At 40.8% G+C, this 72,089-nt stretch overlaps 1 protein-coding gene and 1 pseudogene across 3 annotated transcripts; both read right to left on the reverse strand.

Moving 5' to 3' along the window:
• Positions 1–4,892: 4,892 nt before the first annotated feature.
• Positions 4,893–7,040, reverse strand: LOC126959366 (spermatogenesis-associated protein 8-like). Of its 3 annotated transcripts, none has more exons than XM_050798300.1 (4): positions 6,695–7,040; positions 6,206–6,312; positions 5,735–5,845; positions 4,893–5,500 (listed from the first exon to the last, which is right to left on the reverse strand). In XM_050798300.1, exons 2-4 carry the CDS (start codon positions 6,282–6,284, stop codon positions 5,379–5,381), a joined length of 312 nt encoding a protein of 103 aa, XP_050654257.1. In that variant the 5' UTR covers positions 6,285–6,312; positions 6,695–7,040; the 3' UTR covers positions 4,893–5,378. The 3 variants fall into 3 exon arrangements, with proteins under 3 accessions (XP_050654257.1, XP_050654258.1, XP_050654259.1); XM_050798301.1 differs by having other exon boundaries at positions 6,691–7,040; XM_050798302.1 differs by lacking the exon at positions 6,695–7,040 and adding an exon at positions 6,559–6,684.
• Positions 7,041–38,660: 31,620 nt separating this feature from the next.
• LOC126959225 (primary cilium assembly protein FAM149B1-like) lies at positions 38,661–40,720 on the reverse strand (annotated as a pseudogene).
• Positions 40,721–72,089: the final 31,369 nt, after the last annotated feature.

Here is a 72,089-nt window from a genome sequence, read left to right on the forward strand (position 1 = left end):
TTGGCAGGCTTTTAGGTGGCCTTCTCAAGAATCCCTACTTCTTAGTGTTCATGCCTTTATGCAATCCCATCCCCTTGAGTGGTTCTGTGATTTGTTTCTAAGCATTAGAATATGGCACAGGTGATGAGATATTAATTCTGGGATAATGTTACATGAGGCTGTAACTTTCCTCTTGCTCATTTTGCTTGCAGAGTCTATTGACTCTCCCTGGTAGCAGGCTCTGAGGAAGTAAGCCTCCTTATAAAGAAGCCCATATAACAAGGAACTGAAGGTGGCCAACAGCCCTCAGTGAGGAAGTGAATCCTGCCCATGACACATGAGCCTGAAGGTGGATTCTTTCACAGTTGAGTCTCAGAAGGTACCCCAGCCCTTCCAACACCTTCACTGTGGCACCAGAGACCCTTAGCCAAAGGACCCAGATAAGTCATGCCCAGATTCCTGCTCCACAGTAATGGTAAGATATTAAATATCTGTCTTCTTAAGCTGTTAAATTTGTACTAATTTCTTATGCAGCAATAGGTAAATAATACACATTTTCAAAAAATTTAGAGAAGAGTATATGCTTTTAATAGGCTGAATGGACCATCCAGGTGGGGCTTGGGAACACCAGGTGGTGGTGTGTTTTAGGTTTTGGTCACTTTTCAATCTTTTGATTATGATCTCTCATTCCCTCGCCAGTACTGATGTCAAATCTCAAGCAGAAAAGCCACGGTTAATATATGAGTAACCTTGCCATGGAGTCAGAGTTATAAACAGAGATATGATATATGTGCAGAGATAATTAGGAAATTATAAAAACTTAAGGGCAAAGTGGAACATGTGTATGATTGATGATATGATTTGGTTTTGTGTCCCCACCCATATCTCATCTTGAATTGTAATCCCACTATCCCCATGTGTCCTGGGAGGAACTTGGTAATTGAATCATAAGTGAGTTTCCTTGATGCTGTTCTTGTGATAGTGAGTTTTCTTGAGATCTGATGGTTTTATGAGGGTCTTCTCACTTCCATCGGCACTCATTCTCTCATTTATTTTCTCTCCTGACGCAATATGAAGAAGGACATGTTTGTTTCCCCTTCCACCATGATTTTAAGTTTCCTGAGGCCTCCTCAGCCATGCTGAACTGTGAGTCAACTAAAACTCTTTTCCTTACAAATTATCCAGTCTTGGGGATGTCTCATTAGCAGTGTGAGAATGGACTAATACATTTGGACTTATGGCAGGTGGCATGAAACATCTTCTGTGGGTCAAAGTCTCTCCAGGAATTTTGTCACACACACAAAAAAGCCAGTCTGTTTAAAAAACATGTACACATGCAGACCCCAAAGGGACTTTAGGTTAATATATTCAGTACAGAGAAATAATCTAACTTTTGGAATGACAGATCTAGGATTAAATAAATTCTTCATTCGTTCATTCTTATAACGAATAACTTTTGACTATCTTCCATGATGAAGATAGAGGAGAAAAGAGACCCAGTCCCGCCCTCAAACTCACAGTCCAGCAGGGGTAAGAGCTGTGACTATGTACTAAAGATATACTAGGTACTGGGATACACCAAGAATTTGATACACATTGGCTGATTTGATTCAATAAACAAAAGTTTGGTATTATCTCACTTTAACAGTTCAGCAAACTGAGATTTAAAAGTCATCAAGCAAGTAAGTAGCAAAGCTGGAATTTGGTCCTGAGTCTTTGGACTCTACCACTTTCTTTTGACCTCTGACTGCATTTTTCTTTTGACCTCTGACTGTATTCTTCTTTTGATAGTTTCTTACATTACCAAAACAATATGTTTGTTATAAAATATGTATAAAATATGGGCAAATACGTGGAGAGAAAAGTTCACTTGATATCACTACCATCTTTATAGCTATTATTCTAAAATGTCTTATGGATGTTTTAGTGGGAAGATGGATGAATAATCATGTATATCGCCACAGTTTATTAAGCAATCTGTGTTTGATCTTTCAGGTTCTTTGGGGTTTCTTGCTGCAGGGATTGTTGCAGCGACCTACTTAAAATCAGTAGCTCTTTTGACTTTTGTAAAAGCTTAAGCTTAAATTTCTAAAAGAGATGATACTTCCTTGTTCCAGAAAAGGAAAGAGAAGGATTATCTTAACTGGTTTAAAGGAGAAAGAAACTCCATCTAGACAATTAAGCAGAAAATGTCAGTGGACCCTGCATGCAAGGTGGAGCCAGTTTGGTGTTGGTAGAGGTGAGGAGCCCACAGAGAGGGCAAGTTGTGTGGTTCACCAGTGAGTCTGGACCCCAGGGCACAGGGACAGCCCCAGACATGACACAAAGTCAGCAGCACTTCTGCATCCAAGGCCACTGACCATGGAGTCATGTGTGTTGGAATATAAGCATTGGAGAAACTATGCCAATCTCCTGAGACAAATGGCCGGAGGGGTCTTTTCAATACTTTAGGGCTCCTTGAGATCCAGAAGTCCTTGCAAACCTTTGAGAAGGGGACGACTCCTGTTGTGACTGAGACAAAATGTCCTGCCTTTCTAGTGCAGAGATGCGCAGAGGGAAGTGGAAAGAAAATAATGTGATACTTCCGATACCCCTGACTTTGTAGACTAAGACCCACAAAATCCATGCTTGCTCTGCCATCATTGCAAATATTAATTTAGAGCGTATGATGTAGAGAGTGTGATATTGCATTGAGAGTCCAAGAACCCCTGATTAGGAACACATTCAGCTGAATGGCCTTAAGAGCAAAAATGAGATTTTTGGGAAGAAAGAGAAATTCTACCCCAATTCTTCAACATCGGCTCCTGCCTGGAGATTTTAGCCTGTTGGCCTGTCCCACAATTTTAAGATTTACCCAGCCAAACCCCACAACTGTGTAAGCCAATTCTTCGAAATAAAACCCCATCTATCATCTGTCTATTATCTATCTATCTATCTATCTATCTATCTATCTATCTATCTATCTATCTATCTGTCTGTCTGTCTATCTATCTATCTATCCAATCTATCCATCATCCTATCTATCATTTATCTACCTTACTGGTTCTGTATTTTCTGGAAAACCTAATTGATATACTGTCATTTGCAAAACTGGAAAAAGCATCATCTGGATTCATCAACACTTGGTATATATAACTACTAAATGACTTATTTTTTTGACATTATTAGAGCTGATGCCCGGACATAAGGAGGGCAGCAAAGAGAGACAGAGGGAGAATTCCCTCAACTCTCTGAAAAGTGCCAGTTGAACTTTCCTATTAAGCAAGCATGGGAACTGACATCAGGGGTGGGGTGTGTAGGCTGGACTGGGCAACGTCAGTGGGGGGTGGGGGGTACAGTATGCAAGTTGGCATTATCTGGTAATTATGGCTAACTTAAATATTGGGCAACTTGGTGGTCTGACCAGCAACAACAAGGCTGTCAATCAATTGTTCAGCATTCTTTCCAAAGGTGGGACACGCCACAACCTTGGTTATCTCCTAAGGCCAGTTCCTGAAATTCTTAGCAGTGAGGTAGTCATGTGGGTTTTGTGATCAGTGGGAATACATAGAAGAATGCTCTAGTGGTGATGAGCTGAAGCAAGCCCCATCTCTACTCTGTCTCAATTGGATGAAGTCCTCCCAGATTATCCAAGATCATCTTTATGAAAGTTCAACTTATTGTAAGCATTAAACACATCTGCAAAATACCCTCTTGGCAACATGTAGATCCACGTTCAATTGAATAAGTAGGTAATACAGTCTAGCCCAATTGATACATAAAACTAATCATTCCTACAAGAAAGGGAAGACTTCAGCTGGACCTGAAGGATAATTAGGAGACAAAATAAGGACTGGCATGGCAGTGAGCAGGAGCAGTGTAGAGTCCCAGGTGGCTTGCAGCTTGTAAGGCATTTGGTCATATGCAAGTTCTAGAAAGGCCAATCTGGGGAAAGTGTGGAGAGTGATGGGGGAGTAGGTTTAGAAGGCTCCAGGAGGGCCGATAGTCCCAGTCCAAACACTGGCAGTGAGAATAGGGAAGAGGGATACAACAGGGAAGATACGGAGATATGGAAGACACTGACTCCACAGCCCTCAGTGGCCCTCCATGTCAGTCACTGCTCATCGCTCTCTATGTTCTTTTTGTCTTTCCATGGTCTTGATGTTCACAGCTTTTTCAACATCGTACTCTGTTTAGCCATCACCATTGTGAAGAATCTCTAGTAGGAGAGGCAACAGAGGTAGCAACATTGTGGCCACAGTTGTGTAGAGTGCATTGAATCCAGCATACTGGCACATACAAGCTTAAATCCCACACTCGTGTGCATGTCCCTGCACCAGCACACAGACACACAGAATTTTTGACTGCAAAAGTTAATTCACTCATTTTTAATCTTACCTGGAAACTTGTGCAGTTGGAGATTCAGAAATAGCTTTGAAGATATTTGCTTTTGAATCTGTAACTAGAAACCTAGCCCATATATCTCTCTGAGCAAAATGGAAATGGAATAGTATAGCATAAAGGTGCATAGAGACAGTAGGTTGATAAATATTTCAAATCTCAGTTCTATTCGCACAACAATTCCTAGAGTCTTACCTAGGCAGAGAAATTCCTTTTTGTTCACAGTCTGATGAAATTTGTCTTTTTCCAGTGTTTTTGCAACAACTACCACCCATGATAGGTTGCTTCAAGATCTATAACAGTCGTGAATCTGAAATTGATGAAGTGCCCTCGAGGTCAGCATTGTGTGTGCTGATTCTTAACTCTGCCTCAGTAGGCACACTGGTCCTTAAATCCCCTTCTGAACACATGCATGCCTGTCTCACGGCCCTCATCTCCCTCACTTTTCTCCCTGAGCACACCAGGATGGCCCCCAAGCTTACTTTCAGCTGCTTTTAGCTCTATATATTTCAGAAAAAAAAAGTTATCTTGTATACAGCATTTGAAATTATTTTATTCAGAAAAGTTCACACTGGGCATGTATGCCAAGCTCTGAGCTAAGCTCCAAGGATCCAGAAATATATGAGAAACAGTGTCTGGCCCTCTAGGAGCTCTAGAGAAAGAGAAATGGAGACAATGAAGAGAGCCTAGCCTTGGCCTTGAATAGGGGAAAAAAGGCAATATTGGGGTTTGGCCTTGAGTAGACATCCAGAATACAGCATTCCAGGATGAGCATAACTAGGCTGCTGAGGATGGCCTTTTTTGGAGGTAGCTCAGAAGTGGAAGAGGGAGCTGTGGCACTGGTAGGACAGAAACTTCAAAGACCAGGTGGTGGGGCCTGATATAGAGTCATCTGATTGCCCTTTCCAGTTGAGTTCCAGGTGGTAAGGGGAAAGGAAAAGAGACCAGTTTCCTGGGCTGTTAGCTAACCCCATGATGGCCAATGGAAGAGCTTCAGGGTAAGGGACACTATTGAAAAATCAGGACCAGCAATATGGATGAAACAGGACACTTCTCCTCTTTATCTTCTGAATCAGCGGAGAAGCAGATGGCACCCTTCGCCTTTGAGCCCTTTGGATCCTTCCGTGAGAACAGCTCTTCTCTGTAAACAAAGAAAAAGGGGATAATTAGAGGCAGAATGGCACATAGAGAAAGACATCTCAGATGACGGAGAGGAAAACAGAGAGAATGGGTGAGGAGAACAGTGCTCCCTAAACGCTCTCTCTTTGTATACACAGAGGAAAGATTATCTGGAGAACACATTTGGGTACATGAGTGATTGTCCAAGGCCCATAGAGCCACTATGGGGACAGCATGCATCATTGTTGTCACAAACCTGTAACCCATGCTGACCGAGAAGCTGCAGAATGATGCTGCCATTCCAAAGGGACAACAGGAGAGAAGTTGTGATCAAAGGCAAAAATAGAGACAAAGGACAGGAGGCTACCTAGGATAAGAAAGGCCAGAGTGAGCTTGGAGAGGGCAGAGGCTGCAGGAAGGGAGGAGGCTCAGTAGTGGGCAGCTATCACCAAAGAGGCTCCTCCGGTTTATACTTCTTAAAGGAGAATAGGCACTGTCTCAGGGAAAGGGAGCAATGAGTAAGTATGCACGAGCAGCACCTGGGAGTGAAGAAGGGGGCAGCCAAGGCACTGGAGAGGCTGAACTCTGGATCTCCTAACAAATGAATGGGGTCCTCCGTCTCATCCCTGGCAGCACCCATCCAGGTTCAGGAAATGGAGAAGGGAGGAAGTCAAGTAACTGGAGTGTTGGCTTTTGAGGCACAGATTCAGCCCTGCCACCTACTTACCTTCCTTTGCAGGCTGCATCAGGCCTTTGAGGCCTCCTGGGCCACGCTTGAAAGGCCTCCAGCTGCAGGGACATGTCATGGCTTCTGGGAAATGTCACGACGAGGTTCTGCAGGAGAGAACACAGGGATGTCAGGGCGCCCCGTCAGCATCAGGAGCCCACATTGCGCGAGAGGCTTGTGACCCAGCCTCACAGACTTGGATTTTGGGAAAAATTCATCTCTGACTTGAGTGGGAGGCACCTCAGGGCTGGGATCTCTTCGAGCCCATTTGGGAAATCTGGGGTGTTTTCAGCTCCTCTCTCCAACCCTTCCAGCCTGCCCAAGTGCACAGGGGCTGCTCCTCTTGCCCTTACCACCTGCCTCTCATGCCCGGCCCCAGTCACTGGTCTGAAGGGGCTCTGACAATTCACATTAAGAGACTTAGGAATGCCGCAATTTCATAACTGTCTTCCCACAAAGAAATTGTAGCTTAATAGGAGCCAGACCTACATCTGGAGTTGGAAACTGCAAGGGCGGGACATCAGATATCTAGGACAAGGCAGCCTCTGAAAAGAGGGGGCAATTTCTTGGTAGAGGCAGGAATTTTCCTAGGCCCCTGACATCCCAGCCAGGGCTGCTCCTCGTGCCCTTCCTTCCCTGAGGCCCAGGCTGCCACGAAAGGCAATGATCCCAGAAAGACACACAAGTGGATCCCTGGGCTTAGCAGGGATGGAGCAGCCTGGTCTGAACAAGATGCATGGGCTGGCCATTTAGAAGCCCCTTCTTCAGGAGAGTCCTGCACTCAGGTACTACATGGGAGAAGTGAAGTGGGTGCTCTAAAAAGCAACTGCTAGCACATGCTTGGAACCCTGTGGGCTGCCCCGGAAGCCCCAACGGACGCAACTGCCACTGGGCGGGTGGGGGAGGGGAGGCAGCTTGGGCAGCCAAGGGTCCCAGTCTCCTACAAACTTCCTGCACACCTGGGGAAGGCAGCAGCTCTGGGGTCTGCAGGGGGGGCACCTCATGGTTCCTAACTGTCCTAGAAATGAAAAGGGATTCAAAGAGACCCACTTGATAACCTGTCAGGCTGCATAGCAGTGAGGCTTCCTCCTTTAGTAGGTTCTTGAAATTGTATATCTATATACAGATAGATAAATATACATATACAATATACAGAGTGGCTGCAGGTTTGCTACAGCAAGTCAGTGGGTGAAGGTGATGGGTGTGCAGTGGTGGACTCTGGAACCCTCCAAGGGGCTCCCCTGCTGGACGCAGAACTGGAGCCTTTGAGCGGCTGACCAAGACAAAAAGGAAGAGGGACGAGACAGAAGGCAGGGCCGCAAGGATGCAAGGCCTTGTCTACTAAGTCCTACTCTCTCATGTAGGCCATCACCCCCGACCTATCTGAGCTTCAGTTTCTCTGAAAGGAAAATGGGTCATCAAGAGACAAATACACAGGAGGAAAGGAAAAATCACGAGGGCAAAAGGTCCAGGGTGAATGGGGGAAGGAAAAAATTGCAGAGATCAAGTAGAACCACAGACAGGAGAGAGCCTTTGGCAAGATCGCGGCAGGGAGGTAAAAGAGAGGGGAAGTGACGGGAAGCCAAGAAGAATTGGGTGGCAAGGAGAAGGAAGCTAAGGGTGGAACGGTGGAGACCTGGGGAAGGTAGAATCAGGAACCAGGGCCAAAGTGCAGAAGAAACAGCCTACTGGACCAGCCAGTGTTGGAGGGTGGACCTGGGACGTGCAAGACATTTTCTTCTCATTCCAGTCAGAGGCAGGAGACAGGAACTGAAGGGGGCCAGCTAAGGCAGGACAGGAGGAGGGCAGAAAGCTCAAAGTGTCCTTCTCCTGTCCCCTCATCCCCTCTCCCTCCAACCCTTCCAAAAGCCTTGCCCCAGAAACAAGGGAATAGAACCCAGGAAGCTTGAGTAGAGGGATGGGGTTTGGGCATCCTTTCCAGAGAGAAATGATAGCTTAACAGTGATCAGCTGAATGGCCGGGAAACACCCTCATAATGGTGGAGGGCTGAGCATCTAGTACCTTAGCCTAGGGGAAAGGGACAGGCTTGAGGTCTTCCCGGACTCCTCTAGCCAAGGTCTCCTGTCCAGGGAAGCTCAGGTGTGAGGGAGACTCAGAAACGGCTCCCAGGTGGAAATTGGGCTGCCTCCTCTGGGGAGGCTGCTTGAAGCCTAGTGGATACAGCACAGAATAGCCAGGAGAGGGGGGTACCAAGGCATGCCCTCCTCACAAAAGCCCCCATGAGGCTGCTCTCAAAACCCTAGCAGGAGCACCTCTACTTTTCCTTCCTCCAATCCCAGGGGGTGGGGGAACTCACTTTGGACCCAGAGAAGCCCTCACATAGTCCTCCTGCTGGCCAATTCTGCTATCTCAGGTCCCAGTGCCCTGGGAGATGAAGGCCATTGCTGCAGATGAAAACCAGAATCAGACATCTGGGGAAGAAGTGTGATCCCAAGGAAGGAAATAAATGGCTCCCAAAATTGCTCAGTGCTCCCCTACTAAGCAGGAAGAGATGGATGTAGGATTTCTCTTCAGGCAGGGCTCTGGAGCATCTAACTGTGGTGTTGCTGTTGGATCATGCTCACACATGTAGAGAGCCAGCAGAAAAGGATTTTGTGGGGAAGGTCCATTAAATCCTTTCTAGGTAAATCAAAGTTCAATAGACCCAACTGCCAGGCATCCTGGCAGGGGTGGTGTCCTGGACAGGACACCACACCACTCACTTCCCTTTGCATTTCCCTATTGCCACTCTCCTTTGATATTTGTTCAGGAATTCACCCATCTGTAAGCTCATTGCTTTATCAAATATTTGTTGAGCTTTGCTGGGCAGAGGGGATATAAAAATGAATGAGACAAAGTTCCTGCATTCAAGTACCTTCCTGGGTAGTGAGAAAGGGCAGACTGACATGCTGAGAATGAAGAGAGAAATATAGGATGCAGGCGGATGGCTTAGGTAGACACATCCCTTAGTCCCTGCTCTCATGGGTAAATACAGCTACTGGGAGGAAGTTAACATCAAAAATTCCTCCAGGGGAGTCAATATTTGTTGCTTCTCACCAGGCAGATAGGAAGTTGGAAACCAGAAAGTTCTTTGCCCATTCAGGAATTTAGAGTCTAAAATCAAAACATACTCACACGTATTAATCGGGGTCCATCCCTTGAGCAGCACCGATATCAGGGAAAAGAAAACTACTTGGTGAGTTAGGATACAGCAGGAGGGGTCTCAAAGACAGCCATTGAAAATGCCCCCAAATGCTGGAGACCTCAGGTTTGAAGGGGTTCTGATGGCCTTATGGACTTATAAGGGACATGGTTCAGAGGTTTCCTCAGACCAGCACAGGACTCGGGGAGGGGGAGCAGGGAAGCCCCCAAGATCTAGATTTTGGGGATGTCAGTGCTACAGGGACTGGGCTTGTGACTGGAAGCTGCCTCTTTGGTGTCCCCAGTTGAAGAGCAGAGGTCCAGGATGGGTCCCAAGAAGATGGGGACAGCCCAGATGATGGTCAATGCAGTCTTGGCTGGCGGGGGAAGGGGGTTCCTGGAAGGGGCCACGAAGAGGTGGAGTGACACTGGAGTATCACCAAGGTGGTGCTTCCTTGCCACCAGAAAGCCTGGCCTGAGGAGGAGAAAGGAGGAAGATGACTCAGCTGGAGTGACAGCCTGCCTACTCCCTGCTGCCCCTGTATTGGGCTATCACTGCTGGGGAGTGCATCCAAACAGAGGGCTATTTGATAAGTCTGAAATATCCACAGGACTCCCAACTCAGGAGAGACAAATGGGCAGAAACAGAAAAGTAAATGCTGAGATTATATCTGAAGAAAGAGAAAGAGCACAGCAAGAGCAGAGCAAAGAGTTAGGATGAAAAACCTCACGGTGTCAAAAAAGAAGGAAGGAGAGGAGAGGAAGAAGAGAGTGTCCCATAGGAAACCAGAGTCAGAATGAGGTCAGGACAAGGCTAACAGCACAGGAAGAGGTGACTGGCTGGACCTCGCCCAAAGAGAATTGAGCCTAAGGCTTCAGGGATATGGTCTGTGCTTCGTCCCTCTGCCCCTAACTCTGGGGACATGCCTCTCTTGGGGACAGAATGCAGATGAAGAGAAACAGAAGTGGCCAAGTCAAGAAGCCACGGGCTGAGGGTGCCCCAGCTGCCCACCTCCCTTGGGGCAAAGCTCATCCCTAGTTTACAAGGAGTGCATGACAACTGGCCCTTGTCCTGGGCCAGTCCCAAGCCCATACGGGCAACAGGGCATGTGATTTTGAGCCTCTCTCCCACCTCCCAGCCCTATCCAGGTGTCTCTGGGAAGGGTTCTTGGAGCTTCCCCCTACCGTTAAAGGAATCCCTCCAGCAGCTGCCCTGCCTGACCAGGCACAGCTGACTCTGAGGAGAAGATGCTCGCAGCCCCATACCTTTTTTTTTTTTCTTTCAGAAAGATCTGCATCTTAACTACAGTCTGTTTCCCACTGAGAGGAAGCCAGTTTCCCAAGCAGCCCTGGGAAGCTCAGTTTTGTGGAGGATACAAGGGACCCTAGCTCAGCCCTAGGCAGGCAGGCTGGGAAAGGAGTGGCCCTTTGTCTGGGGAGGGACTGGGCTGCTCTGTGCCCAGAAGCTACATGGATAAGCAGTTGCATGATATGCACCCGAAGCCAGTCCCCGGGAAGCCCTGCCATTGAGAGTCAGTGCCACCACACGGCCCTCTCTGAACCCCTAGACCCCACGGATAGGGAGAAGGGTTGGTCCTGGACCCAGAGGACCCCTCAAGTGGAGTGAGGCTTCCCAACTGCTCTTGCCCAGAGAGCTCTGCCTATGAAGGGGCCCACCAAAGAGACCAGAGCTGAGAGATGGTACAAGCTCCCCTGCGGCAGTTGTGGTTGTAAAAAGGGGGGTCTCAGGATGAGATCTGGGTGCCTGAAAAATGGTCAAATCACAGTTCAGTTCAAGAAGCAAGCAGCAGTAGTCTGCTCCACGAGGTTAGGCTGAGGGCTGCTCTTCAGCTTGGCTCCCAAGGTGGTTTGCTCTGGATCAGCTGCTTTGAGTATTTGACCCGTGAGTGACCTGCCACTTTCAGGTCGTCTTGGACCGCAAGCCAAAGTCTCACAGAAGTTGCCACTCATGACTTGCCTGAGTACCTGGCACCAAAACAAACAAAGCCGGCCTGCTTTCTTTTCCTTTCTCATTCCACCACTCTCCACAGTCATGTCTCCATTCACTGATGTATTGTCCACTGAAGAGCTATTATCTTGGCCTTGATATGAGACATAAAATACGAACAGCTATTAACTTGGCCTTGATACGAGAGAGTGGCACATAGTCCCTAACTTTAAGTAGCTCACTGCATCCTGAGGAAAGATATGGTCCTCATGGGGAGGGGGTATTGGTGATGCTCGCTGGGGCCTTCCTTAGACTTCAGATATCAAGCCCTCATAGCCTATCTCTTCTATTGTACCTCACAGGGAACTAAAATAACTTTAGATTGTAAAGGTAGCTAAAATGTTACTAGAAAACATCTTCAATTAGAAAATATTTTAGGGGTGGCAAGGAGTGAGCAGGCCTCTGCCCATCAAGGTCTCATGGTCTTACAGGAGACACTACTTTGGGTGGACATGGTTCAGAGGTTTCCTCAGACGAGCACAGGACTAGGGGAGAAGGAGCAGGGAAGCCCCCATGATCCAGATTTTGGGGATGTCAAATCCCATTGTCTGCCTTTATTCCATACTGGCATTTTAAGGACCAGGAGAAATCTTTAGGGCTACATGTCCAATGTGGAGAGTGCCCTGAAATTCTGGAAACTCCATCTCTTAAGGGTTCTGATGGTGTCTTATGGGCTTATCAGGAACAAGCATCAGATGCTTCCTGCGACCAGCACAGGACTAGGGGAGGCGGAGCAGGGAAGGCCCCAGGATCCAGGTTTTGGGGAGGTCAGTGCTGTAGGGGCTGGGCTTGTGTCTGGAAGCTGCCTCCTTTTGTGTTCCCAGTTGAAGGGCAGAGGGTGGTGGGCTGCTCTTAAGAAGATGGGACAGCCCAGATGATGGCCAATGGGAGTCTCGGGGGATCCTGAAGGGGGCCAAGAGGAGCGGGGGTGAGGCTACGGTATCATTCAAGGGTATCATTCACATGTTGCTTCCTTGTGATTAGAAAGCCAGGTTTGGGGAATGATTAAATGGTAAATTCTGTAATGCGTGTGTTTCATTGCAATTTTCTAGATACAGCATGGGGAGGAGAGAAGGTGTCCTCCCTTCAGCTTTGAGGATGGATAGGAGTGACGTGGGGTCAGAACCCCTCTCTGCTGTCACTCTTTGTGGAGCCCCAACACATTCTTTACAAAGAAGGAATGCCAAAGGAGGGCATTTTCATCTAACTCAAACGCCTAGAGACCTCGGGACCTTGGAGAGACAGAGACAGAGGTTCTGGGGTTATATTTGTGGACTGAGACAGGGGGAGATAAAGCCCCCTGAGAGAGAACAAAAACAGTAGTGGGGAAGATATGATCAGAGACAAAATTAGAGACAGTAAAAGTGGAAACAAGGCATCCAGAGGGGCAGAGAGCCATAGCTATAGGGGAAGAAGAGAGAAGTACAGAGACCAAAATATGAAATTGTTGGGCATAGTGAGCCTTTGGTTGGCTGTCTTCCAGGGGAAGAGTCAGATTCCTCTAAATTTCATGGTTTAAAAAGACAGAAATTGAGTCATTAGAGATTTTCAGTGGAGGAAGGACAAGGGATAGACAGGTCTCTCCTGAGACAGAACCACCAGTATTCTCTGTGATTCAGAGATACAGGTTACTTGCCTTATCTAGAGTGGCTCATCTCCGTGGCTACCAATTATCTTGCTACCTTCTGGCCAGGTGTAGGGCCCAAATTAACTAAGAAGACTGAAGAGAAGAGAGAAAGAAGCGAGAGAGCAGAGACCTGGCTGGGCATGACACTGCTACTATCCTCTGAGTCAAGCAATTCCCAAAGTCGCCAGGTTAGCTGATCCTTGGCCCCATCTGTAGGGATTCTTTTTGGAGGAAATAGGCAGATGGAGGGTGATGGCGGCACACAGGGTACCTGAGACAAGTGCTCAGCCTTTAGAGACCCAATTCCTGCTGCTGCCCTCATTAGCTACCCCTCAGCAGCCAGGGACCCACAGCCCTGCCCTGCAGGCTCTGGACAGCTTTGGTCATAGCTCACTTCCAGCCTGGATGGGCCTGGTGGACAGTTCTGTGCTTGTTTGGGAAGTCCCCCCGCTTCTGCCCTTTAGTCCTTCCTCCTCCTATCTGGTCTCTCCTTTCCAAAGAGCTTTAAACTTTCTCAAAAGCAGAAAGGCGAAGACATGTGGATGAGTTTCTTCCCCAAAGAAAGTTTAAGCTTAGTAGTGGACATTTCTTAACAAAATGAAAAAGAACCAGGGTCAGGGGCTGACTACTTTTCAGACAGTGGGTGGTTATTCATGGTCAGGTGATTTCCTGACTTCTGCGAAAGCCCAGCCCAGAATGTTTATCACTTTATTCCCTTCCAAAGCCCAGGCAGCCTCAAGAAACCTTCTAAGCGGGTCCCAGGCAGAACTCTCTTAGAAGGAGAACAAACTAAGCCTGCAAATGGGAATTCAGAGAAGCAGAAGACTTATCAAGAATGTCCAAATCACAATAATTAAATAACCAAGATACCCTAACCTATAGTCTAGGGCCCGGGACTAGTCTGGTTCTGATAGGCTTTTCCTTCATCAGTGCCCTTTGACTCCAGCTAACTTCAAGAGACTTACTCCTCTAGGATAGCCCACACATCCCATTGATGAATTTGCTAAGTTAGAGAAGGATCTGCATCCTTGCCCTGTGAGAACCTTCTGCCTTCAGTAAGCTCCCAGTGTGAAGGGGGCATACAGACAATCAAGTGTGCAATCTTGTGGCCCCATGTTAAATGCAATATAATGTCCCCATGCCCTGATGCCTAGGAGAGAACCCTAGAGTCATCAAGGCAGCCATAGTAAAAGACTGCAAGGCCTGGCAATCTCTTTAATGGAAATGCATTTGGAGATATTTGGCCTGTCCTCAGAGTAGCACATGACAATGAAACAGGCTCTCACTCCCCAGGGGGGCAGAGGTTTCCAAGATTGTGGTCTTGGGTGACTGAAATACAGTGCTTGGATCAGGAACTCTTTGCTATTTCCAGGTGGAGACTAGAAAACCAAGAGAAGGGAAATGATGGGTCAGGAATTTGTGCCTTGTGGACCATCCCTTTTCTGTCTGTGGAGCCTTCCAAGAAAGAAGGAAGGCAGCAATGAGAACAATCTGTCTAATGAGGTTGAACTCAAGCAATAGATCAGGTGAAAGAGGCTGCTTTTGCTTTGCTCTCCCTGGAATGTCCATAGGCCTTTCTTTCTTCATGGTACCTATTTTGTCATGCTGTAGACAATTAAAATTTTTAACATAGACCAACACAGACGAATTCTGCTTCCTGCTCTTGCAGGATATCCGGGATGTCCTGCAGCAAGGCAAAGTAAGCAAGAGCAGAGAGCAGCAGAGTCCTGAAGAAAACAGACATGGAGTGCAGGGGAGGCGAGGGAAAGGGAAAGGACAGGAGGGGAAGGGAGGGGAGAGTAGGGAAGAGAAGGGGGATGTGGGGTCTGGGGCATCAGAGCTGGGTCAAGCACATGGGGATCCAGGAACCTTTGTCCAGGAATGCATACCTTGGTCCAGTCTTGCTCTGGAAAGAGAACTGTGATGGAAATGAAAGACCACGATGGTCAGAGGCACTTCAAAACAAATCACTGTCTGACTTGCCTGTTCCCCCTTCTGATCCTCAGCATAAGTTTCTGAGGGAGAGGAACTCCACGTAGAATGAGCCTCGATAAGGCTGCCTAAGAGGAGAGGAAAGGAAAAGAGGGCATTTTGCCAAAGGGAGGGGCTAGGGCTTGCTCCCGGTTAGCCCTCTGACAGCTCGCACTTTGGAATGTGTGTGTAGGTTGGAGGCAAGGGCGTGGGGCAGATAAAGAGGGCTATAGTTAGGGGAGTGGCTAGTGGTTAAAGGAATTCAAGTCCTTGTGAGGCCAGCTACTAGGCTTCCATCCTCTGGGCTGTTCCCTTGAGGTCTTCATCCTTACCTGGTTCTAAGCCAGGCCATATCCCAGATTCAGCATTGAAGAGAAAATTATTACATTGACCCAAGCCCACAAACTCTCCCTTCAAAATAGGCACTCCCAAAACTAAAGAGGCCCTACTGTCCCCAGGAAGAGCAATAACAATTAGGGCCAAACTTTGAGTTTTTTTTCACTCCTGGAAGGGATGTATATCCATATAGGAAGTAGGGTGAGCTGCATGCCCCAAGGTAGGAGGAAGAATGACTTTCCAACAAAAGCTTGAGCATAACCTCATTTTTACGCTATAGGAAATTATCAAACGACCTATTAGTAGAGCTTCTTTTAGAAAGACAAGGCAAAATTAGGCTGTTAAGAATGCTTTGCCTAGCATTTGGGAGGCCAAGGTGGGCTGATTGCTTGAGCTCAGGAGTTCAATGCCAGACTGGGCAGCATGGTGAAACCCTGTCTCTATTAAATTATGAAAAATAAAATAGATGATAGGTAGGTAGATAGATAGATAGATAGATAGATAGAGGCATGGCAGTGTGTGCCTATAGTCCCAGCTACTCAGGAGGCTGAGGCAGGAGAATTGCCTGAACCTGGGAGGTGGAGGTTGCAGTGAGCTGAGATTGCACCACTGCACTCCAAACTGGGTGACAGAGCGAGACTCCGTCTCTGAAAACAATAAGAGTGCCTTGCTCTGGTGGTCTGAACCAGTCATCACCCTTTTATTTCATTATTCACTTTACTTGGGATTACTCCCCATCTTCCTGGTTCTTGGCTTTGATCACTCCCAATTCATTCCCAGTCAACTTCTTTGGACTGATTCTTGTGTCAGGAGACTTTACTCATACTGAGCCCTGAGTTTCCTGGGAAACCCACATCTCTTTACTAATGGGACTTTGTGTTGCAAATGAGAATGCCTATTTTGAAGCGAGCGTTTGTGGACTCTATTCTTTTTCACAAGAATTTTTTTAATCCATAAATTTAATATGTACCTTTTATTTTTTTCATTAAGGGCTCATGGGACTTGTCCTGATCTGTAGTTTTGGCTACACCTGCTTGGGAAAGCCTGGTCTGGGAATTCCTGCCACCACTAACTCACTGACTTCCACTTGCCTGGGATCTATTAGAATTCTTCCATTGCAGATGTTCTGACACACTGAAGCTATGCCTTACCTGACAAGCTAATATGCAATTCCTTCTAGAACTCATGGATTTATATACCTCTTCTCTCCCCACTCTTGTCCAGACCTTTACATCCTGGATTCTTTACCATTTCTGCCCCTGGGACTCTTGGATATCATTGTCACTCATACCCATAAAGCACCTTAGGAACTGGACATTACTATTTTAATGTTATTCAAAACACACCCATGGAAGCTCAGGTGCCAGGCACATACTCTAATAAGTCTTGGGTATTCAAAAATGAATGAGAAACCGTGTTTTTTCCTCTAAAAACAATCTTGTAAAATCGCGTCCAGTAGCTTCCAAGACATTAGAGGTGAAGTTGAGTTTGTAAGCTAACATAGGGAGTCAATTTCTTAGATGGCAAATGGAAAAAATCCTTGAAGCCTCTAGTCTGTGAGTGGCTGGGGTTGGGCTTGAGAAGTTCTTGGGAAGGAACTTTCTGACAGAGTAGATAGATACTCCCTGACTGAGTCAGCCTTTCCGGATGTGTTTCTAATAATGGGGTCCACAGTTGGAGAGGGAAACCTCATTATCAGAGTTCCCAGCTAGAAGCAGACAGACAGCCCGTGGGGTGAGTGTCGGAAGGTTTGGTTTCATGTCTCCAAACCAAATGGTGGCTACTGGAAAAGTGAAAAAAGAGTGATCAAGGAAAAGGCAAGACCAGAAGGGACCCAAGGAGTGAAACACCACCTCCAGGGCACAAGGTCCCCCAGCCCGGAAGCTGCTCACTGATGTCCAACTCCACCCCAGCTTTCTAACCCCGCCATAGCCATCCCAGGGTCCTGTTCTTCCTATGAAAGAAAAAGTCAAATGGATGAGCCACAATGGCCCCACTAGGGAAAGAGAATCTGCTAGGTAGGGAGAGAGATAGCTATATAGAAAGATACAAAGAGATACATACAAAGAACAAGACATAGAAATAAAATAACAAAGAGTGACAGCAGCAGAAAAATAACAAAAGAACTGGTTGCTTCCCCTAGGAGAAAATCCAGAGTGTAGAGCAGTGATAAGGAGACTGGGGGCAAGCAACAGATAGAGAATGCCAGCAGAAGGCAGGAACAGAGGTGTCCATGTGACAGACCTGGAGGGATTCAGAGAGGGCAAAGGACAGAAGCGGGACTCTAGCTATAATATTCTGTCCCGGTGAGCCCACCATCTGTCCCTAGCATGCTCATGCTTCTCCCCACACATTCACAGCTCCTGCAGAAAGACAAAACCATAGAGGAAAGCACTCAGAAAGGAGCCGGATGAGGGAATGCAAAGAAAAGGTAAATGAGGGAAGCGTTGAAAGATACAGGGAAGAGAGAAGGGGTTCTGGCCTTTGGTGTGGAGGCCAGAAAGATACGCAAAAGGCTGGAAATGTGCCCCACAGTCATCACAAACCCCACTCCCAGGCAGGTTCCTGGTACACATGGAAGCAAAGGAGTAAAAAATGTGGTCGGATGAAATTAGATTGCTTGGGGCCACTGAAATATCCCCAGAAAATTTCTCTCTTCAGCTTTTGAAATAAGTTATTCTAACTCAGAGCTGATGCTTCTGCAGATGGGTTTGGATGCTACCCAAGGTCTAGGTCCCCATCATTGCCCCTTGCCCTACTTAGGGCAGGAGGAGGTGTCTAGTATCCACTAGACACCATCCAGTGAAGTGCTCTTGAACTCAGGAACTTGTCTCACCTTAGTACAGTGAGGGAATGAGGTGCTTGCTTCATTTGCAATCACTGGCCTTTGGCTTGGTGTGAGGTCCTAATCCTGTGCTCTGGAGTGGAGAGCCAAGCCTCTGTGCTCATCCCAACAGAACCTCTTCCAGTGGCAGCAGGAGGGACGGGAGACAGGTGAAGTTAGAAGATGCTTTGCTATATTCACCAAGTCTTCAAAACAAGAGCACTGAAGTGCTGGGGACTGTTTCTCCTTGACTTTTTAGCCTTGATACAATGGCCACAAAGAAGAGCTCTTCACAGTAGAAGCTTGTTATGTTTGCTTTCCCGTCATCCACCATAAGGCCTAGAATACAACCTTCTTCCCATTTCAGTAAACATCTACTGAGTAAATCACACGAGGATATCTGCTTTCTCAGGAATTTTACTAAACTACTGTTTGATGGCAAACTCAACTTCAGAGGACTTCAACTGTAGCCTGAACCAGGTTTCTTCATGACAAGATATGGGTGAGAGAGAGGGGAACCACAAAACAATCTGCACTGCTTGAAAAATGGTCTCATCATAATTCAGGTCAAAGCTCTTGAACCAAGTGTAAAAGCTAGGCCCAGATTTTCCTTCAGCTGGGACCTGGAATTGGTCTTGATGAGTTTATTGCAGGAGACATGTTCCTTTGTAGGGCCCAGAGCAGTGCAGGCACAGAGTTGTAGAAAACCCACAGCAGTCTCAGACTTTTCAGAGAAACTGCTCCAGCTTTAGGGTTCATGTCCTAAAAAAACCCACCGGTCCCAGTGCTCATCTACTTGTCTCTCTCCTTTGTCTTCAGGTTTTCTTATCCTTCCTTCATGCTTTACTTGACTCTCCACTGACTTACTTAATAGATACATGAAAACACTTGAGAACTCTTTATCTAAACTCATTGATGAAAATCACTTTACTTGGCAAATATTTATTGAGCTTTATCTTATATTGAACTCCTGGTAGTGTTGAGAACTCAAATTCAATTGAGAATTTGTTTTCCCCCACTGAGAATGTCACTTTTGAGTAGGGAGGAGTGGATTGCGGGAAAGGAGGCTGGAGTCAGTCAGGGAGCAGAGTGTTCCTTAAGGAGTCATCCTACGGGAATTGCAAATCACAGTGGAGTTCAAGAAGGTGACAGTGGATAACTTCTTTCTATTCCCAGGTGGAGAAGAAAGAGCCAGATGGTCAGGATGATGAACAGGGAACTCCCCTTTAGATGTCATTCTTCTCATGGCAAGTGATGGCAGTGGGAGAAGCAGAGGCTGGGGCATCTGAGAAAGTGGGAAAATGAGATTTCCACATGTTTTTCAAAGGCAGGGTGATCCTGGTTGAACCAGTTGCCTCTAGGGTGGCAAAATGGTGCCCTGTCCCTTTCCTTCTATTCTCACATTGCCCTGTTGACAAAAATGGCCAAACTCCATAAAATAGTTGAAGAGATTTATTCTGAGCCAAATAGGAGTGACCATGGCCCATGACACAGCCCTCAGGAGATCCTAAGAACATGTGTCCAAGGTGGTCGGGGTACAGCTGGGTTTTATATATTTTTAGGGAGGCATGACACATCAATCAAATACATTTAAGAAATACATTGGTTTGGTTCAGAAAGTTGGGACAACTCAAAGCAGGGGCTTCTACGCTGTAAGTAAATTTAAATATTTTCTGGTTGACAATTGGTTGAGTTTATCTGAAGACCTGGGATCAATGGAAAGGAATGTTCAGGTTAAGGTAAAGGATTGTGCAGACCAAGTTTTATTGTGCAGAGGAATCGTGCAGATAGCAGACTTCAGAGACAGAGAGCAGATTGTAAAATGCTTTTTAATCAGACCTAAAAGGGTGCCTGGCTCTTAGTTGATTATCTCCTGGATCTAGAAAGAAAGGAAGGAAAACAAAGGGGAAAGGGGATTCTCTATAGAATGTGGATTTTTTTCCCACAAGAGACTTTGCAGGACAATTTCAAGGTATAGCAAGAAAATATATTTTGGGGTAAAATACTTTGATTTTCTTCCTTGTTATGCCAGAGTCAAACTGGAAAGTAAGTCACGATACACAGGGTCAAATAAAACCCATCTGATGAGATTTATGGCTTATAGGGCATGACTCCCCAGACCCCTTAGGATAGGAATTTGGGCAAGATAAAAAATCAGAGCTTTGTCCTCAGTCCCTTTGGCCATTCAGGTTCCAATCATCCCTTTCTGTCTAAAAATGATATTAAATGAACAAACTAAGAGGCAAACAGACAAACTAGGAAGAAGGAAACAGGAAGACAGAGAAGTCAATTTTTTTCAGATGTCTAGAAAGACAATGTAAAGATATGATGGCCAAAAAAAGATAGCAACATAGAAGAAGAAAACTAAAGATGGAGCAGGAAAAAAAGTAATGCAGGGAAATGTAATTTGATGGCAGAGGCCCAAAAAGGGAGGCTCCTGGACAGATGGAGGAAGAAGCACAGACGCAAAGGTGGTGGTGCTGTCAGCCATGCCAGGCCATTGTCTCTCTTCCCCAAAGGGCAGTGCCTGGGGCAGCATTCTTTATTCCTTGGTTCCTAGAAAGGGACATGAAATGTGATTTGACAGAGAAGGTACATCCAGAGAACATATAGGGGCCAGATGAGGTAGCTGTGACAAGAGCATGAAGGATCTGAAGGTCCAAAGTATGCCCACCACTTCCTCACTTCACCTAAACCCCAACCTATTTCTGTACCTTCACCCCAGCTGTAGATGAATCATGGGCCTGACCCAACTGAGCTGAAGGTAATAAAGAGAAGAAAGGAAGGTGATATGCTGGAGGCTCAGACTGTGGCATGCTGTGTCCGAGTCTCCACTTCTCTTCCTTATCCCAGTCTAATTTGATTTCATTAACACTGTCCCTTATTTGGGGGCAGCATTCGGGGAGCTGACAACCAGAAACTCATCCTTTCCTCTTAGGGGTGGTTGCTGGGAGGGATCGTGGTGGGGGAAGTAACAGAGAGCATCAAGAATATGCCTGTTGGATCAGGGTTCATGCCCTTATTAACACACTCAAGACTATTACATTTAGCAGTCCCTCCCTTACCAAGATAAAGCTGAAGCTTCTTATATACATGTCATGCATAACAAGATATTTAAAAAGGTTTCTTGTTTTGTTTTCTTTGTGATTTAACAAGCCAAGAAAGAAAAATAGATGGGAAATTTCTCCTATCTTTTAAAGTAAGGAACTTGACTTACAAAGAAGGCAGGCATTAATACCAATTTTGTGAACCTTAGTTCAGCACTGGTATGAACGGACTAAAAATGTTGGAATTCTGGAAAAGAAAAAAGACTTTTCTGAAGAAATGTCTTGAAGTGGCGAGGTAATTTTGGTATTCCTTGCTGAGAAAGAGGAGTGTGTCCCCCATAAACTCATATTGAAGAATGGCCACAAAGAATGCTGATGGATCTGTCCCTTGAATTTTTCCAGGCACAGTGTCTTGATATCTGACCCCAGGGGAAGAAGTGGAGACTCAGGCTGAGGCTGTCAGGCAGAGAAAGATTTGGTTTCCATGGGGGCTGGCTGTGCCGCTATGGAAAGGGAGTCCAGCCAGTATGTTTGCTGTGTGGCGCTGACCAGACCTGCCACTCAAGGGGAAGCCCTGACCAGGAGCCGTTTTTAAATCCCATCCAGGAGAGTTTCTAGGAAGGAAGTGGTGGGGGTAAGGAGGAGTGTTCGACTGAAAAAGAAGAGGCAATTGCCGACCTTGGGACAGATTTGCCCACGGCTGGGAGGGTGCAATTAGATGTGCTCAGGGCGCCAACCTGAGGTATACTTAACAGCGCCCTGGTAAGGGTCAGCCCTGAGCATGTACCACGGCCAGATCAGGGCAAACTAATCCACTTCTCCATTCTTCAATGCTGGGGTCCACAGTAAGGCCAGCAGGGATGAGGAGAAAGAAACAAATCTCAAAACTGCAAACCACACCCTCATCTCCCGCTGTGAGTACCCACCATAGCCACTACTGAAGAGAGGGAAAACGCGCTAAATGAAGTTCACAGTGTTGACTCTTGGACAGGACTTGGTATCTCAGTTACTGAAATGGATCTCTCTTATGACTAAAACTGACTCGAGGACTTGTTATTACATGAAAGTTTCCGGAAAAAGTCTGGAACTGGTCCAAGATTTCACCCAAAGGAGGGAAGGCAAGAAATTGCATCACAGGGAAGATTTTACATCCTCAGTTCTTCTTGGAGGTGGGGCGGGGGGGCATTTGGGTCTTGTAAGTGGTTAGTGGAAATTTCCTTTATCACTTGCCCTGCCCTTTAGTCTCACAGCAGCATGTGTTAAGGAAACACTTGGAGTTTTCTGAAAGGCTACTTTTCTCTCTGTGTTGACCTAGCCACATATTTATGGCTCTGCTAAAATAGACATCTCGCCACCATTCTTCTCACTCCTTTGGAACGAGATCCTCTGGAATGTACCCTAGTCTTGACTTTCTTCTGAAAGTCTTCTGGAATTTCCCCTGGGCTGGGAGAGGCTCACTCCAAAGACTCCCCTGGCACCCCTGATTATCTCTGTGGCTGGGAATTCATCATTTCTTTGTCTTTGATTTCTCCCAAAACACTGTAAATTCCTTGAGAGCAAGGACTCTACCTATTCACTCATCTATTCCCACTGGTTAGAAAACTTGGCACATTGTAGATGCTCAGTTAATGTTTGTTGAATCAATGCATGAACACACATATACAACGCATACACATGCACACACATACTTTCCTATGACATGCTGAATATATGCATAACTACTTCTGTTTACTTTCTGGGCAATGGCAAGGATTTCAATATATGAGACTTGAAAGACACTCATTTCGAGGGATAGCTAAAAGAAGAAAGAACAAGACGTAGACCAATGAAACTGGGGAAAAGACGTGCAGAGAAGAAAGGTTTTTTTTTCCTGAAGCCTTAGTAAAGGTAAAGCAGAAGGGAACTAGAAATCATGAACTTAGGCACAGGAGTTTGAGGGGAGATTGCTGAGTCTTAGGTCTGAGGACAGCTGGCACGCTCTGCGTGAAGTTGTTTTGAACAACGCTGTTTACCAAGGTGTAAATAAGACAAAACAAAGAAACTGGTTTAACATATTTTCCTAATTCAACTCCAGAATGCAAATAAAGACTGTATATTGAAGGGTACACTGAGGGGAGATAAAGTGAATTATCTGCAAAAAAAGAGGGGGGGCGTGAAAGAAAGAGACAACAGCAGAAGAAAGCTGGGGTGGTAGTCCATAAACTTGGGGAGAATTAATACAGGGCCTCAGGGTCATGGCCCATCACTCTAATGGTGCCGCAGGAGAGTGGTCGGGCCTCAGGGGGAGATAGCTTCAGGGTGGCTGGACGCCAAGAGATGGCTTTAGGGAAGCTACACCCTGGGGGTCTAGGAAATTGACTTCCAGTGCCCATCACCAGTGAACTGTGCCTGTTACAAACATTAGAACAGCAGTGTTCACTGTGATCAGAGACCAGAGTTTGTATAGTCTCTGAGACATTTGCGCAACGGGAACAGAAAAAAGAGGGCACCCCCAAAATAAGTGATGATAAATTTTGCTTATGCTAAAAGGGATAGGAACTCCGAGGCAGATTTTATTTTTTAAAAAAGGAAAGAAAAAAGAAGTAAATAATGTTGCATCACTTGAATCTGTATATTTTTGGGGAGTAAGAATTTTAACTGCTAAACCTGCCATACTTGCAATGTCTTTGGTGAGTAGTTGTGCTCAGGGTTTTTCTAAAAAGCCTTTTCAGCTCTGCTGAAGAGATTAAATACAAATTAAAGTTCTGTTGGACTCAGGGATCTCAGAAATCCTCTATGACTATTTACTGAGTCAGGACTGGGGAGGAGGATCCAGTAAGCAGGAAATCACATCAGAGATAAGCTATGAAAATTTGGGCGAGGAACTGACATAGAATTAAAAAATGTCTTTCGTAGGTACGTTAAAATAAATTAACTCCATTGTAAACCTTTCATTGAAGCAATAACATAGTAAGTTCAAGAAAAGTTTCTAGTAAGCAAAACATGGCTTATGGGCAACATTTGGAGGAAACAATGATGATTATGGTCATTAGTAAACATCCAAACAGCAAGACAATGGCTAAACGGCATAAATCAAAGTCCCCAAGGGCAGTAGTAACAAGAAAATGCCTCCAATGAGTGTTTCAATAGGCTTTGCAAAATACTGAGTGTCATCGCATATGTGTGAGGCCCTTAATAAATATCCTTTAGTGGTAGGGGAAATGGGCCAGAGATGTTCTGCAGCATTAAGAGGAGTATTAGTCCATTTTGAGATGACTTCTCAAAGCTGCAAACTAGCCAGTTGTGAGCTTGCATTTGAGTGCATGTAATCATACTCTTTCGGTGAAAAATTGTAGCCCTGTTTTGTTTAATTGCAGTCTCCAGAGTTTCGGTTCCTACTATGAACCCAGAGAAGAGGCCAGAAGCATGTTGCACAAGGCTTCCATTTTCACTCTCCAGTGACCGGTATCCAAATTCCCAGATTTTCACAGTAAACTTCACTCAGTCCTGTTCTAATTGTTATCTGTAAACACTTTTATTCAGAATGTTCTTAAATGAACTCAGGGAAAGCTGTGCATTAAATAGACACTTAACAGATGGTCAAGAGAGTAGTATACTGAAATTTGGTAAAACTGCACTAATGATATTTATATACTACACTGGCGAAAACAAAACAAAACCAAATTAAAATCCAATATTTGTATATTTCAAATTATCATTACTGTCCATAAAACTATTTGAAATAATAATTTCTTTTTAGTTTTAAGAATGAAAAAATATTACTTTATATAAAACCTCCAAATCCCAACTCTTCAAAATCCAACAGGATATATATTGAAAAGAGTTATAGTTTCTTTAAATTATTAAGAAATTGAGATATCTCATGCATAATATAATTTAAAAATCTATTGGCTAGTAAGTACTGGCAAAGTGAATATTTAATCAATCTTCTGAAAAAAAAAATAATACCAGCACTTAAGAGTCTAAGATTCTAAGACAATGCATCATTTTGAATTGGCCAAATGCATCATAATTTTTCTAGAAGCTTGTTCAAATTTTATTTTCCATTCTCTCAGAAAAATACAGAAAATAAAGCTGGGTATGGTGGCACACACTTGAAGTCCCAGCTCCTTGGGAGGCTGAGGCAGGAGGATCGCTTGAGTGTGTGAGTTCAAGCCTGCAGTGAGGTGTGATGGTGCTACTACTGTACTCCAGCCTGAGCATCAGAGCAAGACAGGAATCTCAAAAAAAAAAAAAAAAAAAAAAAAAAAAAAGTAGACTTTATGGGATGGCACAAAGAAAATCATCATCCCATCTTCAATTAATGTTGAACACTGTCTTAAACAGTGCAGGATGAATGAATTTTATGGGAATGAGTGTTTCCTAGTTTGAAATAGTCTACTGATTATTTTCTGTCCTAAATGAACATGTTAGAGGGGGCCTCCAGAGTTGCTCAAACCCTTGCTCCATATATTGCAAGAGAACTCCTCGAGTGTAGATTCCGTGTCTGATGAGTATCTCTCTCCAGCACACAGCCAAGGGCCTGGGCCATAGGAAATATCCAGAACTGAGGACTTCTCCTGCCAAGCCGAGGGAATCTGAATGTGAGCCCAAGGCTGGCAGCTTTGCATGACTTCAACCATCGCACATATATTGTGAGAGAGAAAATGAGGCTTTGTGTCTCTTATGCCTCTGATTTTTAGAAACAGGTCTGGGCAGTGTCAAATAGTAAAACAGCCTTTGCTCATCTTAACCACAGATGTTTGCCTTGGCCTCAATTAACACTACACTGAATCACGCAACTGAGAGTTTGCAGTCACTGGGCTAGATCGCCAGAGACGGCACTCAGGCTGTCCTCAGGCAGTTTGAAAGCCTGGAGATACCCTGATCAACAGCTTTGCTGGGACTCCAAATTTGAGAAGGGGAATCATGCATTTTGGCATCACCAGTGTGAAGAATCTCTAGTAGGGGAGGCAACAGAGCTAGCAACATTGTGGCCACGGTTGTGTAGAGTGCATTGAATTCAGCACACTGGCACTTACATGCTTAAACCACACACTTGTGTGCGTGTCCCTGCACCAGGGGCAAAACTCATCCCTAGTTTGAGTAGTGCCTGACAACTGACCCCTGTCCTGGGCCACTCCCAAGCCGACACAGGCAACAGGGTATGTGTTTTTGAGCCTCTCTCCCACCTTTCAGCCGTATCCAGCTGTCTTTGGGAAGAGTCCTTGGAGCTTGCCCCTGTGGAACTCATTTAGGATCTCCATGGGCGAGCGCGGCTGGCGAGCCCAGGTGGGCTGGGAACGCAGCAGGCGTCTGGGCGGGGCTCCCGAGGGTCTTGGTGCGCTAACCGCTGCCCACCCCAAGGCCGGAGCCGGGGGTCACCAAAGGCAAAGGTGGCGGGGTCCGTCATGTGGGGCTTGTCGTGCGGGGCTGCAGGGATGCACCCTCTGTCCCCCCCTTTTTTTTTATTGGCTAGTTATTTGCATATTCAATAATCTTTGCAGGCATTCCCATCGACAGCAGTATGTCAATCGTACAGGTACATCAATTAGGACCTAGGTCAACAATAGATGTCTGTATAAATGTCTGAAATAGCAAAAGTTGCTGCTTATGTTTGCGTTCATGTTGTGGTAGAAAGTCCATTGGCCAGAATTTTTTTTTTCAGAAAATTTCCATATATTAAATTGGATGGATTATTTAAGGAGTGCTAAACGTTTCTTAAAATAATAGAATACAATAATATGTATCTGACTATATAACCATAGCTTGGGGGAGTCTTTTCCACGCATGATGCGACTGAAGAAATCCTAAAGAAAAATCTTGGTTAATTTTATCCCACAAAACTGCTAAAAGTTATAAAAGCTTAATTTATGGTGAGAAAAATAGCAAAAATATTAAATTTATATTTTCTGTTCTATTGAAGTAATTAGAACAAGTGCAATTTTAAAATATTTTAACCAATTTATGAGTATAAACTCTTGAATTAAGAATGGATCGTAAAATAAATTTACATTCATGATACAGTTTTAGAGTGAGAACGTAAAATGAGATATTGAAGGCATGTTTTCTAATAATGAACCTCAATGAGGCTTAAGAGAGTGAAATAATATCCTTTGGATTAATGTTTAATCGAAACTAACATTTACTGCTCTAGTGCATTCAAGAGAGCCTGTTACTAGGTTTTTGAATGTATGATTGTGTTTCAGAACCAATTTAAAATAACTAGATGAGTGACTTTAGAGAGAATGACAATAACGTCTTATAGAAATAGATATTTCTTTTGAGATTTTACTTTAGAAAATTTGAAAAAGTAATTTCTATTCTGCCACAGTTGTGTGATCCTCTTTGCATATAAGATGGTATTTCCTCACTTATAAACCCCAGACTCTTACACAGTGAAGGTAATACACGTTTAGAATGAACACTGGATGTGCTTAAAATACTCCCTCCAGATGCTGGTTGCTTTCCAGAGGTCAGTTCTCTGGTTTCACTGGTTGGAGTGTGTGCTTTCTTTTTTGATAGACAAAAAACCCACATACTTTGAAAATCATCTGTGTTAAATGTTCTGTTCAAATAAGAGACTTATCCCAGAAACAAGAGGGTCCTGGCCACAGCCATTCATTACATAAAAAGGAAAAGAAAGTAGACATTTTAGGTACCTTTATCCTTGCTTCCTAATTGGCTGCCTAGGCTTGCCAGGTACAGCAGAAAGATAATCAGACTTTCTTTTTACAGGATATTAAAGATGAGAAAGGTATTGGAGATGATCAAATCCAATCCCTTTATTATCTAAAGAAACTAAGGCTCAGAGTAATTGAACTGACAGAAACTGAAGGAAAGTTTTAGTTCTGTTGCTTACTTGCTGTGAGGCCATTTTGAAAATAGACATCATATCCTATTTTAATTACCCTAGACTTCAGAAATAACCATTCCAAGATAAACCTATCTGTATCTGGGGGAATTAAAAATCCCATTCAAAATAATGCAATGCTGGCATTAAGCTAGTCAAAGATAAAGACTGTTATTACTAACAAATATTTATTGCATGCCTTCTGTCTGCTGCTGAATTAGGCAGCATGGGCTAGAAAAATATTTTGAAGCCAGACAGATGGTTATTTCTGTAACCTGCTAGCTCTAAAATGTAAGTGTTACTTAACCTCTCTGGACCTCCGTTTCCTCATCTGTAAAATATGAATGGAGAATACTTTATAGAATTATTGTAAGGATAGAAAGAGACAATATATGGAAAACAACCTACCATGAAGGACACTCAGTGGATGCTAGTTCTCTTCTGTGGCTAAGGGTTAACAAACAAAAATGTGCCTCTTCCTCTACAGGCACATTTGGCACTGTCTTTGGGTTAACTTTCTCTGTTCTGCCGGGATATCTGATAGAGTTGGGATGTCAGCTGTTAGTAGGTAACATTGTTTACGGTGAAAGTGACCCCTAACTGGGGAATTGTATCCAACTAAAAGGAGGTACAAAGGAACGAGGTGTATGCCATACTGATGACTCTTATAATGGGAGATACATGACCTTTTCAGGGACCCTGGAGGCTAAACTAGGAACTGTTCCAGAAAATATTGGTTCCTAGTTGGAATATGGAGCTCCTGTACTCGTCTGGGCTAGTTTCCTTTCCTCACACCTAAGGAGAGCTCCAAAAGCATAGCCCTTAACCAGAGATTTGACTTCCGTAAGGATCCTTCTTACTAAAAAGAAAAGGCTGATGCTGCTCTGTTGGCGTGCTGCGTGTTTCGTGGCTTGTATCCTTTCAAGAGCCATGCCTAGCCCATAGCAGTCATGTAAGTCTGTTTTCTAGAGCCTCAAAAGACCCCAGATTGGGCATTGCATTTTCCTAAAATCACTAAAGGGGATGCAAAGAGGAATAAGACTTGGAATGTAGCTAATGGTTTATAATCTAGTGGTGAAGTGGTGGCGTGCACATGATTTAGCTGTGTGACAAACCAGAGAGTGGTATCTGAGAAATAAAACAAACCAAAAGAGATCACAGGAAAAGGAAAGAAATGGCTTTTGGCTTAAGGAAATAGATAATTTGTCTTTCAAGGATAGCATTCAACACAGGTCGGAATGGCACAGTTACAAGGCAGAGCGTTTCAAGTAGAGGTTGCACTGGGCAGAGTCAAGGCCAATGGACGGAAACTGAGGGAGATTGAGTTTGGGGAGGAGGCATGATAGATGGGTGGCAGAGCGTGGAGGACCAAGGTCACCATTTTATTATGTAAATAATAAACCGTTAGTCTCTGAACTGTGGCATACAATTACCCAGGGAGAAACAAGATACCAATAAATCATGAAAGGAGAAAAGTAGTGGAAATTTCCTTTTTTTCCCCCCCCTGATAATGGAGTTTTGTTCTTATGCCCAGGCTGGAGTGAAGTGGTGCAATCTGGTCTCACTGCAACCTCCGCCTCCTGGGTTCAAGCAATTCTCCCACCTCAGCCTCCAGAGTAGCTAGGATTACAGGCGTTCACCACCACGCCTGACTAATTTTTTGTATTTTTAGTAGAGACTGGATTTTGCCATGTTGACCAGGCTGGTCTCAAACTCTTGACCTCAGGCAATCCACCTGCCTTGGCCTCCCAAAGTGCTAGGATTATAGGCATGAACCATCGCGCCCAGCTGGAAACTTCTTAATAAGGTAGGAGAAAGACCTCCTGCTGGTGTAAGAGGGTCAAATATGGCTTGAAGAAAACAGAATACTGAGACCAGTAAGAATAGGTATTGAGCTAGCCAACGGGCTGTAAATAAAAGAGATCAAGTGGAAGTGGGATGTTATAAAGTTGCAGTGAAACCCAACTGTCTCAGCAGTTGCTTTTAAAAGCATTCTAACCTGTAAATACACTGTATATCACCACTCATTCATTTATAATATGTTTCCCAGATGAGTAACAAAAATTGTTATATATAACAAATATTTCCCCAAAGAGCTTTTAGCCTCACTACACGTAATGTAGCCTACATTCTATTGGCATTTTGTGAATGCATCTTCCAACCCAATATATTAATTTTAAAACCTGGGTGTTAAATGCAATCTGAAAATCAGTGTTCTGCAGCAACAGTTACCAGCTGCAAGTGGAGAAAGCAGAAGTCAGATTTATTCAGAACCAAGGAGTGACATGGTAGTCACTGGAAAGTCAAAGAAGGAAGCAACTCTGGGGTGTCAGCAAGAACACAACTGAAGCATCTGATGGTGGGCAGGGAGGCAAATAAAGTAAGAAGTAGACCTAAGAATTAAGCGGCACTAAAACATGAATAAGAAATTTATATTTGGAGTTATGGAAATCTTGGTTCAAATCCCACCTCTCTCCAGCTCTGAGCTGGATAAGATTAAGTTGTTGTGAAGATGCAATGAGATCGTTTAAAGAGCTTAGAGTAGTTCCTGGCAAATAGGAAATGTTTATTCATTTAATGCTAGCCACTTGACAGTGGTGATAAGAGTAGGCTCAGCTGACAGAAGACAATAGGAAAAGTAACACATAAAGATGTCACCAGAAGACAAAGCTCTGGATTGAAGATTTGGAAGTTGGAAAAACTCTTGGAAGCTTAGCAAAATTGTATATAACCAGACCCATATGAAATGGAGTGCTATTGCAAGTTACTGTGCTGAAGAAGTTGAGGCTCTAAGACCAAAATGTTGGCAAATGGCTTGGATTTGGAATAATGAAGAAGGGAGGCCAGGAGTCAATCCTGAAGTAATGACAGGAAGTTGGCGGGTGTCCCAGAGAGAGGTCACTTCTGGTAAGGAGTATAGGGAGAGAATGGAGGCAGAGGAGTTCTGTAAACTAAAATCCAGTGATTTGGGAATAAAATGAGCCTCCCAGTTTCCTTGAATAAAGTACTTGAATCTGAACCAATATTTTCTTGCTCCCAGTGTATATATCAGGATAAGATATTTTGACACATCATAAAATGCATATAATTCATAGATACAATACTTCACACAAGAATATAACACATCATGTTGTTCAGATAGTCATATGCCTAGTGCAAGGCATTCAAAAATATTTGTTGAATAAATGAAAACTCCCAGCTCTGCCACTTACTTAACCACAAAAAAATTGTGTCATCAGTAAAATGGATATGGTGATGCCCACCTATACATGAAGTACCTGGAACAAATTAAGCACTCAATAAATAGTAGCTGTTATTGTTGTTTTAAGTATGTGTCAAACAGTGTTGTAAATGCTTTATAAGAATTTTAAAACTACACCACAGGAAACATTTTCTATTTCATGTGGGAAATATGTATGTTTTGTATTTTAAAGAGAAAAAAATGTGTTTAAATAACCAGTCAAATGTCTGATACACATCACCTTGACTGTATATTAGATTAATTCATCTATAATTGTTAGTCATTTCCAAGACCAATGTAGTTGCCTGCCACTTCCTAGCACACCTGGCCTGCACAAATATGTGGGTCTGATACAATGTCAAAAATGCAGGAAGCTATATGAGATTCCAACCCTCTATTTTTCCAAGTGTAAAAGAACTTATGAATCAAGAGCCAAATGAACAATATAATGCTCTTTCTGATAATCTGTCAACAAATCTGCAACCATGTCAGGCATGTTATATCATTACAAATTGTTCAATGCTATTATGAAAAGTATTTGCAACAAGTGAGACTTCTGGAGTTCTCTGCAGTTCAGGGATCCACTCAGTGACTTGTCCTAAGGTCCCATTAGGACAGAAGTGCCCTTCCTGAGAGTGTGGCAGCGTAATGACACTCTAGTACCTGGACCTTTTACACTGCTTTCTCTGAAGCAGTGGATTATTTCATCAGCAGGAGAGAGAAGGGTGAATTGTATAAAGTGGAGCCTGAGAGTGTGTGTTTTATTCTTTAAAATAAAAAATTAAGAACATAAAAATCTGTTTTCCTTTATCTCTTCTTTTCAGAATGGGGCAATGGTGTCACCAGGGTTTGGAAACTCAGAACTAGATCAAATCTCAACTCTTAATCTTTCCATGGCTGATGTTGAGAATGTTTGACTTTAGGGACTTGCATTTTATCATCTGTCACATAGGGAGAGTGCTACATTTTTGGCTAAAATTAAAGTAATATGAACACATTTGAAAATACTAGGGATGATCAACTATTAATTTCCCCTCTTCTCTTTCATTCTACTCTGTTTTTTTGTTTGTTTGTTTTTGGTTTTTCGTTTTTGTTTTTGTTTTCAGAAAAGCAGAAGTTGAAATAGTGTTACTAGCCAAGTCCACAGCAGGATAAACTGATGATGCAAATTTTGTGGGCTCAGAAAACTTGTAACAATTTGGCAAAGATGGTAAATTTCATTTTTTTTTTTGCAGCAAATCTTCCTCAAGATGCATGAGAAAAATAGAGGATCATGCATAATCTAATCTCATAAAACTCAGATGTTGACATAAACACAAACACCAATGATGACTTCACTTGGGATGTTCAGGTGGAAACAAAACACCGTTGAGAGCACAACAGGTGATCCAAAGACCTCTAGAATGATCATGAACTAAGATTCCTGCAGATCGAGGCACACTTTGTAATATGGTTGTATTTACCATAGAACTGAATGAGTGTTAAGTTGTAAGGTCAGGTTGTGCCTTTGTTAATCAGAAACACTACATTGCCATCCCCATTTCCATGCTTTATGCATTTGTAAATACAAGGGTCCGGTTTACATATGTTAGTCCCAAACAAGGTGAAAACATAATTAGCAGCAAAATAGAAAATTTTAATAAAACCCACAAAACATAAGGGAGCCAATCATTCTTAACACATAAGAAATGGTTTGCTGGAAATCTCTTGTTATTCCTTAAGTATGGAAGCTAATACTGAAATTTCTTCTTATGATGAAAACTATAAACATTTACTTTTCATATTGGAAATCACTGACTTGATATGCATAACACTTCTTTTTTTTTGAGACAGAGTCTCACTCTCTTGCCCAGGCTGGAGTGCAGTGGCAAGCTCTGCCTCCCAGGTTCACGCCATTCTCCTGCCTCAGCCTCCTGAGTAGCTGGGACTACAGGCACCCACCACCATGCCTGGCTAATTTTTCATATTTTTTAGTAGAGACGGGGTTTCACCATGTTAGCCAGGATGTTCTCGATTTCCTGACCTCGTGATCTGCCCGCCTCAGCCTCCCAAAGTGCTGGGATTACAAGTGTGAGCCACCGCACCCAGCCAACTTTTCTTTATATATAGATAAGAGATCTAAAGTTTTTGAAGTCCTGTATAAACAACAAGCTTCCTTTTACCAGGCAGTAGCTATAATTTTCTTCCCTTTATTGCAATATCAATATTTGCAGTTTTTCTATTTTTCTTTTTCAAAAATGTATCCTTGAAGACAGGAAAAATTTTAGTAAGTAATTGTGGAGGCATCTCCCACTCAAGACTCTTAAGTTTGAATTATGATTATTTTTAACTTTTGGTCCTCACAAACAATTAGGCTGAGCTTCATCTATGTCAAGAATTAAGGGATTTTCATTTGTTAGGTCTTTTCAGGTTATATATCTTTAGGTTAAGAGGGAGGTTCAAGGATACAAAATGCTAAAGCTATGGCACAGATGGCACTTATCCACATGGGGATGCATGCTCCTTCTAAAGAAAACCAAAATTGACAAGTACAAAATCATGTCATCTATTAAGAGTATTCACTGACTATGTTTTCTTGAGATAAATAAAACTGCTTTTTCGCAGTGTGGCAACTCCTCAAAGAGCTAAAAACAGAACTAACATTCGACCCAGCAATCCCATTACTGAGTATATGCCCAAAGGAATATAAATTGTTCTACATTAAAGACACATGGCAGGTGTATGTTCATTGTAACACTATTCACAATAGCAAAGACATGGGATCAACCTAAATGCCCATTAGTGGTAGACTGGATAAAGAAAATGTGATACATGGATACATACACATCATGGAATACTATGCAACCATTAAAAAGAACGAGATCCTTTGAAGGAACATGGATGCAGCTGGAGGCCATTATTCTTAGGACTAACTAATGTAAAAATAATAATAAAAAAAAACCTACATGTTCTCGCAAGTGGAGCTAAATGATGAGAACACATGGACACAAAGAGAGAAACAACAGACATTGGGGACCTACCTGAGAGTGAAAGTTGGGAGGAGGGAGAGGATTAAAAAAAAAAATCTGTTGGCATAGTATCTGAGTGACAAAATAATCTGTAGAGCAAACTTCCGTGACACAGGTTTACCTGCACATGTACCCCTGAACAAATCTGGACATGTACCCCTGAACAAATTGGGACATGAACCCCCGAACCTAAAATTTTGAAAACCTGCACATGGACGCATGAATCTAAAATAACAGTTTTAAAACTTATTTTCCTGCGCCCTTATTTTTCTAACAGAATGAGTCAAAGACACTGAGTTGTCATATGGAAAACAGTTGTGTCCAGAGGGGAAGCAGGAATATTAACAAAGTCCATAACCCTGGTGTCTGAAGAATCAGTAACAGGCTCCCAAGCACTCGGTATCCCATTCACATTTCCCCTGTGAGCACCCTCTCATGGATTTAATGTATCTCCCTCCACACCTCATTTCTTACATTGTGTTCGTGAAGAAAAAGTATTTTTGTGCTTGTGAAGTTACATAAATGGTATTTTGATATCTATTTAGTTGCGTTTCCTCATTCATGCAATTATATTTTTAAGATTCCCCCACGTTGTTACATGTCAGTTTCATTGTGTCTGCAGTATAGTATTGCATCATAAACATACCTCACCTTATGGGTAAGATATTTACCATCTTATTGATGAACACCTAGGTTATTGATCTTATGCTGTAAAGCATACTTGCCATCCTATTGACAAACCCCTAGGTTATTTCTAACTCTTTCCCTTAAAAAGAAATAAACGCTGGATGACATCCCCATATGTATTTTCTTATGTTATATATGAGAGTTTCTTAGGAGTATAAAACCAAGGATGAGACAAATGAATTATAACACATATCTACATTTCATTTCAATAAATAGTGCCAATTGTTATCTAAAATGGCTACATCAATTTATATCCCCACAAGCAACATTGTTTAGCTTCACTCCATCAACTCTCCAGAATACCCAACTCTCACAATTTTAACAAATGGTATCTCTCAGTTGCTTCAATTCCATTTCTCTAGTTACTAGTGAAGTAGGTCCTTCACACACTCATTAGATGTTTGGCTTTACCTTTCTGCAAATTGTCCATTCTGATCCTCAGCCCATTATTCCTTTATGCGTTACGGTATACTTACATATATAATAGATGTTTATCACTTGACAGATGTAGACATAAAAAACACTATTCCTGGTCATTTATCTGTCTGCTACCTTTACCTGTGATGGCCTTCATTGAATAAAATATTTAATTGTGATTTAGTCACATCCATTAATTTTCCCTTGGTGCTTTACTCTCTGAGTTTTGTTTAAAAGATAGGGTAATAAAATATTTTCCTATGTTCCTTTCTATCAATTGTATAATCTTAAAATTCACTTTAAGGCCCAATCCACTTACAGTTGTTATATATGGTATAGTTATCTATAATGAGTTAATTTTTCCCAGCAGTATTTATAAAGCGCTCCATTTCTTCATTAATTTTACTGTTTATTTTTAGACTTTATACCAAAGTCCTATGCACATGGATTTGCTTCTGGACTCAAAACTGTTCCAGGATTCAGTTCTGAATGTAGCATCCTTTCTGCACTTTCTTTTGTGAAAGAAAGCCACTTTCACGGCTTTGTACTAGGCTGTGCTAGGCAGCGCAGCTGATTCCACACCACATAACAGTCCTACAGCCTTGTTCTTCTTTTTCAAAAATTTGAAATATTTTCATAATTTCTATTACTTCATGTGAATCTTAAGTAAATTTTCAAGGTTTCCTAAAAATTCTTTTTCCATCTGCATTGAATTTACAGGTTAACTCAGACATAGGAGCACCTTTACAACATTGCTGTGTCTTCCTGAGCATGATACTGTAGTTCCATTTATATGATGCTGTGTCCTCTAAAGCAGTTTTAAATTTCTCTATAAAAGTCTTGTTCATTACTTGTATAATTAATTCCTAGGTCATTTGTGACCTTTTTCTGTTTTAAATAGTATTTTATTTACTATTACTTTTTCTCATCTTTTATTTCTAGGATAATGGACAAATGTTGACTATGGTCTGTAGATCTGTAATCAAACTATCTAGCTAGACACTCTTTTTTTTGAGACAGAGTCTCCCTCTGTCACCAGGCTGGAGTGCAGTGGCATGATCTTGGCTCACTGCAACCTCCACCTCCCAGGTTCAAGTGATTCTCTTGCCTCAGCCTCCCAAGAAGCTGGGACTACAGGTGCATGCCACCATGCCCAGCTAATTTTTGTATTTTTAGTAGAGACGGGGTTTCACCATGTTGGCCAGGTTGGTCTCGATCTTCTGACCTTGTGATCTGCCTGCCTCAGCCTCCCAAAGTGCTGGGATTACAGGCATGAGCCACCGCACCCGGCCGATTCTCTCTCTTATTAGTTCCCATAGTTTATCAATAATTCTTGGAATTACGGGTAAATGTTACAAAAATAATATCCCTTATACAGCTTCTTTTTATTTCTGTTCTTATTTTTATAACTAGTGCCTCTAATACAAAATGAAAAACAGCAGAGAATCTTCATCTTGTTTCAGACTTTTAAGAAAATGTTTCTGAAGTTTCTTAAAAGTAATATTTTCTATAGGTTTGTGTTAAGAAGAACTTATTAGCATATACTTTTTTCTGCTTTTTAAAAGTAATCATGGTTCTTTCATGAGGCCATTAATGATGAATTGCATTGTAAGACTGTCTTTTGTTCAAACGTCCTATCCTCAAGTTTCTAGGATAAATTCCATTTGTTCATGGTAGATTCAAATATTGCTTTATTGGGCCTGTAATTTCCTTTTCTTGTATTCACCTTACCCAGTCTTAGTTATACAGTCTTCAAAATATTGAGCTCAAGAGATATTTTGTCTTTTAAAATATTTTTTATATTTCTTCTATATTCATTTGTAATGTTTAAATATGAAATATTAAAAATGAATTATAAAATTTGAACATCCAAGAGAAATAGATACAATCAACAATGATTATCTTTGTTAACCACACATAGCACCCCTCTGTTGTTTTATCTCTAGAGTAGGGACACTTTTATATATTTTATTACTTAGCAATCCCGTGTTGTGTTGTTTTCCACTATATGCATATATATCTTTTCTCCTAAGTAGTTTGTAAGAGATTCTTTAGGGCAAGAATTATGTCCAACAATCCCTCATGTCTATAACTATTTGGTAAGTGACCTTCTCAAAGTGACATGGCTATGAAGCGGTCTAGCAAAGATTTGAACGCAACTATTTTGACACTAAATTCTGTGCTCTTGCCACTGTTTCATGTTCTTCTCTGCTGATGTGACTGGCCAAACTCACTTCATCACTGGCAAATAGGGTTATAGGATTTGTTGAATAAATTACAGTAAACACACACACAAAATAAAAATTTAATAAAATGTAAGTTTCAATCTTCCAATATTGATTTCTTATGCCCTTGCCTCCAGGATAGCTGTTGCGGTGTCTGTTATCAACTTGTTCCTTATTCCTTTGTAGACATTCTGCTTTTCCTTTTTGAATAATTTTATAGTTCTGTCTTTGAAGCCATTAGATTTCACTCAGTATATCTAGATATGGATATATGTTCAATCTGATATCAGTGTCTCTATTAAATCTTGTTCATTATTTCTTAAATAGTTCCTCTTCACCATCATCTCTTTGCTGCTATTTCTAATCATTTTTCACTTATCTCAGGGTGTTTATTATGCCTGTGAGGGAAAATCAAGAAATGGTGTTGTCGGGATTGCTATACTGGAATGATTCTGCCTCCATGAAGTCCTTCAGTCCTAAAACCATGGGGCCTAGGCTTTGCCCTTCCTGGCAATGCCTGGTTCCCTAGAAATAAAAATGGGTACCTGGGAAACAATTAAGGAAGAGTGAAAACCCAGAGAAATAAGGATAACAACACACCGAGGCACCCTTCCTGCTGCTGTAGCAGTTGAGTAGCAATTGTAAATAAGCAATTTCTCCTGTGTGCAGAGACATGGCTCAAACCAAGGCAGAATTCCCTGTGTCAAATGAATAATGGTTGTCATTGACCAAAGTACAGGTGGTACTTGGTGTATATTTTAAGAGAAAATGATATGCTCTGGGTATGGAAAGTATTATGTAAAAGAATAAAATTTTAATCCATATAGGCCTAGGTAGTTTTATTTTCTAAGTAATTTTTAAAACAAAAATAAACAATTTAAAATTTATTTTGTTCCAAATTTTAAAATAATCTTTCATACCCGCTCATTGCTAGTCGTATCAACTGTATTCCCTTGCTAGTATTTTTGTTGTTGTTGTTGGAAACTCAACTTTTATTCTGAGTTAAGCCTCTAGATAGTTTTAAGTCTGCCAAAGTAGTATTCCCCCTACCTTTTCTCTCCCCAACTATCAAGACTATTCTAGGAAGTAGGTCACTCTACCAAAAATGATTGAGCTGTGTTGGGCCTGAGAAAAAGTCGGGCAAAAGGAGCCATTCTTTTATTTTTTATTTTTATTTTTTGAGATGGAGCCTCTCTCTGTCACCCAGGCTGGAGTGCAATCTCGGCTCACTGCAAGCTCTGCCTCCCCGGTTCATGCCATTCTCCTGCCTCAGCCTCCCAAATAGCTGGGACTACAGGTGCCCACCACCACGCCTGGCTAATTTCTTGTATTTTTAGTAGAGATGGGGTTTCACCGTGCTAGCCAGGATGGTCTCGATCTCCTGACCTCGTGATCTGCCCTCCTCGGCCTCCCAAAGTGGGTGCTGATAGTTAGGTTCATCCACCACCGCACTTGGAGCTCGACTGGAGTCGCCATGGGGCGTCCCTCTGTCTTTGTGGCCCCACAGTACTCACATGTTCCACTTCAGCTGTGCCACTTCATTCCGCTGCCGCTGGGACTGGGGCTCCTCTAAGGATTTCTTCCACACGTCTTGGTATTCCAGCATGTGAATGCCTTGTGCTGATCGGATGAAAGGTTCGCGGCGATGGATTGCCTCTCTTAGTGGACTGCACTGTGTATGACAGAGATGATGTACTAAACTCCACAGCTCGATTTGGCCAACTTCGAATTGAAAGGATGGTACTGGAACCAGGCCTCAGAAGTAGCTTGTCATCAAGATCTAGGAGCTTGTCCATTAAGGAGCTATTTCTTGCCTGTAGAGGCATCCCATGAACCAAGAGACCATTCACATTTGGCTGATGACTGCTTGCTTCACAGAGACTCATTGGATTTGAAGTAACGGACAGTACCTTAGACTGTGGCACTCACGGTAACACCAAAGGATGTGGTTCACTCAGCACACAAGAACTTTTTGAATCGGGTCTGGGAACTGCAACATTACTCTCATCATCAGAGGCAAATCCTTCCCAGTGACTACTTGTCAACTGTTCCATACAGCTCACAACCTTGCTCCATACATTGTCAAACACATAAACAAGGACATCTTCTTTCACACAGTAAAATGGAGCAATGGGAGGATACCCTCATTTCTGTTTCTCTGTAGCTGCTCCTGATTTCTTCCCATGAAATCCCTCTTACATATCTGTGTGATCAAATGCTAGGTATTCCTCAATTACTCCTTCCGAGATGATTATAGAGTCTTCCTCGTCTCTTTCCATAGAACAAAAGCTGGAGGATTTGGCAATAGAAGATGCTTTATGAGCATACGAAGATGAAAAACGTAACTTCTTTCCCCTTATACCAAATATAGTAGAATCTCTTTCTTGAGACAAGGTTGTTTCATATGAAGCTGAAACAGCAGAAGGGGATCTAGGATACAATCTATAACCTTCACTTGGAGTGATTGTCTGCCTACCTAGAATCCTGAGGTGAGGAAAGCTAGCTATTCACTGTTGGCACTCTTCTTGTAGACTCTTGTTATGCACACTCAACTTCTGCTCATACAAGAGTTCATCGACGGCTGTGAACATTGCCTAGGCTTTTTCAGTGGCATTTTGATCGAGTTCACCATATCCCCAGGAGAAGTCCGAGCTGCCTTCAGTAGATATCCCTGCGCCTGTATAACTTGGAAAAGCAGAGAGTGAATTCCCAGCGTCGGCTGATGTAAAAGGTGATTCTCTTGTGATGTCAGACTCGCTTTGGGAACTTGTGTCTTTCTCATGACTGTCACTGGCAGGGAAATTTCCTCTAGCTTCTTGGGAGAGGGATGATGGTTAAGAGCATGTTTTGTTATTCCTTTCAGCTCCAAGCTCTGTGACACCACCTTCCAAGTGTATCTGGAGATCCTCTTCCTCCTCCTACTCCTCCTCTCCCTCCTCAGCCGCGGGTGGCCTGGGCCGGGGTGGGCACCGCAGGGTGAGGACCTCCGGTCCTGGCCCTCCCGCTGGCTCCGGCCTGGCCGCCTCCCACCACCTACTGGCCTCGTCTCGCCCCGTCGCCTAGTCTCCGAACCACCACCTCTCCAGGGTCCCCACCTCTCCAGTCCTACGACCTCCCTGCTTTCTTCCCTTGCTAGTATTTCTAATAACATGCCCTGATTAACTCATTTTATCTTTTGGTATAAATCAATTACAATTAAAATAGAGTTTGATAAATCTCAGTGGACCATTTTTTCATGTTAAAAATATTTTTTTTCTCAAGAGATCAAGTGTGATTAACTTCAGTGAGAGGCTAAAAGTTCAAATTATTCTCAGTAGAGAGAAATAGTCAGTTACTTTCCTTACAGATTTTTTTTTTCCATTTCTAAATGCAGAATGTCAAATCTGCAGTAGTTGTATTCCAAAGCAAATTTAAGTTTTTTCTCAGGTAACAAGCATGAACGTGAGGACTGATCCAAAGGGGCCACACAGAGGCTGCCAGTGGATTATGATCCCCGAAGCAGAAGCTCCTGAAAGAGATATGAATGTTGAATTTTTGCAGCTGCCCCTTCGCCTTTTTGGTCCTATTTTCACTTGCCACAGTGCTTTTGAGAGTGATCAGTGTTGCATGGATCGGCCATTGCTTCCTCTTTACTACCTAACAGTATCCTATTGCTGGTATGTATGTACCATTAATTTTTCATTCACTGGTTGATAGATATCTGGTCTGTTTTCAGATTTGGTAAGTATAAAATCTGCCACACCATTCAAATATATTTAGCCATATGGACATTTGCCTTCATTCTCCCAGGAGTGGAATTGCTAATCATGTGTTTAACTTTTTTTTTTTTTCTTTTTTTTTTTGAGACACAGTCTCCTTCTGTCCCCAGGCTGGAGTACACTGGCGCGATCTCAGCTCACTGTAACCTCAGCCTCCTGGGTTCAAGAGATTCTCCTGCCTCAGCCTCCGTAATAGCTGGGATTACAGGCACACACCACCATGCCTGCTAATTTTTGTATTTTTAGTAGAGACGGGTTTCACCTTGTTGGTCAGGCTGGTCTTGAACTCCTGACCTCGTGATCTGCCCACCTCGGCCTTCCGAAGTGTTGATATCACAGACATGAGCCACCATGCCCGGTGTGTTTAACTTTTTAGGAACTGCCCTTTTCATCAGCAAAGGTGGTGGAAAAGACAGTATCTAAGAAAATTACATTACAATGATAATATAAATATAAAAATTTATGAGTGTCATTGTTTAGCTCCTTGCCAGCACTTAGTATTTATTACCAGAGTTTTTGTTGTTGTTTTAGTTTAATATTTCCAATAGATGTGTAATGGTAGTTTAGCATGGATTTAATCTGTTTTTTGATTACTAATAATAATCTTGAACAACTTATCATGTGCATATGTGCTATCCCTGCCTCTTCTTTGGTATAGAGAAAACATCAGTAAAGTTTCTGTTCAAATCTTTTGTCCAATTATCATTAGGGATTTTGTTTTCCATTTATTGAGTTTTAAGATCTTTTTAAATATACACAGAATATGTCTTTTAGCAGATATGTATTTGCAAATATATTTTTCCCAGTCTATGATTTGGCTTTCCATTCTCATAGCAGTGTACTTTGAAGAGCAAAAGCTGTGAATGTAATCTATAATTTGTCAATTTTTTTTTTCATTATTCATGTATTTGGTGTTGTGCTTAAGAATCTTTGCCTAGTGAATTACAAAGATTTTCTTCCATATTTTCTAGGATAGATTTTATAGTCTGAGGTTTTACATTTAGGGATAAATTTATTTTGAGCTGATTTTTGTGTATGGTGTGGGGTATCAGTCAGCATTCATATATTTACACATGATATCCAATTTCTAGCACCTTTCTTAAAATGACTATCCTTTCTTCATTATATTATATTGGCCCTCTTGTTGAAAAGAGTAGGTGTAGGTTATTTTGGACTCTTTGTTTTCGTTGATTTTATTAATCCTTTCATCAATACTTACCTTGTCTTAATTATCGTAGCTTTATAGTAAGTCTTGAAATCAGGCAGTGTGTCAGTTCCCTGAATTTATTTTTCTTTTTCAAAAATATTTTGAAACTATTGGCCCTTTGTTCTTTTCATTGAAATTTTTAAAGACAATTTGTCAATTTATTTAAGAAGAAGCTTGCTGAAATATTGATTTGGAGGCCTTTGAATCTATATATAAATCAGTTTGGGGAGAATTGACATCTTAACAAAATTGAGACTTTTGATGGATGAAGATGGTATAGCTTTCCATTTTGGTCTCTTTTGATTTTTCTCTTCAGTGGTTTACGCTTTTCAGCCTACAAATTCTGGGTATATTTTATTAGATTTGTTCCTAAGAATTTAGTGATTTGTAAAATTCTGTTATAATAGTCCTAGTCTTTAAGTTTTGATTTCTACTTGTTTCCTGTTAGTTTGTAGAAATGCAGTCGGTTTTTGTATATTGACCTTTTATCTTGAGAACTGTCTAAAATTATTGTGAGTTTCAGTAGCTTATTTATATGTACCTTAGGGATTTCATGTCAGTCTGTGAGTAAAAACAGTTTTATTTCTTCTCTTTTCAATCTGTTTGTTTTTACTGTTTTCTTCCTTTTTGTCTTAGTGCACTGTTTAGGACCTCTAGTAGTAATGTTGAATTGGAGTGATGAGAGAATACATCCAGCTGTCTTATCTATCTTAGCGGGAAAACATTCATTCACCATTAAGTATGATGCTAGCTGTATGAGTTTTTATGGATGTCCTTTATCATGTTGAGGAAGTTTCTGTTGAATATTAGGGTACTGGAAGTTTTTATTATGAAAGGATGCTGCATTTTTCAAGGCTTTTTTGCATCCATTAAAATAATAATGTAGTGTTCTTTTAGTCTATTGATATGGTTCATTTGCATTGATTGATTTTTGAATGCTGAATAAACCATACATTGCTGGCATAAACCCCACTTGGTCACGATGCATTACACTTTTATGTTACTAGATTTATTATGCTAATAATAGTATATTTGTCTCAATTTTTCAAGTTTCTTAAGGTAAAAGCTCAGATTGTTGATCTAAAATCTTTTTTCCAACAAAAGCCTTCAGTTCTAGAAATTCACCTGTAAATATTGTTTGATTGCATACCACAATTGTTTAATGAGTATTTTTGTAGCAATTTTGAATCTACAGAAAAATTGTAAAATTTTCCACATACTCTCTCACCTCTTCTCCTCATTTTTCCCTATTTTTGAATTATTGTGTTAGTGAGAAACATTTGTTACAATTTATGAGGCAATAATAATATGTTATTATTAACTAAAGTCCATAGTTTACATTATGGCTCACTCTTTGTGCTCTGCCTTCTGTGGGTTTTGACAAATGTATAATGACATGTATCCATCATTACAGTATCACATAAAATAGATTCACTGTCCTAGAAATTTTCTGTGCTCCACCTATTTAGCCTTCTTTTCCACCCTCCCCTTGAACTTTTGGCAACCATTGATCATTTTACTGTATCATAGTTTTGCCTTTCCAGAATGTCATGTAGTGGGAATCATATAGCATGTGACCTTTTCAGATTAGCTCATTTACCTTAGCAATATGCAATACATTTAAGATTTTAAAATTCCTTTATGATAACTTATTGTTTGTTATTATTATTATTATTTTTTTTTTTTTTTAAAGACAGAGTATATGTTGTTATGTGGTTCAGCCTGGACTCAGACTACTGAGCTCAAGTGATCCTCCCACCTCAGCTTCCTGAGTAGCTGGGATTGTAAGCATTTACCATTATGCCTGGCTTTCATTGCTTTTTAATCACTGAATAATATTCTACTGTGTGGATCATCACAGTTTGTTTATATAGTCACCTATCAAGAATAACTTGGTGGCTTCCAAGTTCTGACAATAATGAATAAAGCAAATGAAGAAATAAAGCATAATGAATAGACATTTGTGTGCAGGTTTTTGTGTGAACATATGTCTTTTTTGTTTGTTTTTTTCAGATGGAATCTCACTCTGTTGCCCAGGCTGGAGTGCAGTGGTGCAATCTCGGCTCACTGCAACCTTGCCTCTCGGGTTCAAGCCATTCTCCTGCCTCAGCCTCTGGAGTAGCTGGGATTACGGGCACACGCTACCACACCCGGCTAAGTTTTGTATTTTTAGTGGAGATGGGGTTTCACCATATTGGTCAGGCTGGTCTCAAACTCCTGACCTCGTGATCTGTCTGCCTCGGCCCCACAAAAGTGCTAGGATTACAGGTGCGAGCCACCACGCCAGGCCAAACATATGTTTTTAACTTACCAAGGAGCATGATTACTGGATCATGTAACAGGATTGTGTTTAGTTTTGTAACATATTGCCTGGTATGGTTTGGATCAGTGTCCCTACCAGTTGTCATGTTGAAATATAATCCCCAATGTTGGAGGTGGGGCCTGATGGGAGGTGGCTAACTGGGACAGATTTTCTCCTTGGTACTGTTGTCATGATAGTGAGTAAATTCTGCGATCTGGTTGTTTATAAGTTTTGGCACCTCCCCGGTCTCTCTCTTCCTCCTTCTCCAACAGTGTGAAGTGCTGATTCCCTCTTCACCTTCTGACATGATTGTAGGTGTCCTGAGGCCTCCCAGAAGCCAAGCAGATGACAGCATCTTGCTTCCTATACAACCCGAAGAACTGTGAGCCAATTAAACCTATTTTCTTCGTAAATTACCCAGTCTCAGGTATTTAAACAATGAGAGAATGAACTAATACACTTCCAAACTATTTTCCAAAACGACTGTACCATTTTGCATTCCCACTCACAATGAATGAGAGTTCTTGTTGCCCCACATTCTCACCAGCATTTGGTGTTGTCATTATTTGGAGTTTTACCGTTCTCATGGGTGCGTAGCAGCATCTCTCTCACCTTAAAATTTGTAATTCCTTAATGACATATGAAGTTGAGTATCTTATGTTTATTTGTCCTCTATATATCTTCTTTGGTAAGATGTCTGCTCAGATTTTTTTGTCCTTTTAAAATTAGATTGTTTCCTTCATTTTCATCCAAAATGCTACCTATTTTCCCTTGTTACTCCCTTTTCCAGGTATTGGTTATTTCTAAGCATATCATTTAATTATTTGGATTTTTTTTCACACAATTGTCTTTTTTTCTTTTTTGAGAAAGTATCTCTTGTTCTGTTGCCCAGGCTGGAGTACAGTGCTATGATCATAGCTCACTCTAACCTTGAACTCCTAGGCTCAGGTTATCCTCTTGCCTCAGCCTCCCGTGTAGCTGGGACTACAAGTATGTGCCATCATACCTAGTAAATTTTAAAATATATATATTTTATAGGATGGGATCTCACTATTTTGCCTAGGCTGGTCTCAAACTCCCAGCCTCAAGTTATCCTCCTACCTTGGGCTCCCAAAGCACTGGGATTACATGACATCTTCCTATTACTGATTTCTCATTTATAGTCAGGAAAAACACTTAAACAAATTTAAAATAATTAGAATTATGCAAAGTTTATTTTATGGTCCAGAATATATTTCTCCTGTCATTTCTATAAATTTTCTTGTTATGTATTTTGAAGGTCTTTTTTAAGGTATGTTATGTTTTCTTGATAAGTTAATGCCCTTCTGATTATATAAATTTCTCTTTTATTTCTGGAAGTATTTTATTTTATTTTACTTTAAGTTCCGGGATACATATGCAGATGTGCAGCTTTGTTACATAAGTATACATGTGCCATGGTGGTTTGCTGCACCTATCAATCCATCATCTAGGTTTTGAGCCCCACGTGCATTAGGTATTTATCCTAATGCTCTCCCCCACCTTGCCCGTACCCCCCAACAGGCCCTGGTGTGTGATGTTCCCTTGCTTGTGTCCACGTGTTCTCATTATTTAACTCTCACTTATGAGTGAGTACATGTGGTATTGGTTTTCTGGTCCTGTGTTGGTATGCTGAGGATGATGACTTCCAGCTTCATCTATGGTCCTGCAAAGAACATGATCTCATTTTTTTTTATGGCTCCATGGTATTCCATGGTGTATATGTAACACATTTTCTTTATCCAGTCTATCATTTATGGGCATTCGGTTTAGTTCCATGTCTTTGCTAAGTGTGCATGTGTCATTATAGTGGAATGAGTTCTATTCCTTTGGGTATATATACCCAGTAATGGGATTGCTGAGTCGAATGATATTTCTGGTTCTAGATCCTTGAGGAATTACCACACTGTCTTCTACAATGGTTGAACTAATTTACCCCCGCCAACAGTGTAAAAGCAGTTTTTCCACAGCCTCACCACCATCTGTTGTTTCTTGACCTTTTAATAATCGTGATTCTGACTGGCCTGAGATGATATCTCATTGTGGTTTTGATTTGCATTCCTCTAATGATCAGTGATGATGAGCTTTTTTCTTCATGTTGTTTGTCTACATACATGTCTTTTTTTGAGAAGTATCTTTCCATATCCTTTGCCCACTTTGTGATGGGGTTGTTTGTTCTTTTCTTGTAAATTTATTTAAGTTCTTTGTAAATTCTGGATATTAGACTTTGTCAGATGGGTAGATTGCAAAAATTTTCTCCCATTCTGAAGGTGGCCTGTTCACTCCGATGCTAGTTTCTTTTGCTGTGCAGAAGCTCTTTAGTTTAATTAGATGCTGTTTGTCAATTTTGGCTTTGTTGCAATTGGATTTGGTGTTTTTGTCATGAAGTCTTTCCCATGCCTATGTCCTGAATGGTATTGCCTAGGTTTTTTTCTAGGGTTTTTATGGTATTAGGTCTTACATTTAAGTCTTTAATCCATCTTGAGTTAATTTTCGTTTTGTATAAGGTGTAAGGAAGGGTCCAGTTTTAGTTTTCTGCATATGGCTAGCCAGTTTTCCCAGCCAGCACCATTTATTAAATAAGGAATCCTCTCCCCATTGCTTGTTTTTGTCAGGTTTGTCAAAGATCAGATGATTATAGATGTGTGGTGTTACTTCTGAGGTCTCCGTTCTGTTCTTTTGGTCTACATGTCTGTTTTGATACCAGTACCATGCTGTTTTGGTTACTGTAGCCTTGCAGAATAGTTTGAAATCAGGTAGCACGATGCCTCCAGCTTTGTTCTTTTTGCTTAGGATTGCCTTGGCTATACAGTGTGGCCATTTTCATGACATTGATTCTTCCTATCCATGAAGATGGGATGTTTTTCCATTTGTTTATGTCTTCTCTTATTTTCCTGAGCAGTAGTTTGTAGTTCTCCTTGAAGAGGTTCTTCACTTCCCCTGTTAGCTGTATTTGTAGGTATTTTATTCTCTTTGTAGCAATAGTGAATGGGAGTTCATTAATGATTTGGCTCTCTGCTTGTGTACTGTTGATGTATAGGACCGTTTGTGATTTTTGCACATTGATTTTGTATCCTGAGACTTTCCTGAAGTTGCTTATCAAGCTTAAAGAGTTTTGGGGCTGAGACGATGGGGTTTTTCTAAATATAGAATCATGTCATCTGCAAACAGAGACAATTTGAATTCCTCTCTCCCTATTTGAGTACTCTTTATTTCTTTCTCTTGCCTGATTTCCCTGGCCAGAACTTCCAATACTATGGTGAATAGGAGTGGTGTATACTTTACCTGATATTAGCATACCTACTCTAGCTTTCTCTTCATGAGTATTTGCTTTGTTTTCCCAGCTTTTTATTTTTAAACTATGTCCATTTATTTATTTATTTATTTATTTTTGAATCAAATCATTTTATTTTAATCAAACAAAAATTTTCCAGGAGATTATTTAATTTCAATTAACATCAGTTATATAATTCATACAATACACTATAAGACTTTTCTAAGGATTATCATATATATTTTTATTTAATTTTCACAACAACTGAGGTATGCAGGACTTTCAGAAATTTATTTATATTTTTATTTTTTAAATTTTTTCATAAGTTATTGGTGTACAGGTGGTATTTGGTTACATGAGTAAGTTCTTTAGTGATGATTTGTGGGATTTTGGTGCGCCCATCACCTAAGCAGTATACACTGCACCATATTTGTAGCCTTCTATCCCTCACTCCCATGTCACTCTTCCCCACAAGTCCCCAAAGTCCACTGCATCATTTTTATGTCTTTGCATTCTCATAGCTTAGCTCCCACATATCAGTGAGCACATAAGATGTTTGGTTTTCCATTCCTGAGTTACTTCACTTAGAATAATAGTCTCCAATCTCATTCCACTCCCTGCAAATGCTGTTAATTCATTCCTTTTCATGGCTGCTGCATAGTATTCCATTATATATATATGTATATACCACAGTTTCTTTATCCACTCGTTGATTGATAGGCATTTGGGTTGGTTCCACGATTTTGCAATTGTGAAATGTACTGTTATAAACATGCATGTGCAAATATCTTTTTTGAATAATGACTTTCCCTCTGGGTAGAAATCCAGGAGTGGGATTGCTGGATCAAATGGTAGTTCTACTTTTAGTTCTTTAAGAAATGTCCACACTCTTCTCTGTAGCAGCTGTACTAGTTTACATTCCCACCAGCAGTGTAGAACTGTTCCCTGTTCACTGCATCCACACCAGCATCTACTGTTTTTGGATTTTTTGATTATGGCCATTCTTGCAGGAGTGAGGTGGTATCACATTGTGGTTTTGATTTGCATTTCCCTGATCATTAGTAATGTTGAGCATTTTTTCACATGTTTGTTGGCCACTTGTATATCTTCTTTTGAGAATTGTCTATTCATGTCCATAGCTCACTTTTCAATGGGATTGTTTTTCTCTTACTGGTTTGTTTGAGTTCGTTGTAGATTCTAGATATTAGTCCTTCATCAGATGTGTACATTGTGAAGATATTCTCCCACTCTGTGTGTTGTCTGTTTACTCTGCTGACTGTTCCTTTTGCTGTGCAAAAGCTCGTTAGTTTAATTTGGTCTCAGCTACTTATCTTTTTTTTTTATTGCATTTGCTTTTGGTTTCTTGGTCATGAAATCTTTGCCTAAGCTGATGTCTAGAAGGTTTTTCCAATGTTATCTTTTAGAATTTTTACAGTTTCAGGTCTTAGGTTTAAGTCCTTAATCTATCTTGAGTTGATTTTTCTATAAGGTGAGTGATGCATATCCAGTTTCATTCTCCTACATGTGTCTAGCCAATTATCCCAGCACCATTTGTTGAAAAGGGTGTCCTTTCTCCACTTTACGTTTTTGTTTGCTTTGTCAAAGATCAGCTGGCTATAAGTATTTGAGTTTATTTCTGGCTTCTCTATTCTGTTCCATTGGTCTATGTGCCTATTTTTGCACTAGTACCATGCATTTTGGTGACTATGGCCTTATAGTTTAGTTTGAAATCAGGTAATACGATGTCTCCAGGTTTGTTTTTTGCTTAGCCTTGCTTTGGCTATATGGGCTCTTTTTTGGTTCCATATGAATTTTAGAGTTGTTTTTTCTAATTCTGTGAAGAATGATGGTGGTATTTTGATGGGGATTGCATTGGATTTGTGTATTGCTTTTGGCAGTATGCTCATTTTCACAATATTGATTCTACCCAATCATGAGCATGGGATGTGTTTCCATTTGTTTGTGTCGTCTATGATTTCTTTCAGCAGTGTTTTGTGGATTTTCTTGTAGAGGTCTTTCAACTCCTTGGTTACATATATTCCTAAGTATTTTGTTTTATTATATTTTTTGCAGCTATTTTTAAAAGGGTTGAGTTCTCGATTCAGTTCTCCACTTGGTCACTGATGGTGTATAGAAGAGCCACTGATTTGTGTACATTAATCTTGTATCCAGAAACGTCACTGAATTCTTTTATCAGTTCTAAGAGCTTTCTGGAGGAGTCCTTAGTGTTTTCAAGGTAAATGATCATATCTTTAGCAAACAGTGACAGTTTGACTTCCTCTTTACCAATTTGGATGCCCTTTATTTCTTTCTCTGGTCTGATTTCCTTGGCTAGGACTTCTAGTATTATGTTGAAGAGAGTGGCCAGAGTGAGCATCCTTGTCTTGTTTTAGTTTTCAGAGGGAATACTTTTAACTTTTCCTCATTCAGTATTATGTTGGCTGTGGGTTTGTCATAGATGGCTTTTATTAAATTAAGGTATATTCCCTGTATGCCAATTTTGCTAGGAGGTTTTGGGGGTTTTTTGTTTTTTGTTTTGTTTTGTTTTGTTTTGTTTTTTGAGTCAGAGTTTCTCCCTGACACCGAGGCTGGAGTGCAGTGGCCAATCTCGGCTCACCCCACAACCTGCACCTCCTTGGTTCAAGTAATTCTCCCACCTCAGCCTCCCGAGTAGCTGGGTTTACAGGTGTACAGCACCACACTGAGCTGATTTTTGTATTTTTAGTAGAGACCAGGTTTCACCATGTTGAGCAGACTAGTTTTGAACTCCTGACCTCAAGTGATCCACCTACCTCGGCCTCCCAAAGCGCTGGGATTACAGGCATGAGCTACTGCACCTGGCCCAGGAGTTTTAATCATAAAGGGATGCTGGATTTTGTAGAATGCTTTTTCTGCATCTATTGAGATTATCATGTGGTTTTTGTTTTTAATTCTGTTTATGTGGTGTATCACATTTATTGACTTGTGTATGTTAAATCATGTCTGCATCCCTAGTATGAAACCCACTTAATCATGGTGGATTATCTTTTTGATATGTTGTTGGATTTCGTTAGCAAGAATTTTAGCATTTATGTTCATCAATGATATCTGTCTGTTTTACTTATGTCCTTTCCTGGTTTTGGTATTAGCTTGAGGCTGGCTTCATAGACTGAACTGGGGAGGGTTCCTTCTTTCTCTATCTTGTGCAATAGTGTCAAAAGAATTGGTGTCAATTCATTTTTGAATATCTGGTAGAATTCTGCTGTGAATCCGTCTGGTCCTGGACATTTTTTTTATTAGTAATTTTTAAATTACCATTTCAGTCTCACTGCTTGTTGTTTGTCTGTTCAGAGTATCTTAATTCTTCCTGATTTAAGCTAGGAGGGTTGTCTTTTTTCCAGGAATTTATCCATCTCTTCTAGGTTTTCTAATTTATGTGTATAAAGGTGTTTATAGCAGTCTTTAATGATCATTTGTATTTCAGTGGTATCAGTTGTAATATCTCCTGTTTTGTTTCTTAGTGAGGTTATTTGGATTTTCTCTCCTCTTTTCTTGGTTAATCTTGCCAATGGTCTATTAATTTTATTTATCTTTTCAAAGAAAGAGCTTTTTGATTCATTTATCTTTTATATTGTTTTTTCTTTGTTTCAATTTCATTTAATTCTGCTCTGACCTTAGTTATTTCCTTTCTTCTGCTGGGTTTGTGTTTAGTTTGTACTTATGTCTCTAATTCCTTGAGTTGTGACCTTAGAGTGTCAGTTTGTGCTCTTTCAGTCTTTTTGATGTAGGTGTTTAGGACTATGAACTTTCCTCTTAGCACTGCCTTTGCTGTATCCCAGAGGTTTTGATAGGTTGTGTCATTACTGTCATTCAGTTCGAAGAATTTTTTAATTTCCATCTTGATTTTGTTTTTGACCCAATGCTCATTCAGGTGCAGATTATTTAATTTCCATGTATTTGCATGGCTTTGAAGGTCCGTTTTGGAGTTCATTTCCAGTTTTATTCCACTGTAGTCTGAGAGAGTGCTTGATATAATTTCATTTACTTAAATTTATTGGTTCTTGTTTTATGGCCTATCATATGGTCTATCTTGGAGAAAGTTCCATGGGCTGTTGAATAGAATGTGTATTATGTGGTTGTCAGATGAAATCTTCTGTATATATCTGTTAAGTCCATTTGTTCCAAGGTATAGTTTAAATCCATTGTTTCTTTGCTGACTCTGTCTTGATGACCTGTCTAGTGCTGTCAGTGGAATATTAAAGTCCCCCACTATTATTGTGTTGCTGCCTATCTCATTTATTAGGTGTGTTAATAATTGTTGTATACATTTGGGAGCTCCAGTGTTAAGTGCATATATGTTTAGAATTGTGATATTTTCCTGTTGAACAAGACCTTTTACCATTATATAATGTCCCTCTTTGTCTCTTTTAACTGCTGTTGCTTTAAAGTTTGTTTTGTCTGATATAAGAGTAGGTACTCCTGCTGGCTTTTGTTGTCCATTTGCATGAAATGCCTTTTTCTACCCCTTTACTTTAAGTAAAGTCTTTAAGTCTTTTAAGTGTTAGGTGAGGTTCCTGAAGGCAGTAGATGGTTGGTTGATGAGTTCTTACCCATTGTGTAGTTCTCTGTCTTTTAAGAGGAGCATTTAGTCCTTAACATTTACATTCAATGTTAGTATTGAAATGTGAAGTACCATTGCATTCATCGTGCTCTTTGTTGCCTGTGTACTTTGGGTTTTTGTTTGTTTGTTTTTGCTTTTTAACTTGCATTTTTTTTAATAGGCCCTATGTGATTTACATGCTTTAAAGACGTTCTGTTTCGATGTGTTTCAGGATTTGTTTCAAGATTTAGAGCTTCTTTTAGCAGTTCTTGTAGTGGTGTCTGGGTAATGGCGAATTCTCTCAGCATTTGTTTGTCTGAAAAAAACTATATCTTACCTTCGTATATGATGCTTAGTTTCACTGGATACAAATTCTTGGCTGGTAATCATTTTGTTTAAGGAGGCTGAAGATAGGGCCCCAATCCCTTCTAGCTTGTAGGGTTTCTGCTGAGAAATCTGCTGTTAACCTGATAGGTTTTCCTCTATAGGTTACCTGGTGCTTTTGTCTCACAGCTCTTTAGATTCTTTCCTTCATCTTAACTTGAAATGGTTTTCTTTTAATCTACCTAATCTTTTCAGTTGTACTTACTAACATGTTAGCCATTCTCCCCGTTCAACTCTTTTTCTGCCTCTTTTTGGATTAATATAGTAATTTTTACTTTATTTTTCTTCCTTTACTGCTTTTTCTCTAGTGGTTGTCCTAAGAGTTACCATATCTAACTTTAATATAGTTTAGTTTACCTTCAAATGACTTTACGAGAATCAAACCACAATATTCTTCTAATTTCTCTCTCATTTTTTGTACGATTTTTGTTATGAATTTTGTTTTACATACAATAAAATGATAATAGTTTTTAGACAGTCAACTAACTCAAACTCTTTATTTGGATATGACTATAGATTTAGATACAATTGTAAGAAATAATAAAGACCATGTATGTGCACATTACAGTTTCTCCCATTGGTAGCATATTGCAAAAGTACAGTAGAAAATTTTAACCAGAATATCAACCTTGATACAGTCAAAAGGCAAAACACCTCCGTCACCACATTGATCCCTCGTGTTGCCTTTTTGTAGATACAACCACTTATATTCCTGCACCAAATCCCTCGATAACCCCTGACAATCACTAATCTGTTTTCCATGTCTATCATTTTATTATTTCAAGAATGTTATATAAATGGAGCAATATATGTAACTAGCTGGGATTGGCTTTCTCCCTTCAGAATAATTCTCTGAAGATTCATTCAGATTGTCACATTCATTAGTAGTTTGTTCCTTTTGATTGTTGAGTCGTATTCTGTGGTAAGGATGTACAACAGTTCATTTAACATTTGCCAAATGAAGGAAACCTTGATTGCTCAGTTTTGGGGCTATTACAAATAAAACTTTTATAAACATTCATCTACTGGTTTTTGTGTGTAAATAATCTTTGTTTCTCCGGAATAAATGCCCAAGAGTGCAGTCTGTTGGTGGGTCTTGTGGTAGTTGCATGTCTAGATTTTTAAGAAAGTGACAAACTCTTTTCCAGAGTGGCCATACCGTTTTACATTCTCACTATCAATGTATGAGTGATTCTGTTTTTCTTCATCCTTGCAAATGTTTGGTGCCTTAGGACTATATTTTATTTTAGCCATTCAGATAGCAGTATAGTGTATCTCATCGTGGTTTCAGGTTTTAATTTATAGTTCTTTAACTGCTAATGTTGAACATCATTTTTGTGCACTCATTTGTCATATATGTATCTATTCTCTCTGGTGAAAAGTCTCTTTGTATCTTTTGTCCATATTCTAATTGGGCGGTTTGCTTTTATTACTGTTAAGTTTTGAGAGTTCCTCATATATCCTAGATACTAGCCCACTGTAAGATATGTATTGAGTAAATATTTACTCCCAGTTTGTAGCTTGTCTTTCCACACTTTTAGTAAAATCTTTAGTAGAGAAGTCTTTGTTTGAAGCTCCATTTATCATTTTTTCCTTATATAGATTGTGCTTTTTGTGTCAGTTCTAAGATCCCAATGCCTAACCTTAGGTATCAAAGATTTTCTCCTATATTTTTTCCCCTAGAGGTTTTATAATTATGTATTTTACGTTTAAGTCTGTGAACCCTTTTGAGTTAATTTTTGAGTAAGGTATAAGACTCAGCTAAGAAAGGTTTTTTTTCTTGTTGGTTTTTCATTTTCAGTTTTGCTCATGAGTTTTCACTCTCTCCAGAACCATTTGTTGTAAAGGTTCTCTTCTCTCCGTGGAACTGCTTTTGGACTTTTATCAAAAATAAGTTGGGCAAATTTGTGTGGGTTTATTTTTGCTCCCTCTATTCTTTTTCATTAATTTGTCTTGTATGCATAATATTTATAAATATATTAATATACTAGAGAAAATTTTATAATTTTAAATGTCAAAACATGATTTTTTTCTGCTACTATTATAAAGACTTACTTCTAACCTAAGATCCGATATTCACCTACGTTTTTCTTTATTTTCTTTTATGTTTTATAATTAATTTAGAGAATTTTTAACTTGGTAGTTTTTTAATTATATGCATAATATATTTCTGTTAATAAACATAACATCTAATTCAAAAGATGCGTTCATGCCTATATTCTCATATATTCTGGAAAACCAATTTATACTGTTATGCATAGCATAAACATACTAAAAGAAAAATAATTGGCTAATGTAGACTAAAAACAAAACCGTATGTGTATATATATTTGTGTGATGGGGTGAGGGAGTGCATGCATTTGTTGACACACTACAACATCCATAAGCTTAACCTCTGATCTCATGCATACAATAGGCTGCTTAGGTCTATGCCCATTCCTTCACTAATTCATTTACCAGTGTATTTCATATTTATTATTTTACTTAATAAGTATTGCCTCAAGTGGCTCATTTGTTCCATATCCAGAGAATATAGCAATGAACCCAGTGTGTACCACTAAACACTGACTTTGCTCTTGTGTAGTTATCATGTTGAGAAAGACTCCATTCTACCCTTTTGTTCTGTGGTTTATAAATGGCAGACATACAAAATGCTGATGCCACTTGCAATTTCTTTTTTTTTTTTTTTTTTTTTTTTGAGACGGAGTCTCACGCTGTTGCCCAGGCTGGAGTGCAGTGGCGCGATCTCGGCTCACTGCAAGCTCCGCCTCCCGGGTTCCCGCCATTCTCCTGCCTCAGCCTCCTGAGTAGCTGGGACTACAGGCGCCCGCCACCGCGCCCGGCTAATTTTTTGTATTTTTAGTAGAGACGGGGTTTCACTGTGGTCTCGATCTCCTGACCTTGTGATCCGCCCGCCTCGGCCTCCCAAAGTGCTGGGATTACAGGCTTGAGCCACCGCGCCCGGCCACCACTTGCAATTTCTACTAGGTTGTCACTTAAGAGATTAAGAATATGCCTCACTAGAAGTGGGGTAGTATTATAAAAGCATCTTAATTCTTTTCTCTCCCTAGTTTCTCAGATGGACTAGGGATATTAGACCTGCACAAGGTAGGGAATGTCTAAATTGGATATTGAAGAGTAACTAGAATTGTATTAGATAGACATTGAAGTTAAAGGTTTCCCGGGTAAGGGCAGCAACATTAAAGGCATAAGACTTTGGACTTTGGTGGTGCTTCCGTGAAAGACAGGGTTGTGCAGTGAGAGCCTGTGGCCAATGGGAGGTGGGGCAGAGAAGATGGAGACTTCTGTCAGCACCGAAGATCCAAAATGCAGAGTCAGAGTATGCAGTATGAACTTGGCAAGGATTGTGAACAACTTTCTGAAGCAACAGTAACAAGCCCTCTTGCAAATGATCCTTTCTGTACTCATTTAGACCTATATAAGAAAAGCAATATTTTTTTGAATCTAGAATAGACTTGATTTAAATAACTGACAAAATGGCACAGAAAAGCAAATTAAGGACCAGTCTCACAAATAATGAGAAAAACAATACAAATTAAAAATGTAATAAAGTTAAACAAAATTTAAAAAAGAATAACCCTGAGCAATCAAGTCTAGAATATAGACTTGAGGAGTACCTTAAGAGATCAAAGGATAAAAACGATGTGAAGACCTAAATAAATGCAAAAAGAAATGGGCATGTGGCTCACACCTGTAATCCTAGCACTTTGGGAGGCCGAGGCTGGCAGATCACAAGGTCAGGAGATCGAGACCATCCTGGCTAACACGGTGAAACCTCGTCTCTACTAAAAATACAAAAAATTAGCCAGTTGTGGGGGCACGCAACTGTAATCCTAGCTACTTGGGAGGCTGAGGCAGGAGAATCGCTTGAACCTGGGAGGCGACGGTTGCAGTGAGCCGACATCATCATGCCACTGCACTCCAGCCTGGGTGACAGAGTGAGACTCTGTCTCAAAAAACAAAAAAAAAAACAAACAAGACAAAACAAAACAATAAAAACCTGAGATTTCTTTCTGATTTAAAACAAAGGAATAAAACTTGATAGAAAAAGATAAAGCAGATATTCCACAGCAATATTACGTGTGTGTGTGTGTGTTTGTGTGTGTGTATAAATGTATGTATTTAATATATAGACTGGCCAAAGTCAAGGCTGATGGTTGATGTCACCAACAGAAAACAGACTAAAGGCTTATAGAATAATTATGGAAAGTTATTCTAGAATGTTTATTTTGTAATTAAAAACTATTAATGTCACATTTTAAGTATGACTTCACGTTGTAGGGGCAGTAATTTCCAGGACTCTCCGCAGCCAGATCACACTTGTGGCCACAACACCGGATACTTGCAATACCATGCAGGCTTTTGCGCCTGAGGTCATTAGAGATATTTGGGGCAGTATCTTGATTTCTCTAAACTTTTTTCCTTCCTTTATGTCCTTACGTCTGGAATTTACATGATTCATTATGGATGCTATTGTACATAATTTTGACATTGATTTTGATTTTTCTTTCTTGTGAAATTTTGAATGAGCAAAGTTGACATTCTGCTTTTAATGCATCCTAATAAGTCACAAATTATCTAAATATACTTTTATTTGGAGGATGCCTGTTCTAAATGAATTTAAATAGCTAAAGATAAATACAGTTCCTAAAGTTTACTTTGGCTAATATAAATGTTAGCACAAAAGAATTTTATGAAGTTTGGAATTATGATATGCTTTTATTGTTTCAGTTGCATTTCAAAAGAATTTACAGTTCTTGGCCTAAAAATGGTCTAACTAAATAATCCACTCTTCATATTTATAATAACTATTAATCTATTTTATTAATCATGGGCAAGCTTTTAATAATTACTTTTTCACATAAAATAACTCATAATCATTAATTATTGCACCATTTAAAAACTATAGTTAATAATATTGTATTGTATACTTGAAATATGCTAAGAGAGTTGATCCTAAGTGTTTTGTGTCTCATCAGGCACAAAAAAATTGTAACTATGTGAGGAGATATGTTAATTAGCTTGATTGTGGTAATCATTTCACAATGTATATGTATATCAAAATATCAGGTTGTATACCTTAAATGTATACAATTTTTGCTCCTTAATTATACCTCAGTAAAGCTGGAAAAATATCTTACTATTTTATATGTGACCAGTAGCAGATCAACGTACAAAATATAAAACAAAAAATAAAGCATTTGTTCAAAATAATGCGGAATGCTTATTCTTACAGAAAGTGAATATTAAAAGATATTGCAGCATGTTCAAAAGATACATCTTGTTTGTATTATTGACACTGTTTTGGTTGTTAGATATCGTAGTAGCCTACATGATCATTTGACCACTGATTACACACTAAGGCCAGAAAGCAGCCACTCAGATATTCATTCAGCTTTCCAAAGGCCCCAGGTCAAGACAAAACCAAATTGTCAATATGGGCAGAATATCAGAATCATGGCTGAACATTTGAGCAGCCCTAATGTAAATGCACATGTGTTTGTATGTGTGTATACATGCGGCCACAGATAGATGATAGGTAGGTTAAAAGACAAATGCATCATCTCTTAAAGCTAGTAATGATTTAATGTTGTCGTTTTCTTCTTTAAATGTCTTGCTTAAATGTTTAATTAGAGTTATGTCTAAACAAAAGCCAACATCATGTTCAATAATAAAACGCTAGGATCCCAAATAAACTCAGGACCCATTTAAAAAGGTCCACTCACCATTGTTGTTTAACCAGTCACATTACTTAACCAGAAAGGAAAGTAATGTCGGGTCAGGGCCAAGGTAGTCAAGGGCCTGCCTGGGTAATTCTATGTTGCATGGTCTCTGGGAGCTGAGGGTGTTTGGTCCATTATGGCTGTCAGGACAGCCCATGCTCACTAAGATAATGGAAACCAAAGTCTCATAAAAGAAAATGTAACACTTCAACATTTTCTTATATTTGTTTGTTTATTGTTTTAGAGTTTTTATCTTTCTGTTACACAAGAAATGGAGCTTTAGGTTCACATTAAGTATGAAATACATAGAGCAAAATTCTTGCTACAGCCATTTTGTAAAATAATGATCAATATTTGTACCAAATGCTTCTCTCGTTTATTCCTCACACAAAAAATTACATGCAACATGAATTAGTAAGTTACATTTCATAGATAAGGAAATCAAAGCTACAATTTGCCCAACATCTCACCATAGTTAAGCACAGACTATCATACTTCAAATCTGCATCTTCCCTACTCTTCCCTGATGCCCGTTGGTCATATTAGCACCTGTTTTCCTTGGCACAAGGTCTGCATAGCTTAGTAGAGCAATGAGGTCCCTGAAAGTCAGAGGATTTGCTGGGGTTTATGCCAGAGCAAAGTTCCATTCATTTCTCAAGACACTTGCTCGGTGCAGCACCTGACTTTATCCTAGAGCAGAGGCTATCACTCTGGCAGCCCAGCAACCACACTAAGTTCAGCCTCTGCACAGCCCTGGACTTCTTCAACCCTCTCTTCATTTCTGTAATTACCTCTAAATTTAACACACGGTCATTAATGATGGTGCCTATGAGAATGTGATAATATTTTCCTTCCTTTATTGGATAAATCCGTCTGCCTGTCTTTCCCTACATTTTTAACAAGTGCAGCCTTAGATAGCAAACCATGGTTTTTTTTTTTTTTTTTTTTTTTTTTTTTTCCTGACCCCGGCTTCCATGCAAAGCTTCTGGCTTTCTCTATTCTAAAGTTCACTGAAGTATTTTTCTGCTTTCCTGCAGTTTTTAAGTAGATAATAAGTTCCAAAATTCACCAGCCTTTCGCTGAAAGAAGCTTGTCACGGTGGTTGGTAGCTAATGAAGGCCCCTTTAGTTTATCTTCATCAATTGTCAAATATTTGAGTCCGTGAAGTGGTGTGATGAGGTACAAAGACAGATATTTGAAGGGATTTTAACTCATTTGAGCAATTACATGCTTAACCGCCCTGCAATAATCTGTCAGTCTGAGTCTTTTCTACACAGCACAAGTGGGGAGCGTTAGAATAGCTGGATTTAGAACATAAAGGCTTACTCTGAATGGAAGAAAGGCACCAGAGAGATTAATTGCCAGTAACAAACAGCAGGGCTGCTTGCAAGTTATATATCACATAGTTACCTACCAGCAGTGATGGGGGCCAGCTCACAGAGAGCAGCCCGGGTTGGGACAAAACAACCTCTGCACAGAATCCTGAGCACTGCCACCAATTTGCAGGGAGGTAGAGAATTCCATTTCTACAAAGCGTATACTTGCATGTAACATACACATACATTCACACATGCAATAAAAGCATATTATTGAAAAGTAGCAGCTTTTATGGACAAACTCATGAATTCAGAGGCTCCTTCTAGGGTTGTTCATCTAATAGTCAACTGAGATGACTAACCCATCATTCCCACATGATAACAGTGTGATTTATTCAAGTATTACAAATTAAAATAAATTGTAATGACCAGAAAGCCAAAAATGATTTTGAAAAAGAACAAATCACTAGCTGATTTAAAAACTTACCATAAGCCACAGTCAGCAAGACAGTGTCGTGTTGGTATAACTATAGACATACAGACCAATGGAACAGAATAAAATCTCTACATAAAATAAAAATTTCATGAACAAATTTCCAGGCTAAAAGAACAAATATTAGGGAAATGGGCTTTTGTTATTGTTGTTGCAGTTGTTACTGAATGTTGACTTATTTTTTGCTACCCTTTCTGGACTCCTGTTTGCTGTGTTGTTTTTCCAGCAGGAGACATCTAAAACAATACCATGTTCATTATATTTATAGATTATGATGTAGGATGAGATATTCTTCCACTTACTCATGTGTGCATTCACTAATTCACTTGTTTATTCATTGACCTAATATTTCCTAAGTATCCCTTGAAGCTCATTTAGAGGAGATAAAGAGTGTGCCTAGGATGGGGTTCTGGAGACCATGTGTAAAGAAGGTGACATCTAAGGGGTTTTTGAAGACTGGCAGAATACCTAGACAGGTGAGGAGGGACAGACATTTCATGTGGAGCAAAAAGCATGAGCAAAACATGGTAAAAAGAACACTATGGCTTAGATATAAGGAGTATTTACCTTGGGAGGCCAAGCTGTGGAAACATGATTAGAAAGGCAGGTTAGAGGCAGAGCATGAAGGGCCTTTAGTGGCACATCAAAGAGGTTTTACTTAACCTGTCGCTGAGGATCCAGCATGGGAAGGTTTGGGGGTAACAACTATGCTTTAAGAAGGTCTACCTGAAAGAAATTATGTGAGAAGAAAAAAAACTAAACCAGCAAAATAGCTTTATTGGTATCCCAAGCAAACACATAATGATAGAGTTGTACATTAGGAAAGGAGGGATAGAGAGAAGGAAGGATAGTTGGAATTAACAGGACTTGTCCTCTGCTTGGATATGGTGAATGGTAAAGAGGAAAGCATAGAAGATGGCTCCAGGTTTTGAGTCAAGGTGTTAGAGAGGGGAATTGGTGCCATCAAAAAGGAGGACTCAGGGGAGAGGGATGAAGGGCAGATCTGAACAAGAAGATGACTGTGTTCTTTCAGACAAATAGTGTCCGTGGTAGCTGTTCTGGTCCACAGTAGATCAGAAGGCAGAGTTAAGGCTCTAAACAGTGCTCATGGCCCAGGACACAGGTCTCATGTTGTCTGCACCAGCATCATGGTTGAAACCTGGAGCCTGGGTGAGATGGTCAGGGGCAAGCACAGAACGGGGAGTTCCATGGGGACCCACTGCCTAAGGGAAGAGAGTGGCACACTGATCGTTGGCAACTCTTTCCTCTGTGCAAATCTTGAACTGAGGGCTTGGAAATGCATTCCATTATCTCATGTAAAATCCACTGCCACTCTGCAAGACTCACCTTTATTCCTATGTGGTCAGTATGTGTCATAACCAGGTCTGGCCTGACTTTGAAGGATGAAGAGGCAGGAGAAAAGGAGAGTGAGAGAGAAAATAAGAGGAAAGCTCATCTGTGGAAAAATTGGTAGCCTTTCATATATGAAGCTATTTTCCTTCTGTGTGCTTCAGTTTCCTTCTCTCAAAACACGTGACAGCCTCACAGATGAGAATGGGTGAATGAAAGGATCACATTCACCAGTAAGGAGCTACTTGGTCCATCTCTAGAAAATAATGCAGAATAGATGTGCAAAATGAGAAAATTGTCATCCTGAGTTGTGCACTTTTTACTGCCATTCTTGAGTCATCTAAATTTTCAAGATTCTATTTGTGTACCTGTTGGTTAGCATATAGTTGTTGCTGAGTACATCTTTATTAAATGAATCAGTTGATACACAAAAGGCTCAACAACCATATCTATATGCCTTTGGGCTTAAAGTGTGGATTTAGACCAGGAAGAAATTAAGATCAGTAATAAAAGTGCACCATAGACAGTTTCTTGGCTGTCTCCATAGGAGGTGGCAGGATGAGTGGTGGTGGATGGCCAGGGATTTGCTGTTTCTAAGGAAGAAGTGAAAGGTCTACATTAGAAGAAAAAGCCCTAGAGAGGAATTTAATCATATAAGAAGGTGGAGAAGCATCATTTTTTTTTTCAGCCAGGAAGTGTATATAATGAATCAAACCATTCCCAAGGTATTCATTAAATGGTATTTGATCCCTGTTATTTAAGAGACAATGGGACGTCCAATAATAGCACACTTCTGGATTTGCTTACCCACTGGAGAGATAAATCTTTGCTTTTCCACCCATGATTCGCATCCAGTCCCATTTGGGGGCAACGTATTTGGAGCCAGCTTGCCAGCATTAGGAAGGAATTTGTAACACTGGAACTTACTAGAAAAGTAGCCCATCTAGATATTGCCTGGATGACAGATTTTTCCTAACTAGCCATGTGTTCCATATATAATGTAGTAATGACTGCACAAAAAGCACTAGTGTAACCATTCTCTTCTCTCCTTCCTCCATCCCTCCCACAAGCAAGTACTAAGCAACCAATTCCTGCTCCCCGAGCTATGGAAGAACTCCCAACAACAAACGGCATGGATGAAGACCTCCCTTTCCCCAGCTAGGTTTAATGATTTTTAGTCCAAAGCAGCCCAATCCAAGCTGAAATTTTTCCGAAGTGCCAACTTCACCCTAGCATGCCATTAAACATCACATGGTGCTCTTTAATATATTCATCCATTTTAATAGAAAAATGCATGGTTTCCAAAATATTTGCATGAAATGGTGCTCTCACTTTGCCATACAACTTGGCACCACACATTCCTAGACTGGCTGCACCCCAATTTGAGAAGCACGTTCTTGTGAAAGAGACGGAAAGTAAGATGACCACCCTCAAGCCCCATAGTCAAGTCAGGATGACAAACGGAGAAGCAACAGCACAGCAGGATAAAACTTATGAAAGTAGCACACACAGGGTCTTTGGGATGGTGACAAGTGCTGCACTCTTCCCATATAGTTTTGTCTCACAATCAGGATAAATCAGTTTTGTCTCACAATCAGAGCACTTCCCAGAGAAGTTGAAACTGACAAGCTAAGGAAAGTCTTTGATCTATAATGAATATATCCACATCATTTCAGAAAGTTGTACTTATGACACTTAGTTCTAAACATCATAGACCAGGACCATTTCCAGATGCAGTTTGCCATCTGCCTCCAGCCAGAGTGTGATTGCCCACACCCCTAGACTGGCACAAAGTCAGACAATATGTGCTGTTCATTCATCTCTGCATCACCAAGGCGTCTGTCTCCACAGCAAAACTAACCAGCAGCTTGGCTCTCCCTTTCCACATGGAAATGGCTATTCCACCCCCTCCAGCTCATCCCAGCCACGGGATTGCTCAGGATCCCTGTGCTTCTAGACAGCGCTCACCTGTCCTGCTGCCGTCACTTCTGGTGTGATCTTTCGTTTGAAACAGACAGCTCAAACTGAATTTCAAAGTGCTCTAGTAACAGTAACGATATTCCCAGGCACTCTTTGGAGCCCGACTGATTCTGTTGGCAGCGCACACAAACTCTACATAATCTGTTTATTCCTATTGTCCAAGTGGCAGCCTGTGGTGATGGCAGAGAGCACACCTATGTACCAATGTGACTTGCTGTCATTAGCAGTCATATGATACACTCTGGTAGCTGCATACGGGTGCAACGTGGCACACTGAATGCCACAGCAGTCAGAAAAACAACACGTACCCCTGCTATATGTAACCAAACCCTCCTAAGTCATAAGACACGCACTGCACTGATGCCTGACTGCTAACTCAGAGACAAGATTTTCTTCATGTCTTTAGCACAGCTTGCCTTTGAAGGGCCCTACATTTCAACAGTTGTAGAAAGGCTCCTCTCTAAAGGCAAACTGACAGGTAACTTCTCTGCTTAATGTCTTCAAGCCCCCCTGTTTCATAAATGTGAAAGACTGAGCTCCATGTTATGAACCGATGCATGAGTTATCTCCCTGCCCGCCCTCTATAGGGAGCTACTTATCAATCCCCAAACATGTTATTCTCTCATGCCCCACTATACTTCTGCTCACAATATTTCTTCTCCCTGGAATGCCATTCCTTCTCCTTCTACCTAGGAAACTTCTGTTTGGCCTTCCAGGCTGTGCTGGGATGCTACCTTGTCTTTCAGACCAGTGAGTCACCCCTCCTTTGGTCCCCAGAGCATGTGTGCATGCTTCTTTTGCAGCAAAGCTTCAGCTACTCCATCCTGATTTATTCCTCCTTTTTTTTTTTTATTTTTTCCTCCTTTTCTTTTTTTTTTTTTAGATGGAGTCCTCTCTATCGCCCAAGCTGGAGTGCAATTGGCACGATCTCAGCTCACTCCTTTTTTATTTATTTATTTATTTATCTGTATATGTGATTCTCCTGAGAAAAGGGTTACATCTTTGTAATCTTTGTCCTGGTCCTTAGTGGGATATGTGAAAGGTAGTAGATATTCTATCTTCCTTTTGCAAACTTTAGATTTATTTAGATCTATAAAACACAGGCATATCTAGGACTTCACTTCCTTCAGAATCAAAGTCAAAGTCAAACACAAACTCAAGTACATCCAGGAGCCAAGTGAGTAGCAGAAAAGAAATGAATAATGTGCACCCAGTGGAAACTTTGATAAGCTGAAGCACTCATGACCTGGTCACAGTGAAGGGGCAGCACTCAGCTCCAGCCAGCTACGGCCAGACAGGGCTGTAGGGTCAGTACGGCCAGGTCTTTAGATTGCCATCTACTTCACCATCACTCCACTGAGAGACTCCAGAAATCCACATTTTTGTTTAATTTTTTTCTGACTTTTAGGTGAGAGAAACTAACCTTCAAACTTCTAAGATAATGTTTACAAGAAGCATAACAAATCTGTGAGTCAGATATAACCAAGAAATTGCCAAATTTGAACCCCAACTTTACCTAAGCTCTTCTCGTCATATTCCAGGAAAGGCTAAGTCTTCCTCACCCCCAACCAGATACCTCTAAAAATGTAGAGACGAGTGTAGCTGATTAATTATGAGTGTTAATAGCCTGATGCTTTGAGGCCGTGTTGAGAGGAAGTTATGTCATCAAGGAGGTAGTTTAATATACTAGTATAAACATTACCTTTTCTCTACCCTCATGCACCCTCAAATTGTCACCTCCAAATATTGAAACATGAATGTGCTTGGAATTCATAGTACTGAATACAGTGGAACAAGGTCAAGCCATAAGTCTAACATTTCATATGTTTGACTTTCATTCTGACATCCCCATTCCCTTGGGGCACAACTTTTTAATTATTATTTATAGATCATCTTTTTCTTAACCACCTGAGAAGTGCAATTATCACCCTGAAATGCAGTGTCTGAGGTCTCTTTTTTTTCTGAAATGGAAATCTTATATCAAATTAGAGACTTAAGCATACAATTTATTGCTATAGAACCCCTGACAGCCAGTCAGAAATATGTGTGCCCACAATGTGAAAACTAGTTCATAATTACAGTGAAACTTAGACCATTTTAAAAAGAAAAACAAAAAACGCAATCTCTATTGTTTTTCCATAAGATTACTATTTTCCTCTTATCACCATATTTATTCATATCATGGATACCAATTTTTGCCCCTTCTACCATCTTGATCCTGATCATGAAGTACAGGAATAAGTAGTTTTTAAATGAAATTTCATGAATGCACATTTGTTCTCCATTCCACATTTGCTGACTGAATACACTCCAGCATGCTGGCACATTACCAAAACAGACCGCCATGGCATGAATGAAACTCCAGCTAACATCTGAAGGGAGCAGAGCTCCCAGTGGGTTTTAAATCCAAGAGCTCAGAACCACCAATTGAGACACTTAAGATCCATCCTCTTTTCCCTCAGATGAAAGCAAATGTTCAAGTGAGTAGCATGTGTCTGTAGTAACAACACTGGAAGTTTAAAGGGATGATGTTAGGGGAGGGAATAGAGCAGAAGTGTGTGGAAGGAGGAAAAGCAGCTCTTGCCAGAACTCTGATGGCCAAGACCTGGCCAAAAGACAAGACTCTATGTGAAGTTTTGCAATCTCTTAGTTCCAGCTGACTAGTCTGTGAAGTATAGGCACATTTATGCCATTTACAATGAATTTGTTTTTTGAGTAATTGACTTGAATTGATTAAGCAATTAACTGACCCTACCTATGATTCCTACTAGGCATTGCTCTTGGAAAACTAGAATTAAAGTTACCCATGTGCCCAGTTGCAAACTTAGTATCATCTGTTTTCACTCGTAGGTTGAGACAGAACTTGCAGTTCAGCTAATGATTCCAGCCACCTAGCTAGTGCCTGAATTCCCTATATGACAGATCAACAAAGCGTCATCCATTTTGCAGTTCTGTACCTCCTATAATAGGGAAACTTACAAATATTTTTCCAATACTGAATCTATCCCTTTTAAGTTTACATCCATTGGCCTAAATCTAAATTATGAGAACATCCAAAACAAAATTAATTTCTTATCTGTATGGCATCTCTTGTAGCCTTTCTTCAAACAGAAACAGACAGCACTTAGGACCTTCAATGCCTTTTTTGTTCCTGGCTAAATTTTTTTTTCACTTGCTCTACATATAATGTGGCTTCTTGACCTTTGCTTGACAGAATAACTCTCCTTGGAAAGAAGTTCATAATCTCAGATCTAGTACTAACTAGCTGTGAGCCTTGTGCAAGTCACTGCTTACTCAGTAAATTGGGGAGCTATCTTAGCCTGGAGTTTTTCTGACTTCACTTCTACTTCTTAAAAATCATTTGTGTTTATATAGTTCCTTTTTATGCTGCTGAGCCAAACGAGTTACACAAATCAAAATATTCAACAGCATTTTGTTTATTCATTCACTTAACCTCTATTTGTTTAACATTTACTCTGTGTGGGCTGTTGAAATAAATTAAAATGGAAACCAGGCATGAAGAATCCCTGCAAAGATAAAGCCAGTTAGGCTTCATAAGTGACCTTAACTTTGCTTGAATTGCAAACACAAGTAAACTTAATTCGGACTATGTCTTATAAATGCCCATGTTTAAAGAAAAATGAAACTTAAGACTCATCAATCAGAAGGTGCCAACTAACTTCAAGTTTTATAAGTAGAGAGTTTCCAGGAGGACATACAAAATAAGGCAACAGTATGATTATAACCAATCAAATATTTCTTTGCTTCACTCCCGTGTTCACCCCATAATAGCTTTCCTTTTGCATTCTCTTGGTACAGAACTTGAACCACTTCTGATTTGTAGCCGTGCAGTTCATAAATCTCTGCTCAAATAAATTCTAAAATTTTACTGTGCCTCAGTTTACCTTTTAACACAGCTCTGTGTTAGATCGGCCGTGGGATTAATGGCCAATGACAAAACATAGTCCCTGCCCTCATGGAACTGTCATTTCTACTTAGGTCATCAACCCAGACCAATTCCCTGGCAGTGTGGTCTCCCTGTCCTGGGAGTAATGAAATACTGGAGAGAGAAGCTGCTCCTTCAGAAGAGCTGTGACCCCCTCCTGGCCTAGTTCTTCCATGAGGGTATTGCTGTCATAATGAGAGGCCCTGAACCTGTGGACATGGAAGAAACTGGAGGTTACTCTGTCAATTCCTCACACACGTGAAACTCCTTAACCCCTTTCCACCTATCTCCCCTGCACCACTGGTGCCACTGTCAACATCTACCTCTGTTCCTCGCTTGTCAGTTTCCCTGGCATGTAACTCTCCTAACTGCAAGCATCGCTTCACCACCCTGGTGTGAATATGTTTTATGGGGAGTCTCCTTGCCACAGACCTTCCCAGAAGCCCAGAGGAACCGTCCTTTGGAATCATCCCAATAGGTGGAGCACGTTTCTCCAAATCAGTTAAGTATCTTGTGTTGGTTTCTTTATGGTAGATGTTACACATCCTATGTGTAAGGAGTTCAGGATGCCTCTTACCCCTTTTCTTTAAGTATTTTGAACAAAGGGGAATGCAAAGTGAGGTAAGTTTCACTTCATGAATACAGACAGGTCCCTATCCCTTTTCAAATGAAGGGCTTCTGATTGGAGAATGGCACTGAGGTTCTGGATTCAGCAGGATTTCTTTCCCCTAAGGCAAATCTGAATCTAACCCCAGACTACCGTTTTATGGATCCACCTCAGGCCAAAGAGAGAAGAGTGGAGCACTTGTACAAGCTGCTTGGTCGCCTTACTATCATGCAGACAGAAAGTAGAAGACTGTCCCCTTTTCTAGAGTCAATGAGTGAAGCAGGAAGTAGGAAACTGACAAAAGAGTATACCGCTCATGGGTAGAGACTTTTATCAAGAAGGAGAGATCACCTGGGGAGTGAAACCCCTTCCTCTGCACTTCACTGCACGTTGCATATATTTCTTTTTTTTTTTCTCCTTTTTTTTTTTTTTTAGATGGAGTCCTCTCTATCGCCCAAGCTGGAGTGCAATTGGCATGATCTCAGCTCACTCCTTTTTTTTTTTTTCCTTTTTTTAGATGGAGTCCCGCTCTGTCACCCAGGCTGGAGTGCAGTGGCTTGATCTTAGCTCACTGCAACATCTGCCTCCGGGGTTCAAGTGAGTCTCCTGCCTCAGCCTCCCGAGTAGCTAGGACTACAGGCATGTGCCACCATGCCTGGCTAATTTTTTGTATTTTTAGTAGACACAGGATTTCACCATGTTGGCCAGAGTAGTCTCTATCTCCTGACTCTGTGATCTGCCTGCTTTGGCCTCTCAAAGTTCCGGGATTACCAGCGTGAGCCACCGCGCCCAGCCCCTTGCATGTATTTCTATATGGTGCTCCTCATTTTGTAATTGTTTATTTTCCTATGAGTGCCCTGTTACACACTCAGGCTCTTGAGGGAAGTGCTGTGCTGCATTCACCCGTATCTAACTAGAGAATGGCCCCCAGTAGACATTCATGGAATGTTTGCTGAACACGTGCCTTGGCTCTCATCTCTCTCTAAATAGTCAATGTCTTTCATTTCTCCATGCTGTCACTTCCTGTGGCCATTGTAGGAATTCAGGATAAATACTTTGCTTGTGGAAAAGGAAGTTCTAGAAACGAAAGTTTGCTTTTTCCTCTTCATTATCCCATTTTGATGGTTATAATTACATTGTGGTTTTTTGAAAATCATATTGGATTAACAAATAGAATAGCTCATAATTTGTGATAGGTTTCAAACCATCATTGACATAACCTTTTAATTTTCTTTTTATTTACAAAACCATAAAATGCAAAGATGGAAATAATATATTGAAATATGTTATATAGTTTTTAAGTTCTTGATGAAGTCAGTTAATGGCTTATATTCTTATTTACATTTTAAACGAACTTTAAAAAATCAATCATGAAAGGTAGCCTTCTAACAGCTGCACTTATGAATATACAATGTATTTAATATGGCACATTAAATAAGAAAGGATAAAGATGCTTGCTGCATCTACTGACAAAATCCTATTGATACAATTGGTTCAATGAAGTTGTCAGAATTTACCAAGAAAAAACAACTGACCTCTACATTCATCACCGCTAAAGGTTCTTGCTAATTAGCATCCAGAGATACCATGTTATAGATGCTTCTTTAAGAGCTATCAGCTCTCCAACTCTGCCTAGTGACATGGTATCTATCAAAGTCTCATGGTGCCTGCAGTTCTGACAAAAGGCACTCCAAAGAACTGGCACGTACCACCATATTTGCATTTTCGCATCTCATTATGAACATAATTGCATACCAACACAGCAATTCTTCTTGACTATCTCAAAAAACATTATCAGCAATGTCTGAAATAAATGCTTAAATGTCAACTATTGACAAGCAAGAAAAGCTGACCTTTGAAGGTCTTCATTCTTCTGAGATACGCCCTGCTATGACTCACTTTTTAACTTTCTGTCTATGTTTGATAACAGAAAAGGAACACAGTGACTCTGAGAATTGTGTTTTTGTATGACAAACCAGAAGGGAATCAAGAAATTGCAAAACTGCAATCCATTTATCATTCCTACTAGGAGTCATTTAAGATTGGTTGAATATTTGCCATGACAATTCTTAAAGCCTCTGAAACTTTAGAGAGAGTGGACATCAACATGTTTACAATGGAATTTCTGCAAAATTATATAATGACTCTACATTAACAACTGAAATGAGTTTATCCATGATTAATGTTATGACAAAGAACCAAACAACCTTTCTACTACGAGCATGCAGCCCATTTTACACATTGTCACAAGTAGAGTCTGAGTGTTGGACAAGTACCAGCAGCTAATCTAAAACTGCACAGAACCATTTACACCCTCTCTCCAAGAGCTCATCTTACTAGAGTGGCCTTCAGCACATAGATCTCATATTCTATCATATGCCTTTAACCTGTCACCATCCTATGCTTGGAACTACCTCAATTTGCACAGCAGCTTGATACACATTTTTTTAAAAGCACTAATCAACTTTAACTCATGCTGAAATGCTGCAGATATGGCTGCCAATGTCCAAAAAATGCTAATCAATTTTGAAAATCTACATCATGGCTTGCATCCCAGATTTTCCACCCAATCCACATCAAATGGAAATGATAGAAAATTATGTTAACATGTTCAGCCGCTTGTTTGCTTGTTTTAGCTGAGGCATTGGTCATGCTTCAATGGCAAACTAACCGCCTGTTTGGAAGCTCATCCAGTTTGCACTACTTTGGGTGACTATGTGGCAATAATGTGAAGTGGCTATCACACTTCGCTTTCAAAGGCTGGGATTTCCATATGAATCCTTTCCCTTACTTTGCTTTTGAAGAACATAGGGATTTTTTTTTTTTCTTAGTTGGGGGAATATGCATTGTTAATGCTTTTAATTCTCCAAAGAGCATCCCCTAGTGGAAAAGCTGCTTCTTTGATAGTCATGGAACATAAATCTATATTTCAGGCCCACTTAGTAAATCTAGACACTATAGAAAAGAGAGAATAGTTTAATGCACAAAGCCTATATACATAAGTCTCTCCCTGAAACAAGAAAAAAAAAAATCCTTCTCAGAATTTAGATCAGGGAGGGATCTCAGAAACCAGTTAGTCTAACCTCCCAATTGCAAGGATGGCCTCCAAAGAGCTCCCAGAAAGACAGGCCTTCCAATGAGGAGAATTCTACTAGTCCCCACCAAGGGAAATTTTACTAAGAGGCAAATCCATTGATTCAAAAATTAATTCTATATCAGGGCTCAAAACTTTCTCTTTGAAATCTCTCCTGAGTGGTACTAGGCTGTTCTAAAGGTAAACAAAGTGCAAACCATTGGCCCTTTTCCTGGCAGCAACCACTTGTTACTTAGTGTTTTTGGCCCAGCGGAAACAGAGTCCCATTCAGTCGTTCACTTCCCATTAGATGTAGCTCCTCAATGCCTCCTTGATTTCCTGTCAACTTTCCAAGGTCATTCCCTAACTGGTCAGTAGCCATTTTAAAACACTTAGAACCAGGATCAGACTGGACAGTCTCAGTGGCACAGCTGCTTCTGGGACTCTGAATATCATGGTTCTATGGAAAGAAACTCAGAGCACTTTGGC

The sequence above is a fragment of the Macaca thibetana genome, chromosome 7 (assembly GCF_024542745.1).
Source record: "Macaca thibetana thibetana isolate TM-01 chromosome 7, ASM2454274v1, whole genome shotgun sequence".
NCBI classification, from domain to species: domain Eukaryota; kingdom Metazoa; phylum Chordata; class Mammalia; order Primates; family Cercopithecidae; genus Macaca; species Macaca thibetana.

Excerpts from the sequence above, each read along its gene's own strand:
- LOC126959366 (XM_050798300.1), bottom strand. The coding sequence starts at position 6,284 with ATGACATGTCCCTGCAGCTGGAGGCCTTTCAAGCGTGGCCCAGGAGGC. Across the intron at positions 5,846-6,205 it reads GATGCAGCCTGCAAAGGAAG|GTAGCCTCCTGTCCTTTGTC; the intron begins GTAAGTAGGTGG and ends TTCTTATCCTAG. Across the intron at positions 5,501-5,734 it reads TCGGTCAGCATGGGTTACAG|AGAAGAGCTGTTCTCACGGA; the intron begins GTTTGTGACAAC and ends CTTTGTTTACAG.